The sequence below is a fragment of the Vigna angularis genome, chromosome 1, assembly GCF_016808095.1.
Source record: "Vigna angularis cultivar LongXiaoDou No.4 chromosome 1, ASM1680809v1, whole genome shotgun sequence".
NCBI classification, from domain to species: domain Eukaryota; kingdom Viridiplantae; phylum Streptophyta; class Magnoliopsida; order Fabales; family Fabaceae; genus Vigna; species Vigna angularis.
Window position 1 is genome coordinate 1864067 of NC_068970.1, and position 59870 is coordinate 1923936.

Consider the following 59870-nt stretch of genomic DNA (forward strand, 5'->3'; position numbering starts at 1 on the left):
AGGTTCAATAAATAATCTAGACATATATTAAGTGCATAACACACATGAAGCAAAACAATCAATGTTAGTGAATAACTGATGCCAATTTGATGAGCACTTAATATGCATAGAAAACATAAAACAGAATTACTTTTGGATCGATTCATTACCAAATCCAAATTATTTTCCAACCACACAGAATCAACCCTTAAACTAAATCAAACAAATACAACAGAAAAATAGAAAAACCTCCAAAACGTAGAATAAGATGGTCATTATCTAATTTAATAAGATTCGATTGGATTCAATTAGTCTAGCTCATTATTGTCCCCATAAAAGAAGAACCACATAAGCAAATCAGAGAATTGTGGAAAAAGAAATTGTGGAGTGACACGTATGGCTACATGTACAAGTATCTGACTACACAAAAAGTGAAGAAGGGGGATTGTGAAGAAGCAGCTTTCGGCTGTTGGCTCGGACCCCTGAGTCGGACTCGTCGTGATACCACCCCACCGATTTCTGAGCCTCCATGACGATTTGGGAAATACCTGAAGAAGCAAGGAAAAGGGTAATTGAAAAATGGGAACAGAAATTGGAAATCGGAATCGAAAAAGAAGAAAAAAACCTTGTCTGACGGTTTGCTTGTTGTTGCGGATATCGTGGACGGTGGCGGAGATTTTCCAGTACAGAGGGCGACCAATGTAGAAGACAAGAAGAAGCAAAAGCGCCACCGTCACAGTACGGAAAACAATCCTTGATGTTGGTGAACCCATTTTTCTTCTCTTATCTTTTCAAGCACACGATCAACCACAAGAACAACAAAACAAAACCCTCCGTCTGTGTCTCCTTTTCTGGTTTCTGTTTATTATCGAGTCACTATTTTGTTCTCAAATGTACTTTTTTTTTTAATGTTAGTAGTTAGTATTTTTTTTTTCTTGATCTCTCTTGTTATCAATTTTCATTTTGTTAGTTGTTAATATTTTATTAGTAGAGATATTAATATGAGAAGTTAAACTTATTATTTATTTTATTTTTACTATTAGTTAACCTTATAACTTGCTTTGAATAAATAGTTTTGTTGGTGGGATTATTAGCATGCAAATGTTTATCTTATTTCTCTGTTAAATTAGCATAAGATTCAGAGATATTTTTATACTTTTAATAAACTTTAATCCATAATGGAAAAACATTGAGAGACTATTAATTGCATGTGAATACATTTTAATATTGTCAACTGGAAAAAGATGCTTTTGACCTTTTATGAGTATTAAAAAAACAGTAGTTAAAGTTGTTAAATAATTATAATTATATAGGAAAACTAGAGATTATATCTTATTTTTATATTGTTTTTTTAAGTTAATTGATTTGGATAATAAAACGATTTAAATAAAGAAAGTTAATTTATGTTCAAAGCTAATCACTAATAAATTTAACAATGAAATTTATTAAATATTATTTATCCAGCACTGAGTCCCGTGACTTTTAATAAAGGTAACAATGTTAAAAAAGTTATCCTTTATGTGTTTTATGTGTTTTTTTGTCTTTTTTTATTTGTCCTTTCATTATTTCATGATTATATGACTGAGAGGATGATTTAAGAAAAATTTTCAAATTTTTTAGTTTTTTTTTAATTGTTCGAAATTTTCATATAATCATTTATTTAAAATAATTAAAGTTATTATTATGTTATTTGAATGATTTAAAATATTAATGATCAAAGCAAATATGTTACCGTCAATTGTCGTCTTTTTACATGTTTTGTTCACATGTGAGGATTTATGAGAGATGATTTGAGTGAGAATGATTGAATGGATTTCGGAAGATTTGAGGATGAATTTTTGTTGTTTGTTTGAGTGGATTGGGAAGGAATTGAAATTTGAATTTAGAAATAAAATTTGTAAAAATTAGTGTAGAATTTTATTGGTGTGACAAATAAAAAATAATTGCTTAATAAATAAAAATTAAAGATTACCAAAATGTTCCTAATTATTTAAGTAATATAAAATGATTATATTTAATTGTAGAAATGTTTATAAAGATAAAAATTTAAAATTAATTATTATAGTAAATTTAAAAAATGAAAAAAAAATCATAAATTAGTAAAATGATTTTTTTTTAAATGTAATATTTTTAAAATATTTTTAAAATATTTTTTTATATTTAATTTTTATTTATTTATTATTATTAACATTAAAAAAAGGAGCTGCTAGCATAAATGCATAACAAAATACGGTGAAATTTCGGAGTACAATGGATTATGTTACAACATAAATCAATTTTTCGCTATATTTTTTTTTTCAAAACAAAAAAGGTGAGCTCGATGTTTTTTTTTTTTGTTAAACTCCCCCTTCTTTTGTTCCTAGTCAAACTACCATGTAATATAATAGTATTACAAACCTGAATGCTCTCTGCATTAGGTTTTCTCTTCTTCAAATCCAATTTCGATGGCGGTGGCGTCGCGACGGCTTCGGGACCTTCAATCACAGGCGGCGAACAAGATATGCGTTGACTACACCCAGAAGAACCTGCAGTGGGCCTCTGTATCGTACAATGTCTTCATGTGTTTGGAGTGTAAGTTTTCATGAACTTGATTACATGACATTAGGATCTTAAGAATTTATGATTCTCACTAGATTAAACATAATTACATACGCAAGTTAAGAAATTACTAACCTTGATCCATGCTAATTGATTCTTGATTTGCTTCAACTCCTTACTCAATTTATCCCTTGATGCAAACTTAATTCTCCCAATACTTTCTTGATGGTTTTCTAATGGAAGAGAGAGCTTCTTGCTTTCATGAAGATTGTGTGTATCAGGGACAGAACCCTTCAACCATTCTTATACAACTTCCATCAAGTTGTAATTGCCATTAAGTCCCTCAAATATATTAAATCACATTTTAACCCTTATTTATTTTCACATGAGTCACTTAATTGTTAGGTAATTCTAACATTCTCCCACTTGACTCTTGTGATATCATAACATTCTGTGATTTAATAAATAATCATAATGCGCATTTGAGGACTTTACATAATTGGCTTCATCATTATTCATAATTAAAGATATAGAAATAATAAGAGTCATGACGGTCGCACATCATTCAATTAATATGTCTCCTTCCATGTACTACTGTATTATCTCTTTCTCTTTAATATGACGTTACAAAACTTAAATACATAATGGGTTCAAACATAATGTCATTTTAATAACAATAATATAATTTGTTTCTTTTTCTTCATCATAATTTGTATACATAACCATATAGAAGAAAATACAAATACAAATTTCAGAAACTTATACATTAAAGAACTCAAGTGTCACATAAGCATTAATAACATTAACATTCAACTTTCAGTGGTAGACATAATGCCCATATTCTTTACATGATCAACAAATAATTTGGGCGGTAACCTTTTTGTTAAAGGGTCAGAAATCATAAAATCAGTGCTAATATGTTCTATTGACACTTTATGTTTATGAATTTCTTCTTTGACGACAAAGTATTTCAATTCCATGTGTTTAGCACCTTTGGAATACTTATCGTTCTTAGAAAAGAAGACTGCTGTGGAATTGTCACAATAAATTTTCAGCGGCTTGGCAATATTGTCAACTATTCCAAGTCCTGAAATAAAGTTCCGCAACCAATTAGCCTGAATAGTGGCCTCAAAGCATGCCACAAATTCAGCTTCCATAGTGGATGTAGCAATGACGGACTGCTTCGCACTTTTCCATGAGATTGCTCCTCCGGCTAAAAGATACAGATAACCATATGTAGATTTTCTTGTATCTATACAGCCAGCAAAGTCTGAATCTGTATATCCAATCACTTCAAGATGATTAGATCTTTTGTAAGTAAGCATGTGATTCTTTGTTCCTTGTAGGTATCTTAAAACTTTCTTTGCAGCTTTCCAATGATCCATTCCTGGATTACTCTGATATCTACCAAGCATACCAACTGCAAAACTAATATCTGGTCTTGTACATGTTTGAGCATACATCAAACTCCCAACAACAGATGCGTAAGGGATATTTTTCATCTGTTTCCGTTCCAAATCATTCTTTGGACATTGCATGAGACTAAACTTGTCTCCTTTATGTATTGGAACGGGAGATGTTGAACATTTATCCATCTTAAATCTCTCTAAAACTTTATTAATATATGCTTTCTGAGACAAACCTAACAATCCTTGTGATCTATCACGGAATATTTCTATTCCTATCACATAATATGCCTCACTCATATCTTTCATTTCAAAGTTGTTAGAGAGAAATTTCTTAGTCTCACTTAACAGACCAAGGTCATTAGTTGCAAGCAAGATATCATCAACATATAGAATCAAAAATATAAACTTACTCCCACTGACCTTTAGATATATACACCGATCAACATTGTTTTCCTTAAATCCGAAGGATGTAATAGTATCATTGAACTTGAGATACCATTGTCGGGAAGCTTGTTTAAGTCCATATATTGATTTCTTTAGTTTATACACCATGTGTTCCTTTCCTTTTTCAGTGAACCCTACCGGTTGATCCATATAGACATCCTCTTCTAAATCCCCATTCAGAAAAGCAATTTTGACATCCATTTGATGCAACTCAAGATCATAATGAGCTATTAATGCCATGATAATTCGGAAAGAATCTTTCTTAGAAACAGGTGAAAATGTTTCCTTATAGTCAATGCCATCTTTCTGAGTAAAACCTTTGGCAACAAGTCGGGCCTTGTAGCGTTCGATATTACCATGAGAGTCATGCTTAGTCGTAAAGACCCATTTACACCCAACTCTCTTGCATCCTTCTGGTAATTCCACAAGATCCCATACATCATTTTGTACCATCGATTTAAGCTCATCTTTCATAGCATTTAACCACTTATCAGAATTATCACCATTAATGGCTTCTGAAAATGAAACTGGATCGTTATCAATACTTAAGTCATTTTCTGACTCTTGTAGATAAATCACATAATCATTCGAAATAGCAGACTTTCTTTCTCTTTGAGATCTTCTTAATACTATTTCTTGTGATTGTTCTACTACTGGTTCATTGTTAATCATGGGAGTATTAATGTGTTGTTCTTCTTGATTGTTGTGTGTTTCTACAACATGAGGAACAACAACTCTTGAAGAAGAGGTACCAATTACAGGAACTTGTACTCTAACTTCTGTAATTTCAACCTTTCGTGAATCTACACTCCCACTAGTTTCACCATTTTCAATGAACCGAACATTTCCAGTTTCAACAATTCTTGTACTATGGTTAGGACAGTAAAATATATAGCCTTTTGATTTTTCTGGATAACCAATGAAATATCCACTGATTGTTCTTGCATCCAGTTTCTTTTCTTGCGGATTATAAATTCTTATTTCTGCCTGACAACCCCAAACATGCAGGTGTCTTAAACTGGGTTTCCTATTTGTCCATAACTCAAAAGGAGTCTTTTGAACAGCCTTACTAGGAACCCTGTTTAACAAATACATGGCAGTCTTTAATGAATACATCCACAATGATACAGGTAAACATGAATTACTTAACATACTCCTAACCATATCCATTAAGGTTCGATTACGCCTTTCTGATACACCATTTTGTTGTGGTGTGCCTGGCATTGTGTATTGAGCATAAATACCACGTTTCTCAAGAAATTTAGCAAATGGACCAGGATGTTGTCCACTTTCATCATATCTTCCATAATACTCACCACCTCTATCAGACCTGACAATTTTCACCTTTTTGTCTAATTGTCTTTCTACTTCATTTACGTAAACTTCCAAGACATTCACTGCTTGAGATTTCTCATGCAGTAGATAGACATATCCATAACGCGAAAAATCATCAATGAAGGTGATGAAGTATTTCTCTTTATTGAAGGAATTCACATCAAACGGACCACATATATCAGTGTGTATAATTTCAAGAAGTTGTGTACTTCTTGTGGCTCCTTTCTTTGTGTGTTTTGTTTGTTTGCCTTTAATACAATCCACACATACATTCAAATCAGTAAAATCTAAATCCGGAAGGATTTCATTCTTTACTAATCTTTGCATCCTTTCTTTGGAAATGTGTCCCAAACGTTTATGCCACAAATAAGCAGATCGTTCATCCACTAAACTGCGTTTAGTGCCAACATTGTGATGCAAGGTCATAAGAGTTTCAGCATATAAATCATCCAAATTCAATTTATATAAACCATCATAAAGTGTACCAGATCCAATCATACAGGCACGCTTAAACAAACTGAAACAACCATTCCCAAATTTAAAAGAGTATCCAGCAACATCAAGCTTAGACAAAGAAATCAAATTTCTAGTGATACTAGGTACATAAAAAGTATCCATCAGGTCTAAGTGATATCTAGTGTCAAGAATCAATCGATAAGTCCCGACGACTTCCACTGGAACTTTCACTCTATTTCCCATGAAGACGAACTTCTCAGTTGGGTTTATGGTTCAGATTGTAAGGAATCCCTGCATCACATTAGAAACATGAGTCGTACATCCAGAATCAATCCACCAAGTATTATGGGGAACTTCAGTTAAGTTTGATTCAAAACATACGTAAGCATTATGCTCACCTTTCTTTTCGAACCAAGCTTTACGCTTTATGCAGTCTTTCTGAAAATGTCCAGACTTCTTGCAGAAATGACATTTATCATTTTTCTTCTGGATTTTGGTTGAGGACTCGTCAATCTTTAATAGTCCTTTACCCTTTACATGTTTCATAAATTTCTTTCCAACTCCTTGATTCTTCAGATAATGAATGGAGTGGCTTCTTAAGTTTTTAAGTCTGGTCTCTTCTTGAACTAACATACTGTGCAATTCATGCACATTCCATTTGTCTTTTAAGGTGTTATAGTTCATCTGAAATGGACCATACTCAGACGGTAGCGAGTTCAAAATGAACTGCACGAGAAAAGTTTCATCCACTTTCATTCCTAGAGACTTAAGCCTTGCTGCAATATTTGTCATCTCGATCACGTGTTCATGCATAGTACGTGAACCGTCAAACTTCATGGTGGTCAACGTACTCATCAATGTCCCAGTGAGGGACTTGTCAGCAGTTTGAGAGCGCTCTTCCACTAATTTCATAAATTCTTTTGCATTTTCAGTTTTCGGAATAGCAGATTTGATGTTACTTGCAATGCTCATTCTCATAAACATTAGACTAAGTCTGTTTGATCTTTCCCAAACTTTGTAATGAGTTTTCTCTTCATTGCTACTAATATCAGTAATAGCAGCCGGTTTCTCAACTTGAAGAGCCAAGTCAAGATCCAATACACCTAAGTGAAATTGGACTTGTTCACTCCAATCAGGGAAATTTAATCCATTAAAGACTGGAACAGACGTAGCGAGCGAGTGGAAAGATACCGGAACGAGGACTGTAATTAATACATGCTAATCATTAGTGCTTTGAGTCATAAATACAGATTCATACTTTAATCATCATTCTATGTATATTAGTGTTCTCCTTTGGGAGATCCATTAATACACAAACATAAGCATAATGATGCTAATAATTGTAAATCTTTATTGATAATTAAAATATGCATCAACTAGAATCATCTACTACCTTTGGGTATATAAATAAATCTAACGAATTATCTACAATCATACTCATTAATTATAAGATCAAATAATCACCTTTGGGTGATATGAAATATCTTATAATAATAAATTTTCAATTAACCCATAAATTAATTATTCATAATTTAGCATCCATACAATGAGTAATTGAAATAAAATCATTAATAATTTGAAATTAAATTAACTTTAAAATTTTGGTCACTTTGGTGACTAACAAAATTTACCATAATTAATTTCAAATAATAATAATAATAACCTTTAATTTATTATTAATCATAAATAGCATCTTTGTTAATTTTAATTTAACAATATGCATTTATTCACATAAAATTTATTATGTGTCATAATTAAATTGAAAAACCTAATTTCAATTTAAGTGACTAAATTTTCATAAAGTGATAACACTTCTCCTTTAATTTTAATCACTTAAAGACTTTAATTTTCTTTAATTTGCATAAATAATTTATCATTATTATTACTGTTATGCTGCACTTCATGTTTGATATCATTTTGCAAAGTTTCAACACCAATTCATATAAAACAAGAAACTTTCCTTTCATTTACGTGTGTGGCAGACCATCTCCAACTTGATTGTGATTTTTATTTTTTTTTTAATATATATACTATTCATAAAATACAAAAGCTTTGCAAAAGTTTTCAACACACCTTCACCATTCACGGCAAACAAGGTTTGTCAACATTCATAAAGTTAAACTTAACTTTAATAATAGTTTTGGCATGATTTTCTTTGCACTTCCATTAAGCTTTCACACCTTCAAACTCGCTACTATTCATCATCCCAAAAACACTATTCATCATCTTCTTCCCAAAAATACTATTCATCATCTTCTACCTCTAACACATAATTTCAATATGCAGCTGTTTATATATATACAATTGTCAATACCCAATTTCGTCCGGGTAAATATAATTCATCACAAAAATAAATAAAAAAAAACATAAAAAAACCAAAATGAAAAATACTATTTATTTTACTTTTTGCACCCCCAAATTTTCTTTTAAACACTTAATCCAATGGCCTAAAATAATCTCTTACTTTTTTACTTCCTCATCACCTCTTTTCTCTTATTACACCCCACTCTCCACATCACCATCCACATCACCCTCCACATCTCATTCCACATCATCTACCTTTTTCATTTACTTTTTCCACATCATTTCCATATTAATTTTATATATCAACTTTTCTAATTATTCCACTTACATTTTTTAATTATATCTTCTCCATCAACATTTTTTATTATCCATTTTTCTCAACCTTATTTTTCCACCCACTTTTTATATTATTTCTTTCACTTATTTTCCACATTAACTTTTACTATTCACTATATTTTATTTCACCTAATTTCTCCACCAACTTTTTATATTATTTCTTCCACTTAATTTCCACACCTAATTTCTCCACCAACTTTTTATATTATTTCTTTCACTTATTTTCCACATTAACTTTTACTATTTACTATATTTTATTTCACCTAATTTCTCCACCAACTTTTTATATTATTTCTTCCACTTAATTTCCACACCTAATTTCTCCACCAACTTTTTATATTATGTCTTTCACTTATTTTCCACATTAACTTTTACTATTCACTATATTTTATTTCACCTAATTTTTCCACAAACTTTTTATATTATTTCTTTCACTTATTTTCCACATTAACTTTTTCTATTCATCTTTTTTTTTTATTATATTTTATTTCATCTAAATTTTCCACCAACTTATTATATTATTTTTATTCATCAACTTTCTTCATCCTTAACTCTATAAATACCTACATTCTCTTCACTTCACACACACAAAAAAATTACATAATATTCATCTCTTCTCTCTCAAAACCTCTTCATTCCATCCCAAAACTCTACTTCATTTTTCTCTCACATTTTACTATTTCCTAATCCCTCTATACATAGTAAATCTCATACCACATTTCTACTATAAATTCATCTTCTTCGCCATCAACATATCTCTCCTTACAACTTATTACAAGCAAAGTTTTGCTTCATCTTTCAAATCTTCAACGAGGTACACATTTTCTTTTCATTCTATTTATATGCATTTTGATCCTTTTTTTTTTTATAAATTTATCCAATTTTCAACCACAATTTTATCCTATGTTTTTTTTTTACAATTTTATGTCATAGATATTTCAACTCATCTCTCTTCTTAATAAAAAGAAAACTAAAATATAAAAATTAAAGATAAAAAGAAAAATACAAAATAAAAAAATTAAAAATTACAAAAATATGTTTTAAAGGTTTAGGCACATGTGTGATCGCACGCATCGTCCTTGTGCCAAAAACCTTTTCTCTTTCTTCAAAATCCCAAAAATATGTTTTAAAGGTTTAGGCACATGTGTGATCGCACGCATCGTCCTTGTGCCAAAAACATTTTCTCTTTCTTCAAAAAAAAATGTCAAAAATACGTTTCAAAGGTTTAAGCACATGTGTGATCGCACGCATCGTCCTTGTGCTAAAAACCTTTTCTCTCTTTTAAATAAAATTATAAAAGTATATTTCAAAGGTTTAGGCACATGTGTGATCGCACGCATCGTCCTTGTGCTAAAAACCTTTTCGCTCTCCTAAATAAAAATACAAAAAAAAATAATATAAAATCTTCAAAAAACTAAAAAAACATCTATTTTTAAAACTGCAAACAATATCGCTTTGCAGAACTACGTGATCCTTGATTCTCCATCAAAAGTGGAGATACGTAGGAGCAAGGCCAGTCCTTGTCGGGCTCATTCTCCCAAAAATCCAAATTATCCATAACAAGTTTTCAAACAATTTTTCAAACAAATTTCTCAAGCAGTTTCTGAACGAACTACGGAACCCTGATTTCTCATTCTGAATGAGAATACGTAGGAGCAAGGTCAATCCTTGTCGGGCCCAAAAACCTAAAAAATATTGTTTGTTTCTTTAGAGTTTTATTTCAAGGGAAAGTTAAACATTTTGAAAACCACATCCATATTCGCATATTTAATTAAAGGTACTGCCTTAAGGCAGGCGTTGTAGGGTGCTAATACCTTCCCTACACGTAACCGACTCCCGAACCAAGAATCTGGTTCTAATAGACCATGCCTTATCATTTTATGGTTTTTCCGTAGTTTTCCAGAATAAACTATGGTGGCGACTCCAAATCTCTTTTTTCAAAAACCCGTTTCTTTTTTCTTGGATCGTCGTCCCGTTTCTTTTCACACCGGGTTAGACAGGGTTGAACTGGTGAACCTAAGAAGGATGTTTAGAGTTCGATCAATGCTGATCGTTAATATTAGAGACCAAAAAAAAAATAAATAAAAAATTCAACGAAAAAATTCCCGAGCTGGTTGTGGTGGTCTAAGGGAGAGCTCCGTCGAAGGAGCTTTGGTTCGGAAGGTGAGAAGCATGGGTGGAGGGATTTGCCGTTCGTCTCTGTCGTCGTCGATGATGATCGGAACGGGGAACAAATCCAGCAGCCTCGGCGCCTTCATGATTACCCAACCGGTTTCTCAAAAAAAAAAAAAAGGTAAAAAAAAAAGTAATAATAAAATAATAAAAGGAAATAATTGTGTCAAAAGAAGGAAGAGAGGGAGAAAATTAAAAAGACAAGGATGAGTTAGGGTTTTACCATACATGTACTGGGGTAGTAGAGAAAAGATGGTGCCGGTGGGGTCCAATTCCGCTTGCCAACGTCTTACTCTATTCCCATGATTGTTGAACCAGCAGTGCACATTATATTCGCTGGCATCTCCGAAAATCCTTAGTCGAGACGTAATCTCGACGACTTGGGCTCTGCTGGGATGTGTGACCCCGTAATTGTAGATGGTGGTCATCATCTTGATCTGGTCTTCAGTAGGACGCCACCGCTGACTGGTGTATCTCTCTGATTCCATCTCACTCATTCTTCCTCTCTCTGTATTCTAAAAAAAATAATAAAAAATAAAAAGAACAAAAACATAACAAAAGCATAAATTTCTTTTTTAGATTCTTAGTTCAGTGCTTTTGCTTCCTTTTAGGTTTATTTTGTCCGGTCGGTCTTTGTTATTTCAGTGTCTGGTCTCAGATCTGTTTCACGGTCCTCGCAAAGGGTCCTAAACGGATCTATGTCCATATTGTCCATGTCCAGTTCATACAAATAAAATCTTCTTGTCCATGTCCAGTTCATACAAATTCTCTTTTTAAGTTTTCTGTTTTTATGGGGTACGTGGCGTTGTTCTACCCGATTGTCTCTGCCATACCTTCAAACGAAAGGAGATTAACGTCTGGTTTCCAGCCTATATACCCCTTAGTTTAAGACAGTGTGTTCTTGTTTTTTTTAAGTTAAGAAAGAAAAATAGAAGGTGAAGAGGAAAGCGGATAAAAGCTAAAAATAAAGAAGCGAGCAGGAAATAAGGAAAAGAAAGCGAAAAGTAAAAAAAAGTAAAGTGCATGAACGTAAAGAGCGAGAAGAATAAAAGACAAAGTAATGAAAAGTGCGAGTAAAGAGGTGAAGATGTAAAATAAGAGCATAACGAAAAGAGAAAGCAGAAAGAAAAACAGAAAGGGAAGAGGGTAAGGAAAGTAGGGAAATCGAAAAAAAGAAAAAGAAAAGCAGAAAAAAAGAAAAAGCATAAACAGAAAGTTGAAGGGAAAGTAGATCGGAAAGCTTTAAGGGAAGGAAAGAAAAAAAACAAAGAAGGAAGGAAAGACTAAGAGATCGAGCACTTACCCGGAAGCAGAAGGGCTTGCAGAAGCTCGTCGCAGCACTGGGACGCCTTCGACGGCACGCGGGGACAGAGGCTCCTCGCAGAAATCCAGACGCTCAAGGAAGAGATAGAAGAGAGAGAAGAGGGAGAAAGAGAAGGATAGAGAGAGAGCGAGATCGGGAAAATGCCGCTCAGACGCCGAAGGGATACCCATTTTATAGCCGAGCAAATCCACTGTGGCTACAGTTCCGGTCGCTGCAACCGTCTGGTGTCAGTCCCGGTCTTTCTGATTTCAAAAAAAATTGAATTGAAAATCTGAAAACGGGTAGGGTTTTGTTGGGTCAATCCGGCCCAATACAAGACTTCTTAGATGATCCGATTTCACCAAAAAACAATAAAACAAAATATAAACAAAATAAAAAAAATAGAAAATTTTCAAAAAAAAAATAATAATAAATGGAGTGATGTAAAATTTGAAGTGTTCAAAATTGTTTTTCATTTGCATGATAAAGAACATTTTTCAGGTTCATTGGGCCTCATTGTCATGTTAGCCTTCTTTGAACCCAATTCTGCTCAAATATAAATTTGAGTGAAGAATTATTTTGGCATGTTTGTAATTTCACATCACATCATTTTGTTTGATTTTATTCCTTCTTCTTCTACATTCTGAATAAATCTAAAAAAAAATATATTGAAAAAAGGGAACAGTGCTCGAGCCCATTAGGCCCAATGGCCTTCGTGGTTTTCTCTCGAGTCTACTTCTTTTGAAAATATGTCAAAAATATTTTGTTTTCACATTTTTGCTGTTAAATGATGTATCATTCTGAGATTTGTCAAAAAAAATTCAAGTTAGATTTCAATTTTTTCAGTGTGATAGTAGGAATAGTTATCGTCGAGCCCATCTGGGCCCATTTTCAATGTAATGTTTTCCTTAGTTTTGTTTTCTCAAAAAAAAAATAATAATAATAAAACAAAAAATATTTCCCTCATCATGTTTCATAATTTTCACATAATGTCAAACTTCTCTTTAAAACAAAAAAATAAAAATATTTTCAATTCCTTGTGTCGCACTCACATTTGGGTACGTCCGGCCCGTTAAGCTCAGATTGCTTTGCATTTGGTTCGATTTTTGTTCAGGTCCAAGCTTGACCTAGTTTTCTTTGTAGTCTTGCAAAATAAAAGTCAATCCAAAAATCTCAAAAATTATCAAAGTGCAAATTTTCAACAATGTCTTTAGAGTACAATCTTTCAAGTTGTCATGTGTGAATTTCTTTGAATTTGTAACAAAAAAAAATCTGAGAATGAAAGATGAACAGTTTTTGAGCCCATTAGGCCCTTTTGGCATATGTGGTTTCTCTTGAATCAGTCCATCTGAATTTCTGAAAAATAAAAGATGCATGTTTATGTAGATTTTGTGTTTTCAATTCATAAGTTCCTTTTTCATTTGTGTGAGCGAGTATTTGTGCAAAAAAAAAAGTAAAGGAATTCAGACCCTTGTCTGAAGATTTTGTCATTGTTGTAACAAGAATAGTGTTGGGCCCATTGAGTCTAGTAGTGTTGCAAAATTTTCTTTAGTTCAATCTTGTGAAATCCTCTCAAAAAAAAAATGATGAAAAAATGATTTTCTTTTAGCTTGTTCCATAAACTGAAAAATATAAAAAAAATGTTTTCTTGGTCATCTTCTTGTATCAAGTTCACACGGCTCAGGTCATCTGATCCATTGGGTCAATGTGCCTGGTAAGTCCAACTTCCTTCTATGTTACTTCTCCTCGGGTCCGATCCGATCTGGATTTTCCCGTGTCAGAAAGTGAATAAAACCAAAAAAAAAAACATTTTTATTTTTTTTCAAACGTTTTCCTAAGTCAAATTTTCTCATATCAATTCTTGCATTGCTCACCAAGCCTAGTTTCTGCACTGGTTCCCAAGCCCTTGTTTCTATTTTAGCTCTCAAATCCTATTTCCCATACTGGTCTGCAAAGCTCAGTTTCCATATTGACCCGCAAGGCCCAGTTTCCACATTGACCGAAAAAAATCTCAGATGGCACAGAAAAAATCTCTCAATTTCCACATTAGCCCAGCAAGCCCGTTTCCCATACTGGTCTGCAAAGCTCAGTTCCATGCTGACCCGCAGGACCCAATTTCCATTGGCCAAAAAAAAAATCCCATTTTCCATTGGCCAAGAAATCCCATTTTCCCCAATAGCTCACAAATCTCATTTCCCATACTGGCCTGCAAAGCTCAGTTTCCATACTGACCTGCAAGGCCCAGATTCCACAGAGGCCAAAAATCTCAATTTCCACAACAGTTCATAAATCTCATTTCCTATACTGGCCTGCAAAGCTCAGTTTCCATACTGACCCGCAAGGCCTAGTTTCCATTGGCCAAGAAATCCCAATTTCCCCAATGGCTCACAAAGCCTATTTCCTATATCGGCCTGCAAGGTCCAGTTTCCAGGCTGGTCCGCAAAGCCCAATTTTAAAAAAAAAAAAACAAAAATAAAAAAGAATCTGCTTTTCAAATAGCATCATCATTTACATTTCATTTTACTTTGCTTCATGCATAAAACCAAAAAATACGTAAAAGTTGAGTCAATTAATTTTCGATGCAAATCATCCATTTTATGAGATTTCAAAAAAAAAATGTAATGGATGTCATAATCTCCTGTAGTCAAATGTTTAAATCACATATTCTTAAGAGATATCTGTGTGTGCATTGCTTGAAAACATCATCCTTCAGCCCTCGCTATACCAAGAGATTGACCCAAAATAATAAACACAAAATTTTATACTGGGGCAGATTTTCCATTACCTCCGCTGGCTTTCATTTGGGAGATACTTGAATCCGTTGGGATGCAAAAAAAAAAAAAAAAAAAAAAAAAAGAAAAGAAAAATGACTCTTGTTGAGATTATTTAATCTTGTCTCCTAATTAATCTTGTGAAAATAAAACAATCAAAATTTGAAATGATGTGTGGCCATCTTTCTTCATCCAAAAACAAAATATATATATATATATATATCCATTGATACCAAATTTGAGCCAATAAGAAATTTCTTTTCAAAATTTACCCAAACAAGGGTTACCATCACAGTAGAAGCCAACTCAAATTGCAGGAAGAACACACTTAGTGATCAAATGAAGAGAATTCCTCAAAAGTGAAGTAAAAACGGAAAGAATCACAAAGTGATGGCAAGCAAAGAATGAAATTTGAGAAATGGCAAGAAAGTCAAAACAGTTTTGACGTATAACTGATACAAGGTGCAAATGGTAACTCTTGTTTCAAATAACCCACAAAAACTTATTTGAGCCTTTATATCCTTTCTTTCAATACCCCTCAGCCAAAGCCACATTACAAGCCCAATAAAAGTCCACACAGATTGAATAATGGTTGCTTAATTTTCATGAAGCTTAATTTTCAGACAAGACAAAAATGACTAACAATGCAGTTGTAAAAAAAAAAAAATGATGATGAAAACAATTGTCCTCGGAAGAAGGGAACTCCCTTTTGATTGAGATTATACAAAGGAAAATCAAGCCAATTTGGGCAATCCTTTCAAGCCAATCATTTCCATATCCATCACAAATTTTTGAACAAATTCATGTCCCATTCAAACTCTTCCACCGAGTCCCAAACTAGGGGTAACCTTGTAAGAGTTACATAACCTTTCCGCCAACTCTTCAAAACCAGGGCAACTATGTGAGTTTCATATGTTTCGGCCCGGCCCATTCAGAATATTGGACGACTTTGTTAATCTCACATTTGTTTCATCTGCATATTCAAAGTTCGTACCAAGACCGGGGCATCCCTTGTTGGGCCTCTCAGATTGGTCCGCACTGAAATTCATGGATACACCCTCAAAACAGGGGCAGACACTTTGGGGCTTTGTATGATTTTTGAGTCCATCTTATCATTCGTAAACCCAAAGTGGGGGGCAACCTCTTTTTGAACCTCGCTTAATTGACTCATACCCAAAACTAGGGACAACTCTGTGAGTTTCATGTGTTTTGACCCATTCAAAATATTGAGCGTCTTTGTTAATCTTTCATCTGAATATTCAAAGCTCATATAAAGACTGGGGCATCCCATGTTGGGCCTCGCATGATCTTGGTTTGCCCCGAACTTCAAAAATCCATCACCACCAAAATTGGGGCAATTTATAAATCTCACATGATATCCTCACTCCCTGATTCATGACTTATTCCCTCATAATTCCCAGATACATTTGTCCATACCTATCTTTTTACCGTGCTCCAAACTGGAGCAGCTCCTGAGTATCTACTACCTTACATTGGCATGTGTAACTGTTTTAAGGAGTAAGAGGCCCAAGTAGCCAACCCGGTACCTTCCAAATCCTTCCACATATTTGTCCCAACCCTTGACATCAAGCATGTACACGCTAGTATTTCACCAAGAAATGTCCAGCACAAAAGCTTCATTTTGAACATTCGACTTCAAAATTTGACATCCTTTGCATAAAAGGAAAATGAAAATCTAAATCGTCATAAATTTGATGATTTCAAAGAAAAACAACTTGACTCAGTAAAAAGTGTCATAGTTTCATAATCTTCCATCACAGATCAAGAGTCAACATCATGTACACATTTTCATGAATGTTCATCAAATCTTCTTCCTTCAAAAAGACAAAAAAATCAAATTGCATCAAAGTTTTCTCCTCCAATTTCAAAATTACATATTTTCATCAAATCTTCTTCCTTCAAAAAGACAAAAAAAAATCAAATTGCATCAAAGTTTTCCCCTCCAATTTCAAAATTACATATTTTCATCAAATCTTCTTCCTTCAAAAAAAAAATCAAATTGCATCAAAGTTTTCCCCTCCAATTTCAAAATGACATGTTTTCATCAAATCTTCTTCCTTCAAAAAAGACAAAAAAAAATCAACATGCATAAAATCTTTCTCCTACAATTTCCAAATTTACATCAACGATGTTCTTATTTCAAAAAAAAAAATAAAAATAAAAAAATAAAAATAGACACTCATTTCTATCTCAAGGAAATAAAATCAAAAAAAAATTTCAACATCTCAAAATTGCAACAAAATCCAAATTTCAAATTTAAAACAATCAAACGATTTTACTTTCTATTTCGGCCCTCTGCAAGGCAATGGTCAAATCCAACAACCAAACTCAAATCATTCACTTCCATAGGGTTGGTACACCCTCCACGAGGTTTCTACACCTCATCAACTTCATCCATAGGGTTGGTACACCCTCCACGAGGTTATTACACCTCATTCACTTCCATAGGGTTGGTACACCCTCCACGAGGTTTCTACACCTCATCAACTTCATCCATAGGGTTGGTACACCCTCCACGAGGTTATTACACCTCATTCACTTCCATAGGGTTAGTACATCCTCCACGAGGTTTCTACACTTCATCAACTTCATCCATAGGGTTGGTACACCCTCCACGATGTTTGTACACCTCATTCATTGTCCATAGGGTTATTACACCTTCCACGAGGTTGTTACACCTCATTTCACTTCATCCATAGGGTTGTTACACCCTCCGCAATGTCTACGCACCTCAATTCTCTCAATCTTGTTCATTTTGTTTAAATTTCCCTATTGTTTCTCGTTCATTTTGAAATACGGACGAAATTAATATTTCTATCTTTACTTATCTTTTACTCTGATAATATGTTTTCATATTATCTAGTAAAATCTAAGTAAAGAGGGGCAGCTGTCAATACCCAATTTCGTCCGGGTAAATATAATTCATCACAAAAATAAATAAAAAAAAACATAAAAAAACCAAAATGAAAAATACTATTTATTTTACTTTTTGCACCCCCAAATTTTCTTTTAAACACTTAATCCAATGGCCTAAAATAATCTCTTACTTTTTTACTTCCTCATCACCTCTTTTCTCTTATTACACCCCACTCTCCACATCACCATCCACATCACCCTCCACATCTCATTGCACATCATCTACCTTTTTCATTTACTTTTTCCACATCATTTCCATATTAATTTTATATATCAACTTTTCTAATTATTTCACTTACATTTTTTAATTATATCTTCTCCATCAACATTTTTTATTATCCATTTTTCTCAACCTTATTTTTCCACCCACTTTTTATATTATTTCTTTCACTTATTTTCCACATTAACTTTTACTATTCACTATATTTTATTTCACCTAATTTCTCCACCAACTTTTTATATTATTTCTTCCACTTAATTTCCACACCTAATTTCTCCACCAACTTTTTATATTATTTCTTTCACTTATTTTCCACATTAACTTTTACTATTTACTATATTTTATTTCACCTAATTTCTCCACCAACTTTTTATATTATTTCTTCCACTTAATTTCCACACCTAATTTCTCCACCAACTTTTTATATTATGTCTTTCACTTATTTTCCACATTAACTTTTACTATTCACTATATTTTATTTCACCTAATTTTTCCACAAACTTTTTATATTATTTCTTTCACTTATTTTCCACATTAACTTTTTCTATTCATCTTTTTTTTTTATTATATTTTATTTCATCTAAATTTTCCACCAACTTATTATATTATTTTTATTCATCAACTTTCTTCATCCTTAACTCTATAAATACCTACATTCTCTTCACTTCACACACACAAAAAAATTACATAATATTCATCTCTTCTCTCTCAAAACCTCTTCATTCCATCCCAAAACTCTACTTCATTTTTCTCTCACATTTTACTATTTCCTAATCCCTCTATACATAGTAAATCCCATACCACATTTCTACTATAAATTCATCTTCTTCGCCATCAACATATCTCTCCTTACAACTTATTACAAGCAAAGTTTTGCTTCATCTTTCAAATCTTCAACGAGGTACACATTTTCTTTTCATTCTATTTATATGCATTTTGATCCTTTTTTTTTTTATAAATTTATCCAATTTTCTACCACAATTTTATCCTATGTTTTTTTTTTACAATTTTATGTCATAGATATTTCAACTCATCTCTCTTCTTAATAAAAAGAAAACTAAAATATAAAAATTAAAGATAAAAAGAAAAATACAAAATAAAAAAATTAAAAATTACAAAAATATGTTTTAAAGGTTTAGGCACATGTGTGATCGCACGCATCGTCCTTGTGCCAAAAACCTTTTCTCTTTCTTCAAAATCCCAAAAATATGTTTTAAAGGTTTAGGCACATGTGTGATCGCACGCATCGTCCTTGTGCCAAAAACATTTTCTCTTTCTTCAAAAAAAATGTCAAAAATACGTTTCAAAGGTTTAAGCACATGTGTGATCGCACGCATCGTCCTTGTGCTAAAAACCTTTTCTCTCTTTTAAATAAAATTATAAAAGTATATTTCAAAGGTTTAGGCACATGTGTGATCGCACGCATCGTCCTTGTGCTAAAAACCTTTTCGCTCTCCTAAATAAAAATACAAAAAAAAATAATATAAAATCTTCAAAAAACTAAAAAAACATCTATTTTTAAAACTACAAACAATATCGCTTTGCAGAACTACGTGATCCTTGATTCTCCATCAAAAGTGGAGATACGTAGGAGCAAGGCCAGTCCTTGTCGGGCTCATTCTCCCAAAAATCCAAATTATCCATAACAAGTTTTCAAACAATTTTTCAAACAAATTTCTCAAGCAGTTTCTGAACGAACTACGGAACCCTGATTTCTCATTCTGAATGAGAATACGTAGGAGCAAGGTCAATCCTTGTCGGGCCCAAAAACCTAAAAAATATTGTTTGTTTCTTTAGAGTTTTATTTCAAGGGAAAGTTAAACATTTTGAAAACCACATCCATATTCGCATATTTAATTAAAGGTACTGCCTTAAGGCAGGCGTTGTAGGGTGCTAATACCTTCCCTACACGTAACCGACTCCCGAACCAAGAATCTGGTTCTAATAGACCATGCCTTATCATTTTATGGTTTTTCCGTAGTTTTCCAGAATAAACTATGGTGGCGACTCCAAATCTCTTTTTTCAAAAACCCGTTTCTTTTTTCTTGGATCGTCGTCCCGTCGCGATTTTTCGGTTGCGACAACAACTTAAAACATTTATTCCAGCACCACAATTTCATCATTTTTTAGGAAAAAATCATGAATCAAATTTCTTTATTCTAGGAGAATCATAAATCTAACAACCTAAGCTCTGATACCACATGTAAGTTTTCATGAACTTGATTACATGACATTAGGATCTTAAGAATTTATGATTCTCACTAGATTAAACATAATTACATAGGCAAGTTAAGAAATTACTAACCTTGATCCATGCTAATTGATTATTGATTTGCTTCAACTCCTTACTCAATCTATCCCTTGATGCAAACTTAATTCTCCCAATACTTTCTTGATGGTTTTCTAATGGAAGAGAGAGCTTCTTGCTTTCATGAAGATTGTGTGCATCAGGGACAAAACCCTTCAACCATTCTTATACAACTTCCATCAAGTTGTAATTGCCATTAAGTCCCTCAAATATATTAAATCACATTTTAACCCTTATTTATTTTCACATGAGTCACTTAATTGTTAGGAAATTCTAACATGGAGTGCTCCGGCAAGCACTGTGGCTCGGGCGTTCACATCTCCTTCGTCCGATCTGTCACCATAAGACTCCTGGTCCGAAGTCCAGATCAAGAAAATGGAAGCTGGCGGCAACGATAAGCTCAATGCCTTACTCGCTCAGTGCTCCATCCCCAAGTAGACAGACATTGTTACTAAATACAACACCAACGCCTCCACTTTCACGCGAAGCTTGCAACGAATGGTCCAAGGGAACCGAATAACAGAACGCCAGAACCGAATACAGCCTCAAATGTGAGGGCACAACACGGAACCGAATACAGCGCTGTTGCGAGAATGGGGAACCGAATACATCTCCTTTGTGAATTGTTCGCAGGCCTGGAACCGAATACTGGAGGTATAGAACCCAATACGTTCAATTTCAGTGGTGAAGTCGTTCATCATCTTCTTCACCTTCAAGACGCACATTCCACTAAACCACTTTCTTCTTCATGCCATCAGCTCCTTCTTCATCTTCATCTACAACCTACAACTCAAAAATTGTTCTTCACTTCTTTTTAATTTTAACTTGGGATCGGTAGCTCATATACACAAATGGAATTGAATAATAGGTTAAGGACATACGTGACTTTTTACTAACAATTCTTCCAGATCTTTCCACTTTTGCGGGTGATGAAAAACCTCTCAATCCCGCAAATCTGTCTTCATTGTTCCTCGTTTTTTCTCTCATTTGAACACGAGGGAATCTTCATTTCGCGCTCATTCGCCTCTGTACAATCTGTTCAAAAGCGACAAAAGAAACATGTGATTCTTTGTGAATTTTTATCCTTGCAATGTTTTTATTCTCTTCGCTCATAAGTTTACATACTTTGTTGTCTATATGAATTTTGTATTTTTTTTTAACAAGTTGTCTCATATTCAATAAATTCCAAAATAATGCAGGCACATAACATGATATACATTTACAATAGTAACATTGGTTCCATTTTTAGATTGGATATTTATATTACCTTTACATATCACGATAATTTTGGAATTGTTTCCAAAATTCACTTCTCCTTTCACCGATTCATAAAATAGAAAAAAAAATCTCATCAAAATGTCAAATATCATTGTTTTCAACAAATAGACTTTATGAATAAGTAAGTATTATGTACTAATTACCTTAAAGTGAATATTAGTAGTGCAATTAAGGGTTATTCTAGGTTGGCCTCTTTTGTTAATAATTTTGTAGAAAGTTGGTGTAGTTTTTCAACTTTTTAGGAATGAAAAATTTTGTTTATGCTAAAATTATGCAAGAATATTTATTCTTTAGAGTGATCTTGTATGAAGGATTTTCAATATTTTGGTTGGAGAGTAATGTTTTCTTAGTTTATCGTAATTTTTTTTATCAATGAACAATTGTTTAGAGTATTAAAGAAGATAGTGTTAATATTTGCAGTTTTGTAAGCATAAGTACTTTAAAGTTTTCATGTTTTTTATGATTTATGAAAAAAAAAATCATTGTACCAATAAGTTAATAAATTTTATTTTGATTTATAAAGAACAATTTAACTAATTTAATATTGGGTTAAATATGTTTTTAGTCCCTAAACTATTGGCCGTTTCTGGTTTTCGTCCCTCTTTCAAAGTAAGGTACAATTTGGTCCTCATTCTTTTCGAAACTTTGGTTTTAATCCTCAAAAACTAACACCGTTAAAAATGTGCTCACGTGGCTAACGGTTGACTGACACACGATTTTTTTTTTGAAGTGTTTCTCACTTTTTCTCCCATTCTCTCTCTTCCTTCCATCTTCCACAAACAAGAATATTAAAGTGAATAATTTGCCTCTGCAATCGACATAGCACAGAAAGAAGAAGCTTGAGCGATGATAAAAAGAAAAAGAAAACCGTGAAGGGGAAAGAAACTTGGTGATGGACGCATTTATCCACCGCAAATAAACTAACTCTTCAAGATCTGAACATCTATCTGCATGTAATTGCTCAAGTTCTTTCGTCAACCCTTCATTCTCTTGTCTGAGACGTTCACCTTCTTCCTTCAGAGCTTGTGTCTGCATTCAAAAGCATTAGTTATCAAATATTGTTCAAGTTAAAAAAGCAGTGACTGAGGGTGTGTTTATTTCTATTTTTCAAAACTAATTTTAGTTTTCATCTTGCTAATAAACAAGGGTGTTAATTGAGGGAGAGATTGGACAAGATTAGAACGAAAAAAAGATGAGAAAACATCTTCCAGCTGTTTCTGTTTTCTGGTTGTGAAAAACTAGTTTTGTAAACAATTTCAAAACTTGTTAGATTTTTTATGGAAATTGATTTTAAGTAGTGTGGAATTGTTTGAGAAAACAGTTTTTAAAACAAAGGGGTGAGAGGGGAATCAAACTGGCACCGAGTCATCTGTATATAAAGCTGCAGCAAAACTCTTACAAGCCCTGGACGAAAAAAATAGAGAGATTGTGCAATCTGCAATTGGATTTGACATTGAGTGGAAACCTTCCTTCACTAAGGCTGTGTTCGCATGAACAGAATTTACTGTTCATGCGAATTACAGGGTGATGAATTGAAAGTGAGGTGGTGTTCGTTTGAGAGGATTGGCGAAGAAAAGCGCGGACCGATTTGCGGGATACATCCAATATTCATCACCCGCGGAAGTGAGAAGATTTGCAGTGATTTTATGTAAAATGTCGTGTGTGCCCCGTAACTTTATATTAAATTCCAGTGCATCCTATCAATTCTGCACCAGATAACCGATTATGGTGAAGGGTAACCGATTACGAAGGGTATATTCCTGAGCTACGGATAGCTGGTGATACGGTGCTTGAAACAGCCATTGAACAGGAAAGGGGATGGGCGTATTGTTGGTTTTGATTTGCAGGGTTGTAGAGGAGGAGGAAGAAGGAGGTTGTGCGTGTTGGTGGAATGCAGCAGGTGGATGTTGAAGATGAAGAAAGGGGATGGGCGTCTTTGAGAAGATGATGAACAGTGGATGATGCAGGCGTAACCGGTTACACTAATGTGAAAGAAAGTGTGCATAGCTGTAACCGGTTACGAGGCTTGTAACCGATTACACTGCTTCCTGGAAACGGCTTCTTCTGCTTCGCTCAACTCATCACTGCTTCTCCTTCTCCATTCCAGGTTTCACACGTCCAACTCCATCTCCTTGATTCTTCCAGTCAACATTTATGCTTTCTTCCTTGTGCACATGACGTCTCCCTCTCCAAGGCCAAGACAATGGATCAAATCTTTTCCTCCACGGCTGCTTCAACACGTCCTCATTCCAGCCCTTTACTCATGGCTGCTAGATGGTTCTCTTCTATGGATGCTTCCCCTTCTTCCAAGGTCATGTATTGACTTCTCTTTGCTGGACTTCCTTCTTCATTTTGCTGCTGCCATGAACGCTTAAAGTGTTGGTGCTGGACCGTCCCTTGCTGTTGTGTTGTTTCCTCAAAAGCTTGATTTAATGATCAATTCCAAACGTTCTAGCCCCTGGATGATGGTGTAAGGCCGTGACATTATGTAGCTTGCTGCATATCTCTCTTCTCAAAACCGTGAACTCCCAAGTGGAAAAGCACTTCAAAAATTCTGCACCAAAATCGTTTCACTATTTTACTCTAATATTTATATATATTCCATTTTAATATAATATACAACTCAAAAGTTTAATTGTGAATTTTAATTATAACAATATCGTTTCACTATAAATTATTAATCTCATAATTATTATTTTTATTATTAGTAATGTTATTATTATTATTATTATAATTAGTATAATTATTATTAATAAGGACATTTTTAGTTATATTTTCTTTAATGCGTAACCGGTTACGCGTTTGCGTAACCGGTTACAACGTTATACATTTTTCCAAAGCAAAGTCATTTCCTTTTCCAAACTAATACCTCTTTATTTTATTTTTCAGTTTCTTTTATAATTATTTTAATATTATAATTTAAAAAGATCTACATCTTAATAAAATTAGGTATATTATATTTTTTAATTTATTAAAATTAAGTTGATTATTTAGTTTTTATAATTTTTAAATATTAATTTTATAAATTATTCATAATTTTTTTCTTTATAAACATTTTTACAATTAAATATTACATTACAAAATAACATTTTATAATACTTTTATAAGTAAGGGTAATTTGGTAATCTACATTTTCTACCAATTAAACTAATTTTTAAAATCTATCACATCAATCAAATCCTACACTAATTCTCACAAACTTTCCTTCCAAATCCACTCTCAATTAACCTCAAATCCACTCAAAAAAACAACAAAAAAATTACCCTCAAATCCACTCAAATCATCTCCCCCAAATCATCTCCCTCAAATACCTTCAAAAGAACACACCCTAAAGGTTTGTTTCAGCATCTTCTCCCTGTTTTTCAATAACTGCTGATTACGGCAAAAGCGATTTCCTGTTAGTGTTGAGTCTTCTGTTACAGTTGCTGCATTAAGTAATATTATTGAGGTGATTTAATAGTAATGCTAAATCACTCATTCTGAAACCGATTGGAGTGCAAAGGAAAAAGAGACGAGAAGAAAATAGGGGAAACGAAGTAATAGGTGTAACTAGTGATGCGATGGAGAAGAGACAAATAAGAAGAAAATATGATGAAATTGAGATGGAAGAGAAAGTGAGTGTATGGTGATTATTTTTTTTATCTGATATTAAGAGTTTTTACTGGTTTTGTATACAATAAATTATGTCGGTTGTTCTTCAACCAGTTTAGGTTTTTTAATCTGTATTTTGAAGAATAGAATGTTTTCAGGCTAGAATCAGATCATTGCTTAAATTTATAAAACTTTGAATGACTGTGTTGGGTTGCAAATTGTAATGTGGATGAAGGTAAAGACATGATTTGGTATCTGGGAGATTGAAGTTTTAATTCCGGCTAATTATTTGGATCCTTACTCCTAATAGTTTATTGATTAGCTTTTCTTCAAAGAGAGGAATTTCCTACTTTTGTGCAGAACAGTGTTTTCTTTTTTTCCTATAAAACATTAATTCTTGAAAAAAAGAAGAAAATTTTTCGCAACTTCAATTACTTACTCATTATTGTATAAAACTTTTATAGGCGTTCCACCCGGAAAGGTAGCAGTCATGCAGATATGTACTGACAGTAGTCATTGCCATGTTCTACATTTCGTAACAACCAACTTGAGCTCAGGTTCCAGCTCCCCCACGCCAGGTGCGACCGCCATGACCGCGATACCTTCCGCTTTTTGCACGCGCCATTCGAAACGACGCCCGCGCTCACCGGCTTCGCCAGCCGCGGCGCCTCCGACTCCGTCGCCACGTAGAGCAGAAGAAGAAGAAGAAGGGTGAAGTTGGGTGGAAGATGTAATCACGGATGAAGTTAGGTGGAAGACGGAAGGAAGAGAGAGAAGGGGAGAAAAAGTGAGAAATTTATATTTATTAAGACTTTTTTCATAATAAGTATAATATATATATACATCCTTGAAATATAATTTTTAGCATTGGTTTAGTATAATCCTCATACTTTATATTCTTTTATTTAACTATATTTTTAATATTTTTTTACATGAAATAAATTATTGATTGATTTTGAAGTGTCACCATGGTTAAAATGTAAAAATTTATAATGATATCTAATATAACCTTATTTAGATATACATAACAATTTGGATAAAGACGACAATATTATTAGTATATAATATTTTATTTTAGATGATTATATATGATAAGATTTTTTTTTCAACTGTGTTTTTTCTTTTTCACGTCAATAAAAAATATAATTGTGTGAAAGAATTCCACAACCAAAACAATTTAAAAACAGCAAAATTGCCAGTATTTATTTAGAAAAAATATTAAAAATGAATATTATAGAAACCAACTCTTATATCAATGAATCATCTACGAAGAAAAACATTTTATATACCTTGGATTTCTTATAAAATTAAATGTGTAAAATTTAAATAATTTTGAAAGTTCTTTACTATACTCCTCAAAATAATCAACAATAACTATAATAAGATTTTATTTTTCATTTACTATACTATTTTATCTGCCTTCATGAAAACCAAATACTAATAATATCATATTAAATTAAGGAATACTATTATTTTTAAATAAATATAGGTACCAAATATTAATAATATCATATTAAATTAAGGAATAATATTATTTTTAAATAAATACAGGTGACATTATTTCTACGCATTTACTGATATAATAAAAAAGAAAAAATATGTAATTAGTTTTTTTAGAAATATTTATGATTGAGAAGATTTTCATTTTTTTTTAATTATTTTTGTTTTAACCAAAAGTCCAGATCATTAATTGAATTTTACACGATGATATATATAATATACCAAACCGTTTCAATTGAAAAATATATATTTTGACAACACTTCGTAAATTACTCATATTTCACAATTATTTTTCTAATAAAATATTAATTTATATGACAGAAAAATAAGAGTAATCGAGAAGATGAATGTCATTAAAAAAATAATTATTGGTTTATATGATTATAAAAGTTATTGTTTTCAAAATACGAGTATGTCAAATTTATTGTTCATTATAATATAAGAAAAGAATATATTAATAAATTTATTTTTTTATTATTATTTTTTGTTGAAAATTATATTTAAAATTAGTTTCTTATTATTTGATATTTTTAATTTTTAATTTATATTTATTTTGATATAAGAAAAAAAGATATTGACAAATTTATTTTATTTTGTTGAAAAATGTTTTAAAAAGTTAATTTTTTAATTATTTTATATTTTTAATTTTTTATTTATATTTATTTTGTTGTCACATAAAACCTATTTTATTTATTTATTTTCTAAATATTTATTTATTTAGTTTTATTTTTTAGCATATGTGCATGAAATTTATTTTACTTTTTTATCTATTTATATTATTTTTATACTAATTTGTTTATAAAAAAAATTATTCTTAATTTTATATTTTATAACTTTAAATTAATTGGTCATTTAATATATTACTAAAGAATAACTCATATTTGAAGTATTATTTTTTATAATATTTTTATATTTTTCATTTTATCTTTTTATGATTTACAATTATTTGATCGTTAATAAAATTATATTTAGAAATATATATTTTATTTTTAATTCAAATAATAATAATTTTCTAAATATTTTAATAAAAATTATTTTATAGTTTTCTAAAATTTTGATACTATTTAAAAATATAAAAAGACAGAATGTGTTTTTAGTAATTCATGCTTATAAATAAAGTAGTCTATACTTATATATAAAGATATTGCTCTTGATAATTGCTTATTAACTATTTTTTTTTTGTACATATTTCATCAAGGATTTTATGATTATTAGTATAAATCATTTTATTAATTATATTATCTTTAAATTTTGCAACTATATTTTTATAATTAATTTTAAGAATATATTTTGTTATAAATTTAATAACATTTTATTTTAATAATAATTATAATAATAATTTTTTATTTTTTTTATAATCACAAATTTTAAAAATGTAATACAAGTGAAACTGTTCTTAAGACAATTTTACAGCACTCGATAATTGATTTCTTATATAAAATTTATTAACTTTTGAAAGTAATTGAAATAAATAATTGCTTTAAAACAAAAAATACGTGAATAATTTGAAATTTTTTTTATTGGGTTTTTTCATTTTGTAGTTTAGTATTAGAATACAATTTATCACAATTGTTCACAATTATTTTAGCCTACATGGTTAGGCTTATTTTTTTTCACCATTATTTATTAAGATTATTTTCTCATGAATGTTGATTAAAAAATTCTCATAATTAACATCACTAAAAAAACAAATTAATTAATAATTTAAATAATGATTTTTTTAATAACATTATATATCCGATTTTAAAAATAAAGACATTAGATTCCTATGTTATGAAAAATGTATCGGTTTTGCTCCCTCCACCACCACACATGCTTCCTCTACTTCCTCAAATTTTTTTAATTTCAATTTTATTCTTAAGTTAAAACTTTTTTACTTTTACCATTTAAATTTTTTTAATTAATTTAAAAACTTTAGCTATATCTCACCTATATCTATTTCTCTCTTTTCCATTTCTGTTTCACTTCCTTTTATATCTTTTTTTTCATTAGAGCAAGAAGTTTTTTACCTAAAGAAAGAGGAAATATGTATGTATATATGGAGAGTGTAAACTCTGAGGTACAGTGAGACATTAATGGCAAGAGAGTGATTAGTTAAAATGGAGAAGATTGATTTGAATGTGCAAACAATAGTAATGGAAGAAAGGAGAAAGAGATGCTAACCGCAGCGAAGGGGAAAAGTTAAACCTAAAATCATCATTTTGAATTCTGGTCCGTACGACATGGACACTGTTTAAACCATTGGTAAATTACCATTTTCCTCCATTTTTGTCCTGAAGAAGAAAGATTCGTAAATTAACATTCTCTCCCTCCATTGGCTATAATAGCAAGCTTAATTTTTAAGCATATTTCTGGAGTTTGTTCCCTTTTCCTTGTTTGGGGTTTTCTTGGAAAAAAGAGATAAAGAAGTAATTAGGTATAATATAATCAAAGTAAAAAAAGAAGACAGTAATATAGGAAGGAGAAGGGGTAGGGTTCAGGAAAGAAAGAAGATATGAGAAAAAAAGAAAGAGGAGAAACGTAAGATAGTGAAATCCGTGAGAGATGGGTGGGGGTGTAGCTGCCCAGAAAAATAAATGAGTAGAAATAGGATTTTTAAATTAATTAAAAAATTCTAGATGGTAAAAGTAAAATGATTTTAACCTAAGGATACAATTGAAATTAAAAGAACTCGAGGAGGTGAAGGAAGCATGGTGTGGTGGTGGAGGGAGCAACACCTAAAATGTATGAATAAGGTCCTCTTCGTTAAGTTGACAGCAACAACGTTAAGTTCATGTTGATGTGACCGTACTTTTTCTCTTCTCTCTTTTGCTGTCCAACTTTTTTTTCTCTTGTTCAGTTTTTTCTTTGGTGATTTATTGAACTTGTTATTTCTTTGTGGACCTTATTCATATATTTTCATAACATAAAAGACTCAATGTTTTTATTTTTAAAACTAAGTAGAAATTCACCTCTTAGAGGACGAAATAAGTATTTAAACCTAAAAAATATAATTAAGTAAAAAAAACAATGAGATTAATAGAAACATAATTCAAAGGGACGTTAAAAAAAAACTATAAATTTCAACTAAAAAGAAACTATGTTAACATTGACTAGAAACAACAGTTTTGATTGAAAAAATTGTGATAATTGATAATCTAAAAATAACTCTGACTTATGCCAAATAAAAAATATTCAGAATAATAATAATGAATATGTAATTTATTATTTTAATAATATAATAAAAAAAACCTTGACTAACATTTTATCACATTAATTAAATATCACTGATGAATATGTAATTTATATTAGTCAACGCAATAACTTGGCATTCAGAAAAAAAATGTCAATCTAACATTAACTAAAAATTAAAATTTTTTGATGTCAAAAAACATATTTTTGAACATGAAATATTAAAATATCAATGACCCTTTTTAACTGAAAAATTAGGTATGATATTAAGAAGATAGTTTGAAATAAGAGTCATAATAAATACAACAGACAGGAAAATATAAGACCGTTTAGCAAACTTTAAAAATATATAAGCTGGACCTAAAATTACAAATTTAACTATCTAAATTTAAATTGGACCGTCACGGGTTATAGTGACGGTCAAGTAAATCGATCCAATTGACTGGATCAGCTATAAATACAAACATACTATATTATTTTTACTTTATTTAAACACTCTGCTTGGTTTGGTTTCATTTTGCGATATCACCTCTTTTCGGTTGTGCTAGGGTTTTATTTGTCTCCGCATAAAGAAAACTAGGGTTTGTGTGTGAGGTAGGAATGGGCAGGTATCGAAGCCGGAGCAGAAGCTATAGTCCTCGGCGACGCAGCAGAACCCCGCCGCCACCTCCGTCACGTGGTCGCAAGCGCCATGTCGACGAACGCTACGGTGACAGCAGGTCGTACAGGGACCGCCGCTCACCTCTTCCTTCTGGTTTACTCGTTCGCAATCTTCCCCTCGATGCCAGGTCCTTTCCTTGCAATCTTAATGTTTTTTTTTCAACTTATTCGTTACTCCCACTACATACCACTTATTTAATGGCTCTTTATGTATCAAATTCATCCATATCTATAATCCTTAATCTATAATCGTAATATATAAATCTAATACCAAATGTCTGTATACACATTGTTTGGCATGATTCACATTGATTGCACATTTTATTTTCACTTTATCTTTAAGAACGTGAATTTTTAGATTGGGTGTCCATAAAGGAAATTGTACACTTCCCACTGGTGAAAAGATATTCATCGGGTTCTTTTTCTGGTAAATTTTTTTATATGAAAGTCATTTATGATACAGGGAGGGGAAAATGTTCGAGTGGACATTATATTCAAATCGCGGATTTCATAACTATTTCATAACCTTATGTTGCAATTATACAATCAAAGTTTGAAAGTCAGGGATTCCAGAAATTGAACTGAAGTTTTATTGTTTGTGTTGCAGGCCTGAGGATCTTAGGATCCCTTTTGAGCGCTATGGTCCTGTGAAGGATGTTTATCTACCAAAAAATTACTACACTGGGTATTTTTGCTTTACCATAAAATATAATCTGCTTTTGCTTGGCTTGTTACTCAATTGTTTGATACACATTTCTTTATCAGGGTATGTTTGGATGGGCTTTTCCATAAGCTCCTCACATGAGGGATAAATAAGAAAATAATTGAAATTAACTATTCTATTGGCTAAAATCTGCTTGTGCATGAGTTAATTTGTAGAAGCTCTCGTATAGATTCTTTTATCTTTATTCTTAGCTTATGCCTGAGTTAAATTTTGCTTATGTAGGGGTCAAATTCATTCCTTTTCTTCTTATTTTACTTTCCTAGAATGGCTTATGTAGATAATTTTCCAATAGACCTGTAAATTTTTGCATTGTTTTTGAAACATTGATGTTCAATTGGACTTTGCAGTGAACCACGGGGCTTTGGATTTGTGAAATATCGATATGGTGAAGATGCAGCTGAGGCAAAACAACATCTTAATCATACTATCATTGGTGGACGTGAAATAAGAATTGTTTTTGCTGAGGAAAACAGGAAAACTCCTCAAGAAATGCGTCTTAGTTCTCGAGGAAGGTGTGGCCACATTTTGATTTGCTAATTTATTTCACTGTTGTAATTGTGAAAATATTTTTCAATGGACTTCTTTATAATGTTTATTAACATTTATTTTGTGTTTCTGTTGTAAGTTCTCGACATGGGGGTGGTAGAAGGAGAAATAGATCTAGATCCCCACAACGCCGACATCGATGTTAGTTTAACTACTCATCTCTATTCCAGTTTCGTAATGTGATAATTATCACATTATATTTTTTTTGTGTAACCTTTTTACTTGAGCTCTTTCTTGTTTTCTTATGTTATTAAACCTCTTAATTTTGCAGCCTATTCTCGGTCTCCATCACCTGCTAGGGATGATTCAAGGTATGGGTTTTTGCCAATAACAGTCTTATTTTCATTTTATTTTTTTTATTGAGCAGCCTTGTAATTTTGGGATATTTTGCGTGAACTACTATCTAGTTTCACTAAAATGATGGTGGTGCTACCTTTTAAGGTATTTGGGGTACTGAAACAGTATTTATAGGAGTTTAGAAATACTTACATTTTCTAAACTGTGACTTGTGACTGTTTTCATTTGAGCTGCATTATGACAGTTTTCTAATAATCACAAAGGAACAATATATTAATGAGATGTTTGATTGCGTTATGGTCCGAGTTGCTCAGCAGAGCTTTAGGTGGTGAAAGTGAATTGCTGTTTTGTCACGAATGTAAATAAACCAACGAAGAAGAGTTTTGCTGGCTGATTTTTTACTTATTTGAAACCCTTCATGTTTCTGCTGCCACTCAGTCTTTTGGAAGTTGAAACTGTGATATTCTTACTGACCTGAAACCGTTTCTGGTTTTGAGTAATTAACTGTCTTTAACATATACACCCAATATTTCTCTTTGTACTGGATACGTTCTTTATTATTAATAGTTTTGGTGGCAAGGCCTCTACTTTATGTTGTTTACGTTGCACAATGGTGTGAAACTAATGTCTTTTAGTTAGAGTAATTGGTGTATTTCATTTGTTTGGGTGTTTGTTTGCAAGTTTCAATGTTGCCCTCGATCTTATTGAAATTATCTTAGCAGAACAGTTACTGAGTTCGTTATTAGGTTTGTTTTTTAATTTAACAGTATGTCTTGGTGTTCTGTTAGTGTCTACTGTTTCCTTCAGCTAGAGTATAATTTCCAGGTTTACTTACAATTAGAACGGCTCCCAGTCATTTGACGTTGACAGCGCTCCTTTAATGTGTTTAAATGAATTGAATGATATCTGCTTATGGTCTTCTTTATGCAGATAATAAAGTGAAATGGAAGACTTTAAAGATGGATTAATAAAGATTAACGAGTAAAGAGGCTTAAAGAGATGCGCTACTTTGCTTATGTATCTATCAAAGTCTCCATAAGAAATATCAATATCAAATTTGCCTTATTGTGCCAGTTGCATGGGCTTTCCCTACTTTGTGGTATTTGGTTTGTGCCTGAAGGAATGGTTAAAACTAGTACTTCTTTCGATTCCCTTGTATAAATTTTCTGTAAGGAAGATTATATAGTTTAATGTCTTGTTTTGCGTATACTATCCAGTTAAGAAAGAATATAAAGCTTATAGTTGGCCAAAGAAAATCACATCCTCAAAGAATGGAAGCCAAAGTTTATACAGGTAGATGTATGGTGACATTGTGCAAGAAAGATAGTTGTGATTTTAGAAAGTTGGAACAAAGAGAGCTATGAAGTTACCAGATGCTGATCTTGCAGTACATCATAACTTTCAGTGTTTGGATCCAAGTGTTATATATTTGTCCAGAAACTTTGGAAAGGTACAGGTAAAGGTCATATTTTGGCTAATTAGATTTTGAAGAGGAAGTATTAGTTCTCTCATAAAACAATAAAATTTTGGTTTTCATTCCTAACTCTCAGTGTTGGGATCCAAGTGTCATATTTGTCCAGAAACTATTGGAGGTAGGTAAAGGTCATATTTTGGCTAATTAGATTTTGAAGGGAAGAGAGTACTACTTCTCTTATGAAGTAAAAATTGAAATTATGGTTTGAGTGATGTTGTGATTAATTTTATGTATTCTGGTGTAGTTTCCATTGGTTTGTGAAATGTCTTTTGATGGTAATTATTTTTCACGTGTAATATATGTGGTTGTGTTCTTTTGGCCACATTTTTATTACCTATTTTCTATGACTAAGATTCCATAATACTGTGTTGACTTGACATATAGGGATGACAGAGGTAGGGATGATTATTATTCTCCAGAGCGATCAAGATCTTATTCTAGGTCTCTCTCCCCTAGTGGTGGGAAGGACTACAGGAAGTCCCCTCGGGAGAACGGTCGGAGTCCTGGTGACAAGAAGGCTCAGACGCCTAGCAGATCCCAGAGCCCTAGGGGTAATGATCGCAGTCCTTCAAGGTCTCGTTCACGGTCATACAGGTATGAATATGAAGAGTATATTATTGATTGAATTTGACGTAATTGCAAATTTAATCTAAGGAAATTTCTTTTAATTGAAATATGTTCATTTAATGAAGAAATAATTTTGGAAATGCAATCTTGTATAAATGAGGCTCCTAGCTCTAAAGTTGGATTTACCTTTTATTCATCCTTGCTTTTGATTTTGGAATCGAGCTCAGTTTTGAGATTTTAAGTACTTAATCATAAACATTAGAGGCGACACAAAATAAGGAAGGCCATTATCTCCTTCCGACGCTCTATACTTGTCATTCACCTGTTAAGTTTACTGTTAGTATATCTGTAATTAAGTGTATCGTGTCAGGATATTTTACATAAACTGTTCATCGATAAGTTTTTTGTTTTAACAAATGATAACTTTTGCAACGACTTGGATTTGTAATTTATTTCTCGTTGAAATTCGAGTACAATGCTTTACTAGTTTTTTCTCTTTCTGCAGTCCACGCTGATTTGCCATCAATCGGATTGTTTAAGGTGGTATACTCCGTCTTCCTGTGACTACATACTGTAGCTAAAACTGTGACATTTTGAAGGATGCAATTGTAGCTAAGACTGTGATGTTAATATTTAGTAGTCTGTAGGCGATAACCCATCAGAATTAGTTTTTGATTTGGTTTGTCATTATGGATGACTCGGATTAGACTGTCTTAAGTTTCAATATTTTCGGATACTTATTCATGAACCTTTTCTATATTTATAATATGTTTGGTTCATTTTTTATAACTTCAAATTATTTCTAAGCTACAAATTTAAATTAAGTAGTTTCGGCTTAAAGTTTTTATTAATTTTAAGAACTTGTGTATGTTTGAGGTGTTTTTGAAAGAAAACGAATAGAATTTCGATAAAAATGTTAATTTGAAACTTGTTAATCTTTTTACGCTTAGATTTTATTGTTAACGGTTATCAACTTAAGATAGGACTACATCACCCACGCTATATTTTTTTCAACCAAAATACCCATTCCAAGTTTCGTAATCAATTAGAGAACAATTTTCTTCCCCTTTCAGTGTAGGTTAAGGTTTCCTCCTACTCTACTGTACATGGCAATATCAATTCACTGATTTATGATGATAACTAATACACACGAGTCATCTTTCCTTAGTTTTTTTAAGATTTATATTAAGTAATAGTGATTGTGTTAAAGATTTTTAAAGCAGTTTCAATAATCAATTTAATTTAAACATGGTTTAAGGCCTAACAAAATTAGTTAGATTGATGTTTTATTTATTGTCTTATTTAGTCATGATAATTTACTTAGTTGTTACAACATACTAAATACTCACAGTACCTTAGAAAAATATAAAAATAAAAGGAGAGCAAAGAATATGGATACTGAATCATAAAATTTACCTTCAAACACATGTATCAAAATATATTATTGCATAGAACAATTACAAGCAATTAGTTAACACTTCACTGACTATATATCTCGTATATAAATATCTACAGCACTTTGTTTTTTTTTTTTATATTTTATTTATATTAGTAATAGACCTCATTCATATTATCTCTATAATAAGTTTAAATTTGACAACTTTGCGACTATCTTATCTTTATATTTTGCAATTTCTTCAATTAGTTTTACCTTATAAATCCATTTTATTCTGGTAGACCTTTTGTTGAGAGGTAATCTGATTTTTTTTTTCTCAACTCCTCCATTGTTGTCTTCTATTTTTGTTTCTTAATAGTTTGTTCAAAACATATTGACTTTGTCTCTTAGGCTCCATCTTTATTCATTCCATAGTCAAGAAAATATGTAAAATCTCTAAAACTATAAGGTTATTGTTTATTTTTCCAAGTTTGTGGTTGAATCATAGTTATTTCTACACAATCAAACTGCAGTAGTTGATTTTAAATAATTTCTACACAATTATTGTATTGCATATCAAAATAATTGGTATAGACACTATCTCTTTGAGTTGTAGAATCATTCTAAGCCTTGTTAAATTCCACACCAAAAGGATATGCAAAATAATAAAAAAAAAAACATAAAGAGTTTTTTCAAAAATTATAATACCTCACAAACTAGTGCACACACATATAGATCCCAGTCAAAATAACTCAAGACACCAATAAGTAGAATTCACTTAAGAAAAAAAAAACAAGAGAACAAATATTGAATATAAAATTTTATATTTCACACACATGTACCGCACAATACATTACTATTTGTAAAACTATACTTAACACCTTACAAACTATCTCACTAATATATAACATTATCTATAATATTAATAATTAATGATATATTATTATATAATTTTACACTAAATTTATTTATTTTTTAATTATAACATTATCTACAATATATAATTTTTTTAATTATAATTTTAGTAAGACAAATACTTATCTACCTTTGTTCAAGTAATGCAACAAAATGAAATGGATATTTGTTTGACCAAAGCTTATATGATTTTATATAAAGCAATAATGGAGTGAGATGAACAAAATATTTTGCTAATTTTACCGATACATGTCAAAACTAGGAAAAAAATAGATGGGTGTCAATCAGAATTGATTAATGATTCAGTTAAGCTAAATAAAAATTTAAAAGAATTGGATCGTGATTATACTTATTATTATGATTAGAAGCCCATAAAGTTATAAATATAAGTCAATTAACAACATAAATTATTAGATGATCAAATATTGAACTAACTTAAACAATAAAATATCTTTAACATGTACATTTGATTGATTAAAATATCTGAAAAAAAATATTGTTTTAAGTGAACATTTAATTTTATATATTTGAAACACTAACTTTAACATATTGATTTCAATTAATAAGTTTGTTTAACCTTGTTAAGAATAATTTAATTATATGATATGATATTTTTTTTTTCTTACTTTTAATTTATTGGAACACTTAATTGAATTTAACATAAAAAAACAAAAGAAGGGATATTCAATTTAGAGCAAAGTAACATAGTAATGTAAAAAAATACATTAAATTTTGGCAGAAGTTGGTGTAGAAGGTACAAACTTTTTTATATGTTTAATGTAGTTAAGTGGGTGAGTGGAGTGAAGTTTATTGTTACATAGCTACGCTTACCCAAGGTCAACATTTAGCCAGTCAACCTTCACTGGAGAAACTTTTCATTATACCAACCTATTTTATTGAGTTAAATATATTTTTAACAGATAAATTTGGATACAAAAATTTTAATATCATATTTTGCTGGCTTCATGTCAGACCTCGGAAAATGCACCTAAAATCCTCCTGTGAGTCATTTAAAACGCACCCAAAACCCTCTGCGCGGACGTCAGGTGTCAAGCGTCGAAGATTCGAAAATCAGATAGTGGAAGGCAGGTGTCAGCAAGTGAGCGGACGTTCGTTCTAAAGTGGGAAGCAAAACTGAATTTTTGAAAACCTCGTTGCACTCACTCTGCATGCACCCTTTCTTCCCCAAAACTATGATCCTTTCATCTTCTCCTACTTCTCTCTAAAAGCTTTCCATTCTCTCTACCAAAACTCATCTATTTACTCCTCCGATCATATTTAAGAAACCGTAGAAGTGTTCCCGGCGTCATAAGCTTCATTTTGAACCAATCATTTCCGAGTTCTGAACCTGGTAAGTCTTTCGATCCTTAGTCGTTCGTTCTATAGTGCATGCAAACCAAGCCTCGGTTGAGTGCTGATATGTTGTCTAATCCACCTTTGTTTGTTTTGCTGTTAAATTAGTTTAAGAGTTGTGGAACGTAAGGGTAGGAGAGATTTTAGTCAGACCAACCATTTTCTGCCTCTAGGACGTTCGTTCACAGTCGAGGTAAGGGAAGCTTATTCAATTTAATTCTTATGTTTTTACTGTGCTGCATGGACGTTCGTTGAGTTGTATGAAGCATGACTATGTAATGTTGATTATTTGATATGTGAAAATGATTATGAGTTGATGAATGAGTAATATGAAATGTGCTATGATAGGAAAGTATGAAATTATGAAGTTATATGCTGAGAAATAAATTTGAATATATGTGAATTCTGAATAAGAAATTTTCCTATGATATTGAACGTTCGACATTGAACGGTTCTTGACAGTTCGGTGTTTCTTGTAAACTCTTTTGAAATTGAATTCTTTCATTTGGAAAGAGTTTTAGTTGAGGACGAGCGCCTTCTTGTAATAATACTATGTTTGAGCGTTCGGCCAACATAGATGTACTTGAGCGTTACGTGAGGAACTGAAAATCTTGTAAACAGATATTTGTATATTTAGTTATTCTTCAACAATGTCTCCAACGTGTTTTATCACAATGATTGTTAATGTTCCTATTATAAGTTCAACTTAGTGATAGGTCTCAACTCTCGCTCTCATAATGAGTGGCGTTCGGTCTTACACCGAACGCTCATAACCATTTTAAATTTATTAATCTTGATGAAACAACGTTCGTCCAAATTCAGTAGAAACTCCTTTACCGTGTTCAGTCATTGACCGGTACTTAGTCTCTCTCTCTCTCTCTCTCTATATATATATATATATATATATATATATATATATATATACATATATGTATGAATTATTCTACGTTTGGTTCTTTAAAAGTCTTGGCACGTATACCTTCGTTGCCTCCGACCTAGAGTCCCCCGTACCTGATGTATTCTTCGAGTATTGATCGTAGTTCACGAGAGTCAGTTCATTTAACTGATTCATGTTGTAAGTAACGTTCGTCACATATTGTATAGTTGTACTCGATTTATTCTTAAATCTGAAAGTAACCCCTTCAGTCTTATTCTATTATGAAATGAGAGATTTCACGGTCTCGTTCCTCTCGTTCGTCCTCGTTCTGAAGAGGGCTGAACGTTCGGTATTTGACGTTCTTGGAAATTGTGATAAAAATGGCATTAAAGTGAAGAATTATAAAAGATGAAAAGTATATAAGATGAATGAAAGGTTGTGGATTTTGAACGAGCGTTCCGGGGAGGAACGACTCATGAGTGAATATTTGAAAGTTGTAAGGTATGACTGTGGTAATGCTAAGTTGTCGATTCATCCTGATGTTCCGTGAGTACTCGTCCTCAAGTAGAGGAGAGTAGGTCATGTGTGGGAACGACAGGAGGTCCTAGTCCTTTGGGTTACTTTGGACAGATAGGGCTAACCTCGGGTGGCAGTTGTTGAGGGCATCCCAGTTACTACATCACCCGGGTGCACGAACGTTGTAGCTACACAGATTTCATACAGTCCGGACGGTCGGTCTAGTAGCAAGCCTTGCTTGAAGCGTATTATTAACTTTATCTGTGTGTTGATGTATGAATTGTATGTTTTGCAACTGAATTAAATTACATAAGCTTACCCTGTGTTTTCCTTGTGTTGTCTCATCTTGTACGTTCGTATTGTCGTTGCGATGATCATCCGTGTGGATGTGAGCAGAATAAGACGCTCTTTTGGAAGAGGTGCTGGAAGAAGGAAATTTGGAGGAAGAGAACCTCGTGGAAGTTGAAGTTAAGATCGAACCGTAGTACGTTCGATCAGTAGTAGAATCTAGTTAGCGTAAGGTTACGTTCGGCCACTTTTCCTTTTGATTTGGAATGACCGTTCGATAAATCCCTTTTGTAAACCGTTCGGTCAGTTTCGTTCTGATAGTATAGTTTATTTTAGAACTCTTACTGTTTATTGTGCGTTCGGTCAAAACGCACGTCTTCTCTAATGTAAGACTGAACTGATATATTACTAATGGTAATTATTTCTATTGTATGGTTATTACTGTATTTTTGGGATGTTACACTTCACCGTATGATAATTCAAAATCTGTATCATTTAAATCTTGATAATGAAAATGTAAAATTTAGATCATAATTTAAATTAATATTGTAAATATATTATTCTTTTAACATGTTAATAATGATCTTTTTGGCATTTAAATTGAAAATTAAAAATAATAGAAAATTATTATTTATTAAGATAATACGAAAAATTCACAAAATTCAGATTAAAAAAAAAGCTAACTGCGAATAGAAAATAGAAAAATTAAATCCACAAATTTATAAATAAGAAAAGAGATGGAATTTGTGGTTCCTTAATGGTAGGAGCATTATGAAAGAAGAGAAATGTAGGAGAAGGAGTGTAGAATAGACAGGGCATTGTGATTCCCAACCCAACCCAACGAAGGAAGAGAGGAATTGGGAGAGAGAAACAAAGAAAAGAACAACTTAGGATGCTGTCTATCCAATAAATCTATCCATTTGTGATTTTTGGTGTGACGTGGTCCAATCGCACACATAACTCCTCACTCCTAACTCCAAACTCAATTAAACAAATTATATTACAGACACCTCTTCCACTTTTCTTCTTCGTTCAATCTCACACGAACCATGCTTCTCTGCTCCTTTATTTCACTTCATCTTTCTCTCTCTCTCAGCCACTCATTCACACACGTCTTCTTTCTCTCTCTCTCCTTCTTCTTCCTACAGATGTCAAATATAATAATATGATATTTCCATTCATTCATCCATCCCCCACAATCTGTCATTGTTAGTGCCGGCTTTCTGCCTCTTTCTCTTCTATAAAGATTCTTCCTTTGCATTCCATTCTCTTCACTTTTCCTGTCTGCTCACCATGGATCTCTACGCGCTCTCTTCCTACCCTTCTTTTCTAACCCGAACCCCGCCTTCTGATTCTCGTACTTCACTTCCTCTTCCTTCTCACTCTCAACGGGGCCTCCATTTCCCTCCTCACTCTCAACGCGCCCACAGGCTCACCCAGGTTACCGTTTATCCATGCAATGCCTCTTCCTTCTTCTTTCATACCATCTTTTTTCGTTTTTTATGATTGCTGAATAAAAGGGTATGTGTATGTTGTGTTATGTGTGTAGACGAAGAAAAGATCAAGTGGGGTTTATGCATCAATGTCAGAGAGTGGGGAGTATTATTCCCAGAGACCGCCAACTCCTCTTCTCGACACCATAAACTATCCAGTTCATATGAAAAATCTTTCTACAAAGGTACACTGACTGAAAGCTGTATCTCAATTCTGTGCTGCGTGTTTTGTTATAAAAAATTTTGCAATTTTATTGTTGTTTAAAGCTGTAAAAATATCATGGTTTGAGAAAAAGGGGATGTTGATTGATGCAGGAACTGAAGCAACTGGCGGATGAACTGCGTTCTGATGTTATTTTCAGTGTTTCTAGAACTGGGGGGCATTTGGGCTCAAGCCTTGGTGTGGTGGAACTCACTGTTGCCCTCCACTATGTCTTCAATGCCCCTAAGGATAAGATATTGTGGGACGTTGGTCACCAGGTTGGTTATCAACTTCCTTGGTGCCTTTTCTTTACTTTGGGGATGGATGTTATTTACTTGTTCTAAATTGGACAACCTTGTGTGAATTTGCAGTCTTACCCACATAAAATACTCACTGGTAGGAGGGACAAGATGCATACCATGAGACAGACAAATGGGTTATCTGGGTTCACCAAGCGTTCTGAGAGTGAATATGATTGTTTTGGCACTGGTCACAGCTCAACCACTATTTCAGCGGGACTTGGTACTTCTTCTGTCTGTTCTCTGAGTTTCAACTAAAAAAATTAGTTTAATAGAATATGACTGACAATAAGTTTATTGATTTTTTTAGTAGTTATCCCGGAAGTCATACTTATTATGATTTTTAATTGGTTGACAGTGCAAAGATTTTCATGTTGACAATGTGTAGAAATTAAACTTATAAAATGTTATATGAATGGACAAATTAGAAGGTGGCACTAGTTTGTTTTTCGTGTTTAACAATGAGATTTTGTGATTTGTCTTTAACTTTTGAAGTTTTATTGAACCAATAGGAATGGCTGTTGGGAGAGATCTGAAGGGAAGAAAGAATAACGTGGTTGCTGTTATTGGTGATGGTGCCATGACAGCAGGGCAAGCATATGAAGCCATGAACAATGCTGGATATCTTGATTCTGACATGATTGTTATTCTTAACGACAACAAACAGGTCTCTTTGCCCACTGCTACTCTTGATGGACCCATTCCACCTGTAGGAGCCTTGAGCAGTGCTCTCAGTAGATTACAATCAAATAGGCCTCTAAGAGAATTGAGAGAGGTCGCCAAGGTGGGTAATACAACTTCATTATTTAATGATTTACAGCAACATAGTATACTCAGACTGAACATTGACAAAATGATGTTGGTAGGGTGTTACTAAACGAATTGGCGGTCCTATGCATGAATTGGCTGCAAAAGTTGACGAGTATGCTCGTGGCATGATCAGTGGTTCTGGATCAACACTCTTTGAAGAGCTTGGACTCTACTATATTGGACCTGTTGATGGTCATAACATAGATGATCTTGTTTCCATTCTTAATGAAGTGAAAAGTACCAAAACAACTGGTCCTGTACTGATCCATGTTATCACTGAAAAAGGCCGCGGATACCCATACGCAGAAAAGGCAGCAGACAAGTACCATGGTAAAGCAAGAATCACTAAATTTATCACATTTTAGTTATTCATAATTAGAGACCTATTACCTTTAGCATTTACTGCCATCACTGCCGTATAAAGCATAATCAACAATCTGAAAGAAAGAATTTTGTTTTAGTGATCGATTGGCTTTGACTTGTTGTATTCCTCATGGATATGTGTGACTTGGTTTTGGTTTTTGCAGGAGTTACCAAGTTTGACCCACCAACCGGGAAGCAATTCAAATCCAAGGCTACAACTCAGTCTTACACCACATACTTTGCAGAGGCCTTGATTGCAGAAGCCGAAGCTGACAAAGACGTTGTTGCAATCCATGCTGCCATGGGCGGTGGAACTGGAATGAATATCTTCCATCGCCGTTTCCCATCAAGATGCTTTGACGTGGGGATAGCAGAACAGCATGCTGTTACATTTGCTGCGGGTTTGGCTTGTGAAGGTCTTAAGCCTTTCTGTGCGATTTACTCATCATTCTTGCAGAGGGCATATGACCAGGTAGGATAACGGCTCCTCTCCCTACACATGAAAAATGATCTGCTATATGATTAGTTAAATTACGAGGCAGTGTGTTTTAGTGTGAAGACATGATCAGTAACCATCGTAACATTAACTTCAAATCAGTGCTCAAACGTATGTGTTCAATGTCCATTCCGCAGGTGGTGCATGATGTTGACTTACAGAAGCTGCCTGTAAGATTTGCAATGGACAGAGCTGGATTGGTTGGAGCAGATGGTCCCACACACTGTGGTTCCTTTGATGTCACTTTTATGGCATGCCTCCCTAACATGGTGGTCATGGCTCCTTCTGACGAAGCCGAACTTTTCCACATGGTTGCCACTGCAGCAGCCATCGATGACAGGCCCAGTTGTTTCCGATACCCAAGGGGAAATGGCATTGGTGCTGAACTACCAACCGGAAATAAAGGAACTCCTCTTGAGGTAGAGTTAGGACTTTATCCCCATACTTTATCCTCATAGAGAGCGTTAGGAAAACATTTGCAAATCCATTTGATGTTTTTGTTATGATATTGTATCAGATTGGGAAAGGAAGGATACTGATAGAAGGGGAAAGAGTGGCTCTTTTGGGCTATGGATCGGCTGTTCAAAACTGTTTGGCTGCAGCTTCTTTAGTGGAACGTCATGGCTTGCGCTTAACAGTTGCTGATGCACGCTTCTGTAAGCCACTGGATTGTTCACTGATTCGCAGCCTGGCAAAATCACACGAGGTTTTGATCACAGTAGAAGAAGGATCTATTGGAGGATTTGGTTCTCACGTTGCTCAGTTCCTGGCCCTTGATGGCCTTCTGGATGGAAAATTGAAGGTATGAAACCAAGCAAGTGTTTTCATTCCAAACTATAGCTACTAGCATTTTGTGCATCTTCGAATTTTCTGCAAAGCTTTTACTAGTTGCCCTAAACTCATGAGCTTTGCATGGCACCTATGCAGTGGAGGCCAATAGTCCTTCCGGATCGCTATATTGACCATGGATCACCTGCTGACCAATTGTTTTCGGCCGGTCTTACACCATCTCACATAGCAGCAACAGTGTTCAATATACTTGGACAAACAAGAGAAGCACTAGAGGTCACCTCATAAAACAATTTTTTCACTTCATACAATGTACAGAGTATAACACAACATGATTCACCTTGTTTAACATGAAAAATATGTGTAATATTGTGAAAATTTTAAGTGAATATCGCAGGTTGTCATCAATGATCAATAATACTATAATATCTACCCAACCACCTCTTTGTGTTCCACGTCTTCTTCTCGTTTACATTTTAAAAGTATGCTCAGTACAGTAAGACAATTAATTGCAAAGGAGAAAAATCTCGAACTTTTCTGTGATATAGTGCAAGAGAAAAAAGCCTTTCGGACATGTTCCAAACTGAATTTCAAATCTGTGCCGAAGATGAAGGGAGCAATCATTGCCATTTTGCTGAGGAAATTGGTCCATACAGCTTCATTTGTCATCGATTCTAGAAATGTCTACCAGAGTAAAATCTGCTAAAATTATTCACATGTGATTTTTAACGAAACTTATGTTTTTGTCCCGAACAATGTTCTGTGAGAAACATTTATGATCTATATTTGATATTTCAAGAAAAGCAAAGACGAAGTATAAAATATAATGTGTTGGTTTTGTAAAATTTAAGGGCTGCCGGCATAACATGTAATGAAATTTAGATGATGTTGAATAATATTTAAAAAAAAAGCGAGGCATTAGATTAGAAGGTGCATGCTTAAAACTAAATATAAAAAGCAGAAGGTAAGTAAGTAGATCCCGCACTATCAGTAAAATAATTGATCATGCCATGTGGTTCACAAAACGCACTATGAATGTGCGGTGCTCAGCCCTTATTGGAGTTTGGTGCAAATTTGATGCGACTTTTCAGGTTAACAGGAAGCACGGCTAAAAGTTTGCTTGCGTAGATTAAGCATTTGAGAAGGACAAGCCATAAAATGGATCACATGTGTGCCAATCCTTCACTGCCAACAACTTCAAGATAAAAAGCTACTTCTCTCAGTAAACAAATCAAGTTTTTCTTTTTCAAGATAATGTCTTGGTTTCAGTTCGGTGAATGAATAAAAAATTAGGAGAATTCTGCCGTCAAAGGATGATCGTACAAATACAACAACACATCAAAGAATAAGGAATGAAATTCTTGAATAACCCCTTTTACATTAGTGCACATGCATGTGGATTCTCATCACTCAATATCATCGTGGCTTCGGTCTCTATGCAACAATCATTTTCGAGCGCGAACTGATACATTACGACAAGTTGTTTATCAGATTCATGTGATTCATCTTTTGCCTCTTCTTCATCCTCGTTACGCACAATCTCCACTCTCTTTCCCGTTTTCTTCTTAAGTTTTTTCTTTACTTTAATTGGATCAATCCGACCTGTTACCACCACCAGGTTTTTGTTCATGTTGGTGATGAACTTTTCGACTCCTAACAAAATCATAGTTATATAGTAATAATATAAGAAATTAAATAAATGAAGAGACAGAACATGATGTACCTTTACACTTGATCATGGTTTTGGCAACGATTCTTTCACACTCGTTGCAGTACATCCAGACCTTGTATTCTACTGTTATTAGTTTCTTTTGTTCAATCTTTTTGTTCTTGCCCATGGAATTCACTGTGTAACACTACGGTGCAAATAGAAAATGAAAAGGACTTTGGGAATTATTTTATTTTGCGTTGGACTAGTGAGTTATGACGCTTGATAATTTACTGTCATCATTGTTTCGGACTGAGATTTTAAAGTTATAGCACGTTTCCCAAAAAAATATTATTGTTTTTTTTTTATGTTTAATGGTTCTGTAATTTTTTTAAATAATTATCATAAAAAGCAATAACTTATCTTATTGGCAAAAAAATTATTAACCCCTATTAAAATCACAAGTCTTTATTTAAGATGAAATGCCTCTAAATATAATCGCAATTTCACAAACATAAAACCATTGCATAAAGATAAGTTTATTATTTGTAATCGAATTGAATGATATTTTGGGCATTTTTCATTTTTTAAAAATTGATTTACATATTTTGTGGATTTTTCATTTTTTAAAATTCAAAGTTTCATTTATTTATAGAATTAAATTTATATATGTTCAATGTTTTATATATAGTCTTTAAAATAACTATTAAAAAAATAATAGTTTTATGAGAACGGAGACTTAGACCTGGGTATATATTGATCCTAACCAATGAATATTCTTCCGTTTATATTGTTTTTTTTTTCAGTTTAAGTTTCAATTCAGAACCGAAATCGAACGATTAATAATTATTAAACCAATCATAATCGTGACAATTTAGGGATTTGCAAAGTCATTTAGAACTAAACCAATCAAAGAAAACCAAATAACTGAATTATTTTTAAAAATAGTTCCAATTTGAATATCTCTAATATCTTACTGAACTTCAACTTCTTAGATCAAATAACATTTACATCCTTAATAAAATCAAAATAAATAAAATGAAAAATAAAGTGATTTCAAATAACATTACATATAAAAGAGTTTTAAAATCCCTTCTATAAATAAGGAGCACAAAAACTATGACCTAATAAAACATCTCTTAACTATCTATATTAAAGTAAATTACTTAATATTAAACAATAATATAATATTAATAATTTGTTTTTAAATTGTGTGCAAGAAAGTCACATTTCCCTGCTGCTTTAATTCAGCGTTGACGTTACAGCACCATTAGTGGCATTGCTTTGTAAGATGCTTCGATGTGAATTGTGATATAACAAGTGTCGGCAAATCCTAATATGCCTTATAGTACATATGAGAATAGATAATCATGCACTATTTCTTTCATATCTTCAAAATATTATCACCATGATTCTTGGTGTAACCAAGACTTTTTTGTAACAGTGATTTGTAAGGTTAGAGTGATCACTGTTGCATAATTTCCATTTTTTTTTGTTTTGTATTTTTATTAGTAATAGAAAGTGATAAACAACATGATACGATTATATGTGCAATTTTGTAATATTAACATTTTTTTAAAATATTTTTAACTCGCATTCAATACTTTCTAAGTAATTGTTTGAATCCATAAGAAAAAAATATTTTAACTGGTGAATCTCTTTGGAGGAGACTCTTAAACTGAAATGCCTAAGATTTGCAACCACATGCATCAATAGTGTTGAGATTTAATATGTGGACACTTGTTTGAGTATATATAATCTTTGATACTTGCACTTGATTGTGAACACCCACTTTTATATATATATATATATATATATATATATATATATATATATATATATATATATATATATATATATATATATATATATATATATATATATATATATATATTCTCTTTTTCATAATTCTGTATTATTAATTGAATAATTGTCATGATAGTATAATAAAGAAATTTTTTTAAAATTTATGAAACAACAACTCGATCTTATTATACCTTGTTTATATGTTTTAAGATATAGTAACCGATATTACAATCAAAATACTTTTTCATATATTTATTTTAAGTATTCTAACGTCATTTTTAGTTTCTGTTATAAAATTCTTTTAAAGTTCTTAATATTTGGTTTCTAAGATGTGTAAAATATAGTTATCAAATTTACTCTGATACTCAAGTCAGTATTATAATAATTCGGTTAGTATAATAAAATCTTAAATTCACAATAAACAAAATCACTTAATTTCTTACCTCGTATTTATAAATTTTAAAATAAATTTATGATTAATGTAGACTTAATCATGACCAAATACCACATATAAACATCATTTATCTGAAAACTTGATTATAGGTGACATTTAGGATTTTTAAGTGTTAATTATCATTCAGTTATACCTTGTGTTTGACTGAAGGATTATTAGATTTGAGTCTTGGTGTGTTATTGTCATATAATTCACTCAGTTAATAGCTGACTAGACGATTATACAATATATTATAAATTAAAACATTATTGAAGACCAAAAGTATTGACACTTGTAAAAGGATAGAAATATTATTGAAGTGTGGAAGAATGACTTGAAACCCACCATCAATTTGGAATAAAGCCAATGGCCACAATTTTGAGTTTGAGAAGAAATGACATGAATGGAGACACCTTTGAGAAAAAAGATCTTGAAGAAATTAATACCATAAGTAAATAGAAAAGGATGATTCTTAAAAAACATTATAAATTAAAACAGAAGAAGAGACAAGTTTTGTATGAAGAAGAAATGAATAGCAGTGTGGAGATAATTGAGGATAGCGGAGATTCTGAAGAGAAGGATGTGTTGTTTACTGTGAGCATAGGTATGAGTAGAGATAAGGAGGATGATGCAGAGTCATGTAACTGTGACACAACTTATTCTTCTTCACAAGAAGAAGAAGAAGCAGTTGGAGCATTAGAAGATGACGGTGAAAAGAAGGATATTTGGTGAGAATGAATTGGAAGATAGAGTATTTTGGGAGACCTGCTTGGCAATTGGGTATCCATGAATCCCAAATAATTAAGAAGGTATCATGAATACTTGCTTTTCATCATGTTGATCCATATTTTTCAGATATGTACCCAATACAACTTTCTAAGATCTTCTTCGCTGTCATAAGTCTTTATATCATATAAAATCCATAAATCTATCACCCTTTAATCATCCCACATAATATCATAATTCTTACCATTTTTTTTTAATTAAGCGCGCGCGTATATATATATATGCCTGTTCTGTGTTATTGTTGCAGAATAAATTTACTTTGCTTGAGAAAAAGTTGTACATATTGGTGTTTTATTTAATTAAAGGGGAAGTTTTCTTCAACGTTTTTTTAAAAAATATTTTATGAAACATAATTATGTTTGGGTGTGCTTTTTTTCTTTTTATAGAACATGAGTTTCTACTAGATTTAAATCATTTTATTTTTATTTCTTTCCAAATTATTAATTATGGCTTTGTTTATTTACGTCTATGAGATCGAGCAGCGCAGTTGGACAAAATTTAGTAAAAAGTAGAATTTAAATTATGATTTCTTTTATTCACTGACGTGGGATCCAAGTACCACGGCTGGGATTGAATTAACAAAAAAAAGTTGAATTAATAAAATTTAAATAAGTTAAATTAAATTTGAGTACAAAATTAACTAGTTCAACCTTCATTTAAGTACTCAAACTCAATTCAACCTAACCCAATACATTATTCCTTTCGTATAAATATTGTGATACATTATTTTTTATTTTTAATAAATCAAATTCAAACTACATTAAATTTTAGTTAGATCAAATCAACATTGTTGTATATTTATTTATTTATTAACAAGAAGATGAATAAAATTAATGTTGTTAAAATGAGTTTGAACTCACAAATCAATCTGACTCATCACCATGAGTTTAGACTAGGTTGAATTTAAAAAAAAAGTGAAGTTTCACTATAGGCCAATTTTGAGTCTAATCTACTAAAAATTCGATTCACTCAGAGTTGAATACGTGGTCAGCATATACCTATTTTTTCTAAGTTATATTACAAAAATAAAAACCCTAAATCTCACTTTCTCTGAATTAATTTGAAGCAATGCACACGAACTAATTTGATTAGAAGCCGTGCAACAATGATCAATTATCCTAGATGGTAATTTGTTTTATTTTTTGTGCTTTTGGATTGTATGAAGAGTTTAAGATGATTTTAGATATTATTTGAATTGTATTGTATTTTTTATTATTTTTGCATCGAGAGAAGTTTAAAATCATTTTGAATTGAACTTGATTTAGATTTATATCAGAAAAAATTTATTATTTTTTTTATTGAATAAATTTTTTTTAATTAAGACTGAACCAACTTGTTTAACTTACCATTCTTTGGTGGATCAGACGAGATTTGAATTTCTAATAAGTGAGCTGAGTTGAATTGGTTCAGTAAATGGTTAACTCGTTATTAATTAGGTCGGACCAAGTTGGATGATCTGTTTTGACAATACTAAATAAAATATAGTATAAAAAATATTAAAAATATATGCTTTAAGTTATGGAATGTTCTTTAATAAAAAAAATTCAATAATATATATTTAAGAGTATTTTCATGTAATAACAGGTTTTAATATATTTTTTCCACTTTCATTGTCTAATTTAATAAGGGTGAGATAGTTCTTTACAATAGTCTCGGAATAAACGGTTTAAAAAATCACACAAATTTAAGTTATAATCAAACCGTAACAATCAAATATATTAACCAGTGTTCAAAGTATTATTTTAACTATAAAAACTTGTTCGAAAATGTTTTAATAAAGACACAAATGAATCTATGCAATTATTTTTTATAATTGTTATTAATTATTATCAAATTTGTAAGTAGTGTTTGAATTATTTCTACAACAGAACAAATGTAAAAGTATCTTGAACCATCATAGCATATCATTTTTTATCAAGTTTCGAAAGCAAACGATATTAAATATTTGCACCGAAGATAATAAAAAGATAAAGCAAAGTAAAAAATGTAACCAATCCAGATCTGTAAATCATCTTGAAAATTTTAGAAAACGACGAAGAACACACAAGTATAATGCATAATCAAACTTATGGAAATTATAGAAAATAGTGGAAATACAAACTCTTAAAATATATATATATATATATATATATATATATATATATATATATATATATATATATATATATAAATAAAAAGAAACCCACCAAATCTTTACTCACCTCTCTCATTCCTTTCAACCATTTCTCTTTCATCTCTCACTCCAACATTTTCTCTGTCATCCCCTACTGTAAAAAGAGTTGAGTCATTGATATATTTACCTTTAGGCAAAGGTTCATTCAAGATCTCTTCAATTTCACCATCTTCACCAACCTCTCTAATTTCATTATCTACATATGTTGAATCATCATCTCTAAAAAAAACCCTCCAGGCCAATTACCAATTTGTTCGGATGTTTTGTGAAAATTAAATAAAATTATATACGACAAAAATTATAAAATGAAAACTCATTATAAAATCATTTTTTTGTAAGAAATTGTTTAACTACGAGTGTGTGATTTTTTCCAGGTCAATTACCAATTCCTTTGATGTCATTATGCTTGTGAAAATTAGATAAAATTAGATGCGACAAAAATTATAAAATGAAAACTCATTATAAAATCATTTTTTTTGTAAGAAATTGTTTAACTGCAAGTGTTTCTGATTTTTTCAATTGAGGCTATAGGGATGACAGATAAAATGTTGGAGTGAGAGAGACGAAAGAGAAAGGGTTGAGAAGAATGAGAGAGGTGAGTAAGGGTTTGGGTTTTTTTTTTTTTTTTTTTTTTTTTGTGAGAATGATTAAAATACCCTTAACCTTAAAACTTAGAATCTATGATATATAAGGATATTTTAATATTAACATCTCTTTATATATGAAAAAACTCATTAATGATATGGATCGGGTATCTAACTTATATAGATGTAATAACAACAATATAAAGTGTATGTTATAGACTAAATTCATATCTATATATATTATTCACTCGTATGATAATAAAAAAATATTATTATTGAAAGAACATATTAAATTTACAAAAAGAAATATATTCATAAAAACTAATTAATATTAAAATGTGTACTAAAATAATTTGCTTAGTTGTTGTTTTGTACAGCCTTTATATTTCTTGTTACATTATTTTCTCTCCTTTTCTTTTTGTCTCGAAAGAACGTAGAAAAAAGTTATTTGACATTCACAATCATTTGACACAAATGTAGGAAAAAACTATCATTAAAAAAAAAAACTTTTATATCTTTAAAGGAAATGAGGAAGTGGAAAGTATGGTCAAATGAGAGTAAATTCTTTTGGGATGTCTGAATACCATTTTCCAATAGAAAATTCATTTACAAGACGGTTGGGTTTGGTTGAAAAGATCAGTTATCCAATATTGGGAAAAAGGAACATATGAAGAAGCCTTTTGCCATTTTATCTTCGCTTAGGCCTTCCGCTATGTGTACGTATAGTTGGAATCAAATCTACTTCAATACGAAGAAAATATTCGAACACCAAGAACATACTTATCTTGCATAGAGAGAAAATACAAGTTCAAAACATGTTGAATACCTCAGCTTGCATTAGTTTCTTTCTGAGTTAATGTACTACAATATCATAACATACTTTTACATCTTTTAAAAATATAAAATTATAATAATCTAACTGCAACACTTACTTGTTCATTCCACATTCTCATTTCCTTTTGGGATTCCATCTGTCTCATCTGTCATATAATTTCTTTGCTTCCTCCAACAGCTTACTCTAACATGACTGCAATTAAAAGCAATATAATAATCTGCAAAACGGTAGTATATAACACAATTTCACGTAAACCAAGTGGTCATTATTTATCGAAACCTTGATCATCAATCTGGAGGAAAATAATAAAGAAGGTATCTCAGAGAGAAAATGGTGGAGATAGTTGAGATTGAAAGTTTGTTTAATTATGCAATGAAAGGGCAATGGAGAGAAGTGTTGGAAGCGTACAAGAACAACCCTAGAGCACTGGAAGCGAAAGTCACAAAAGCAGAAGACACTGTGTTACACATAGCCGTGTACGTGGATCAAACCAATTTCTTGACGACCCTTCTTGACAACATTAACCAAAATGTTTCTCTTGCTATCCTCAACATACCAAATTCAAAGGGAAACACTCCTTTGCATCTGGCGGCAGAGCTTGGGAATGTGGACATTTGCAACACCATAGCCAAAAGATACCCCAACCTCATTTTCTGTCAAAATTTTGAAGGTGAGACCCCTCTTTACTTGGCAGCAATTCACGGTTCCAAAGATGCATTTTTCTGTCTCCATTCTCACCTACAAAACAAACATGATTACTCGCCATGTATTAAGACCAACGGGCACACAATACTTCACTCTACCATCTCCAATGAATACTTCGGTTAGTGTCACTCTCCTATATATGCTGCAATATATTTCCTGCTAAAATTGTATCAGATTTAATGTATTTCGTTGATGTACTTAGTTTGATGTATTTTGTAGGTTTGGCACTTCAGATAATTCGATTGTATCCAAATCTTGCTGATGCTGTCAACCGGGATGGATATTCTCCTCTTCATATTCTTGCTATGAAGCCTAATTGTTTCCGAAGCAGCACATGGATGGAGTTCATGGATCGTGTGATCTATAATTGTAAGAATACTTCTACCAACTTCCTAGTTTTGCAACATTGTTGATGTTTTACCTGCATTGTTGGAAGTTAATTAAATGATTTTGGTTTAACTAATTTTTTATTGGTTTAAGTTCGAATCGAGTTTATTTATTGTTCTGAGAAACGGCTATGGCAGGTTTGCTTGTTGATGAGCTGAAGGAAGAGACAGAAGAGGACCAAAGTAGTAAGAAAGGAGACACACAGATTTTGTATCCAACGAACTACAAAACATGCTTCAGCTTCTTATATTTGTTTAAGAATGCTGCAAAAGTTATAAGTGCGTTATCCCTTTTTCATATACTTTCAGTTTGCTTTACCCATTTCATCTACACATGACCATCCTATATCTTTCGATCTTACGTTGCAGCAATAGGCAGAAAGGATAGTAAAGCTGGATCTGATGATGATAATGATGAAGAGAATCTGCAAAGATCAACCAATACCAAATTTGGTAAAAATCATTATTTCTCCTTGATTGGTAAAAACCATGATGTTAATGCATTCATTAGACATTCTATGTTTTGCACAGTGCAAGAAGGAGCACAGAAAGAAAAGAAACTACACCGATTTCCTCAAAATTGGGAAGTGTTAATCCGATTTCTAATCATTATGATGAAGGCCATTCTAATACTTTTTGGTGTGGGTAAGTAAGTACATACATGTACATCACCACATATAATTTATATGTACTCTGCTAAATTAAACGTGTAACAGGATCATCTTGGATAGACAAAATCCAAAGAAGGAAGGAGAAACACATGTGGGCTAAGAAAGTGATGGATGAATTGATTGAGAGAGCTTCTTTGTACAAGTATGACTACACTGAAAACAATTCCCTTGTTCTTCGGCGTGACAGTGATATTGAAAACAAAGATAATGAGAAGAAAAAAGGAATTGCTGAGAAAAGGAAAAGGGTATCACCAATTTTAATTGCTGCAAAGATGGGAGTGAACGAAATGATAGAAAAGATCCTAGATACCTTCCCTGTGGCCATCCATGATGTTGATTCTGAAAACAAGAATGTCGTTCTTTTAGCCATAGAGAACAGACAACCTCGTGTGTACAAGATGCTCACAAAGAGGAATCTGGTAAAGGAAAGTGCATTTCGTCACATAGACAACCAAGGTAACAGTGCATTACACCTTGCTGCGACGTATAAGGAACATAGGCCTTGGCGTGTCCCTGGTGCTGCCATGCAGATGCAGTGGGAATATAAGTGGTACAAGGTACACGTTCTTCCTTTCAATCCTTATAATTTTAGAATGTTAACAAATATTAGTACCATGATAGAGAGAAAGTAACTGTCTGTAATAGATGTTGACTTTTAAGAATTCTTATGTGGCATTTCAGCTTGTTAAGAATTCTATGCCACCAAATTTCTACGCACGTTACAACAACAAGGGACAAACGGCTAAACAGGTTTTCATCAACAGTCACGAAATGCTTGTGAAAGAGGGAAGGAAATGGCTGTCGAAAACCTCAGACTCATGCACACTAGTTGCAGCACTTGTTGCAACGGTTGCGTTCACAACCTCAACAGCAATACCAGGGGGTGCGAATGATGATACTGGTGAGCCAGTGTTGAATGGACAACCAGGTTTCAAGGTGTTTGCTTTGGCATCACTTGTGGCACTGTGTTCCTCGGTGACAGCCCTTGTTTTGTTTCTTTCGATACTGACATCTCGGTTCCAAGAAAAGGATGTTGCGATGCACTTGCCCAAAAAGCTTCTCCTGGGAATGACTTCTCTCTGGACATCTATAGCATCGATATTGGTTTCGTTCTGTGCAGGACACTACTTTATCATTGAAGATGGAATGAAATCTTCAGTTTATCTCATCTATGGTATCACATGTTTGCCAGTATCATTTTTTGTGTTGGTTCAACTCCCTCTTTACTTGGATCTCACGTTGGGCATATTTCGGAAGGTTCCTCAACGCGTTTATAAGGTCTTTTCTCATTAATTGTTTTTCTTATTTCCACTTCTTTTGTTACTCTTAGGAATCCCTGTTTTGTTTCGACTTTTTATTCACCTTTTCATTTCTTTTTTATTAAAAAAAAAAAAAGATGAACATCACAAAAAGGGGCATTCCGAGAATCGAACTCGGGACCTCTCGCACCCAAAGCGAGAATCATACCACTAGACCAAATGCCCACTACTGATTATCATTAATGTTTATAATATATGATAAGTTACATAATTATCTATAATGTGATTTTGATTCCACGAGTCTTTTATGTTTTAACATAATATAAATTTTAGATATATAATTTTTGTTTCTGCTTATCATAAAAGGTTTTAAATACAATCTGTCCATTTTGAATTATAAAAAAATCATCTTAGTAATTGATGCAAAATGAATGGTTGTAAAGATGAAGTACCATTAATAGTTAGTATTTTCAACAAGTCAGCTTTGTTTGTAATATGTTTTTAAGAAAAATTAGGAGTGGTAAAAGAAAATGGATTGGAACATAGCAGCTTGTCATAGTGAATACAAGCTGGGGAGTCTTCACCAAACTTTGAAGAAAATGAAATTACCAGTTGTCAGTTTTTAGTAGCTTTTAATATAACTAATTAATTAATGTTTCTAATTAGATAGATGAAGAGATTTATAAATTAAATTATTTCTCTATAAATAATAATTAAAATTTAATTTGTAGTTGTTTGTGATTTAAATCATTATTTTATCACATGTTTGCATTAATTAAACAATACAATATCAATATGGTAATCATTTAGGTTATGATTTTATTTTAGTTATAAATTTTAATATTTTCCACATAAAACATACAAATGAAAGAAAAATGTTGGCAGATTAGGCTGAAAAATTAAATATTATTTTATTTATTCATATTAATATAGGATTGATATGTAAATCTGATAAAGGATGGCAAATTAGTTCTGACTTGCCAAAGAAAGACTAGATTAGGCAAACCCACCATTAAACAATAAGTCATAAACTATAATCCATCTCCGTGAACTGGCACACTGGCATGTCATTTTTTTAATTTTTAATTTTATTTAAAACATATTTAATCATATAAATATTTTTTAAACTTTTAATTGATTAATTAATATTTTTAATTAAATAAATTAAAATAATTTTATTATCTATATATTAAGTTACCTTATTGTAACTAATAATTGAAACTTAATATATAAATATTGATGATTTAAATTGATAGTATTATATATTTATACTTTTAGAAAAATATAATACAGAAAATTTAAGCTTTTTAATTATTTTTTTAATTTTTAATTTAAAACAAAAAAACGAAACGGGTCAACAAACTAAAAAGAGACTGACCCCTAATTTGATGAATTAGACAGACGGGACAAAACGGACTGAAAGACTAGTTCGCCAAGCACCACTCATTTTACACCGTAAGTGTTTTCTAAAAAAAGGTTTTATTTAGATATATTATTTATTATATTATCACATATTTAAATAAGTAAATTGTTTATGTTTTATTTATTTGTTCTATAGACTAGAAACAAAATTTATTGGATTAAATATTTTTCTCTCAAACATTAAAAAAAATTATATTTCATCTTTAAACTAAACTACGTATTTATTTCATCTCAAAATTTTATGAAAGTCATATAAAATATTATTCTAGGTGAAATAGTGAAATATTTTACATATGACAAACTGAGTTTCATTATCAACTATCTCCATATACTTAGAAAATATATTTTACATTATTTTCACAAAGTATAAAAATTATTCCAAAATGAAAATATATTTGATACAAAATTATTTATGCTTATTTCTCGATTTATTGGAGTGCAAATTAGTCTTATTCCAAAAAATATCAATCATTTTTCTAATAATAGAGTTGTCTGTCGTTATCTGCTATTGATGCTGGTTGGTATAGTAAACCGTAAATAGTTGTAGATGGTATAACTCACATGGCGTGGTGCGCTGTTGTTAAACGGCATGAATGAGGAACCTAATAATCTATGTGTGACACGCAACATCCGTGAGGAGAATAAAATAAATCAATAATGAAATATAAATCATAAACAATATTATTAATATATTATATTATAAGTTATAACTACTTAAAATAAATAAAAAAATAATTAAAGAATTTCTTAGACTTGCTAGATATTTTCCGTCCTTGGTACATGAGATTACGCTAAAAGAAAAATAATACTTTAATACACATAATTTTTTTATATTTACTTAATACTATTTTTTTTACTTTTTATTTTTTTCTTTTTTGAAAAACTATAAAAATTAATTTTTTTAGGACCATTTTAATTTTATTAAGTGTATTGTCTTTACTCATGCTAAAAAGATAGACCGACAGATTTCACACAAAATTTTTAACATAGGGTGATTAAAGCCGAGACACTAATATCAAAATAAAATATGTTGAATAACATTTATTATACCTCCAAAATTACAGAAATTGATATCTTTCAACAAATTTGTGTGATGTTTTTATACTAATGGCCAAAATAACATTTATTAAATATTAGATTCAAACACATTAAAACTTTGGAGATATCAATTCTATTTCGGACGAATTTTGGAAATATCATAATTTAACCTAAAAAGATATAAAAAATAGTGTTATAGTAGATAATGTGTTCAAAAGATTTCAAATGAAATGAATCAATTTTTTTTTTTGATAAATTAAAGCTAATGATGCTAAAAGAATGCTAATGAGATAAAATCAGAAATTCTATAACAGTAAATGTTGAATTAAAAAACAAGGTTGCAATGGCTGTTTTGCATAGATCTTAAGGAATGTGGAGGGATATTATATACTAACCGAGAAGAGATCAATTGTGCAGAACATCATCCAAAGTCTCACGATGTTTCTTCTAAGAATACCTTTCATAATATGAAACCACTGCTCTTTTCTAATACACTTGGGATAGTTTTGGTTAAATGTATACAGTTGCTCTTCTTTCTATGGGTTATTTCTGCATCATAAATAAAAAAGGAAGATTTCTATTAAATACTAATTTGATATTTATTTTCATTGAATTTGTTTAATTTAGTTTTAATATATATTTTTTAATTTTTTAAATTTTATTCAATTTAATCGTTTTTGTTAATATTTTGTAAATAATGTTGGTAGTTTTTTTTGTTTTAAATTTTAATTTTTTAATTATATATTTTTTATTTTAAAAAATATGTTTATATATCAATTCAGTACAATGGCTGTAGCATTGTTATTTGTCATTATCATGTCTCATATTTACTTTGTTCTGTATATTTTTAATTTATTCAATTCAAATCTTTTTTTTTCTTAAATTGATTAATTTTTATTCTTTTTCAAATTTAAACTAAATTTAATTTTTATATAAATTTTATATAGATATTTTCATTAAAATTCATATTTTTATTAAATATTTCTAATTTAAGGTTATAATTGATTAAAATTAGAATAAAAATTTAAAAAATAGGAACTAAGAGGTTAAAAATTATAACATCCCCACAAAAAATTACACCTAACAAAAACCAAAAAAAGTTTACACCTAACAAAAAAAAGTCATAAGATCTTTACATTAATAAGAGAATAACCAAAACTTTCTATTTTATGTTTCAGTTCTAAAGATACTTCATAAACTCACAATCAAAGTGATCGTTGCAAACGAAAAAACAAACACATAAATAGACAAAAACAAGGGTAAGTTAATATTAAAAAAATAAAGCATAAAATTCACAAATTAACACATTTTTCAAATTAAGCACAACACCTAAACATATTATAAAAATCTAAACTCAAACATTCGAATACATGTATTATTGTCGAGCTATGACATGTTGTGCTCTTGTGGTGACTTCTATTGCTCTGTAGAACCATTGTCAATGAGTTTCATCCTACCACACTCACAAGGTTAGTCCATTTACCACCTATTGCCAAATAACATCATACCATAAATTAAGACATCTTGTTACTTTCACCATATGTCTTACCATTCTCTACTTGAGAAATGGATGATCATTAAAATGTCACAATAACTCCCAAAACTAAGTTTTCTAAATTAATACGAACACTATTGGACATCACCACGAAATATCTCCATAAAAATCATCATGCACATGATCAAGACATAATTATCATCATAAAAACATACATGTATGAACAACTACCACACATATTAATATTCAATACTTCATCGTGCATATCATCATATTAATCTATTATAAACATATTCATAAACATGTTCATAAACCATAAATATCTATTTTCTTATGAAATAATTGATTATCAAACCTGATAATCAATTATTCAAAAGAATTTTATACAAATACAAAATTACCTACTGAAATAATCAATTATCAAGTCTAATAATCGATTATATCAAAATACCTAATGTAATAATTAATTATCAAATATAATAATCAATTATTTGAGAAAATTTTCAAAAATAATATAATTATAACTAAAATAA

General features: G+C 31.6%; 6 protein-coding genes and 1 non-coding gene across 7 annotated transcripts; 4 read left to right on the forward strand and 3 right to left on the reverse strand.

Moving 5' to 3' along the window:
• Positions 1-254: 254 nt before the first annotated feature.
• LOC108338821 (uncharacterized) lies at positions 255-854 on the reverse strand. The gene is made up of 2 exons (XM_017575857.2): positions 605-854; positions 255-527 (listed from the first exon to the last, which is right to left on the reverse strand). The coding sequence occupies exons 1-2, from the start codon at positions 750-752 to the stop codon at positions 400-402; spliced, it is 276 nt and encodes a 91-aa protein (XP_017431346.1). The 5' UTR covers positions 753-854; the 3' UTR covers positions 255-399.
• A 1455-nt stretch (positions 855-2309) lies between these two features.
• Positions 2310-26250, forward strand: LOC128194991 (uncharacterized). The gene is made up of 2 exons (XM_052871705.1): positions 2310-2550; positions 25846-26250. The coding sequence occupies exons 1-2, from the start codon at positions 2424-2426 to the stop codon at positions 26094-26096; spliced, it is 378 nt and encodes a 125-aa protein (XP_052727665.1). The 5' UTR covers positions 2310-2423; the 3' UTR covers positions 26097-26250.
• A 4281-nt stretch (positions 26251-30531) lies between these two features.
• On the forward strand, positions 30532-35116 carry LOC108321947 (serine/arginine-rich SC35-like splicing factor SCL28). Its single transcript, XM_017553869.2, has 7 exons — positions 30532-30840; positions 31320-31397; positions 31784-31948; positions 32062-32123; positions 32254-32293; positions 34138-34347; positions 34826-35116. The coding sequence occupies exons 1-7, from the start codon at positions 30653-30655 to the stop codon at positions 34833-34835; spliced, it is 753 nt and encodes a 250-aa protein (XP_017409358.2). The 5' UTR covers positions 30532-30652; the 3' UTR covers positions 34836-35116.
• A 5542-nt stretch (positions 35117-40658) lies between these two features.
• Positions 40659-44551, forward strand: LOC108319485 (probable 1-deoxy-D-xylulose-5-phosphate synthase, chloroplastic). Its single transcript, XM_017550651.2, has 10 exons — positions 40659-41084; positions 41194-41322; positions 41453-41617; positions 41711-41861; positions 42151-42422; positions 42505-42778; positions 42976-43283; positions 43445-43726; positions 43825-44109; positions 44235-44551. The coding sequence occupies exons 1-10, from the start codon at positions 40938-40940 to the stop codon at positions 44382-44384; spliced, it is 2163 nt and encodes a 720-aa protein (XP_017406140.2). The 5' UTR covers positions 40659-40937; the 3' UTR covers positions 44385-44551.
• A 771-nt stretch (positions 44552-45322) lies between these two features.
• On the reverse strand, positions 45323-45981 carry LOC108319496 (heavy metal-associated isoprenylated plant protein 19). Its single transcript, XM_017550659.2, has 2 exons — positions 45820-45981; positions 45323-45749 (listed from the first exon to the last, which is right to left on the reverse strand). Exons 1-2 carry the CDS (start codon positions 45932-45934, stop codon positions 45472-45474), a joined length of 393 nt encoding a protein of 130 aa, XP_017406148.1. The 5' UTR covers positions 45935-45981; the 3' UTR covers positions 45323-45471.
• Positions 45982-52382: 6401 nt separating this feature from the next.
• Positions 52383-55677, forward strand: LOC108339057 (uncharacterized). The gene is made up of 7 exons (XM_017576211.2): positions 52383-53184; positions 53286-53435; positions 53591-53731; positions 53822-53905; positions 53984-54097; positions 54169-54680; positions 54805-55677. Exons 1-7 carry the CDS (start codon positions 52692-52694, stop codon positions 55414-55416), a joined length of 2106 nt encoding a protein of 701 aa, XP_017431700.1. The 5' UTR covers positions 52383-52691; the 3' UTR covers positions 55417-55677.
• Positions 55536-55607, reverse strand: TRNAP-UGG (transfer RNA proline (anticodon UGG)). The gene has a single exon. It is a non-coding gene; the product is annotated as a tRNA-Pro (tRNA).
• Positions 55678-59870: the final 4193 nt, after the last annotated feature.

What these genes read in the sequence shown, in the direction of transcription:
- LOC108338821 (XM_017575857.2), bottom strand. Translation starts at nt 752, where the DNA reads ATGGGTTCACCAACATCAAGGATTGTTTTCCGTACTGTGACGGTGGCG. An exon ending in CAAGCAAACCGTCAGACAAG is followed by an intron (nt 528 to 604) that starts GTTTTTTTCTTC and finishes TTGCTTCTTCAG; the next exon opens with GTATTTCCCAAATCGTCATG.
- LOC128194991 (XM_052871705.1), top strand. Translation starts at nt 2,424, where the DNA reads ATGGCGGTGGCGTCGCGACGGCTTCGGGACCTTCAATCACAGGCGGCG. An exon ending in TGTCTTCATGTGTTTGGAGT is followed by an intron (nt 2,551 to 25,845) that starts GTAAGTTTTCAT and finishes AAACTTTTATAG; the next exon opens with GCGTTCCACCCGGAAAGGTA.
- LOC108321947 (XM_017553869.2), top strand. Translation starts at nt 30,653, where the DNA reads ATGGGCAGGTATCGAAGCCGGAGCAGAAGCTATAGTCCTCGGCGACGC. An exon ending in AATCTTCCCCTCGATGCCAG is followed by an intron (nt 30,841 to 31,319) that starts GTCCTTTCCTTG and finishes TTTGTGTTGCAG; the next exon opens with GCCTGAGGATCTTAGGATCC. An exon ending in CGTCTTAGTTCTCGAGGAAG is followed by an intron (nt 31,949 to 32,061) that starts GTGTGGCCACAT and finishes TTCTGTTGTAAG; the next exon opens with TTCTCGACATGGGGGTGGTA.
- LOC108319485 (XM_017550651.2), top strand. Translation starts at nt 40,938, where the DNA reads ATGGATCTCTACGCGCTCTCTTCCTACCCTTCTTTTCTAACCCGAACC. An exon ending in CACTATTTCAGCGGGACTTG is followed by an intron (nt 41,862 to 42,150) that starts GTACTTCTTCTG and finishes TTGAACCAATAG; the next exon opens with GAATGGCTGTTGGGAGAGAT. An exon ending in AATTGAGAGAGGTCGCCAAG is followed by an intron (nt 42,423 to 42,504) that starts GTGGGTAATACA and finishes TGATGTTGGTAG; the next exon opens with GGTGTTACTAAACGAATTGG.
- LOC108319496 (XM_017550659.2), bottom strand. Translation starts at nt 45,934, where the DNA reads ATGGGCAAGAACAAAAAGATTGAACAAAAGAAACTAATAACAGTAGAA. An exon ending in AACCATGATCAAGTGTAAAG is followed by an intron (nt 45,750 to 45,819) that starts GTACATCATGTT and finishes TGATTTTGTTAG; the next exon opens with GAGTCGAAAAGTTCATCACC.
- LOC108339057 (XM_017576211.2), top strand. Translation starts at nt 52,692, where the DNA reads ATGGTGGAGATAGTTGAGATTGAAAGTTTGTTTAATTATGCAATGAAA. An exon ending in GAATGCTGCAAAAGTTATAA is followed by an intron (nt 53,732 to 53,821) that starts GTGCGTTATCCC and finishes CTTACGTTGCAG; the next exon opens with CAATAGGCAGAAAGGATAGT. An exon ending in ATCAACCAATACCAAATTTG is followed by an intron (nt 53,906 to 53,983) that starts GTAAAAATCATT and finishes TGTTTTGCACAG; the next exon opens with TGCAAGAAGGAGCACAGAAA.